General features: G+C 37.4%; 1 protein-coding gene across 1 annotated transcript; it reads right to left on the bottom strand.

Moving 5' to 3' along the window:
* Nucleotides 1–52,833: 52,833 nt before the first annotated feature.
* LOC133782357 (uncharacterized) lies at nucleotides 52,834–56,506 on the bottom strand. Its single transcript, XM_062221625.1, has 4 exons — nucleotides 55,867–56,506; nucleotides 53,884–54,333; nucleotides 53,405–53,741; nucleotides 52,834–53,301 (listed from the first exon to the last, which is right to left on the bottom strand). The coding sequence occupies exons 1-4, from the start codon at nucleotides 56,281–56,283 to the stop codon at nucleotides 53,165–53,167; spliced, it is 1,341 nt and encodes a 446-aa protein (XP_062077609.1). The 5' UTR covers nucleotides 56,284–56,506; the 3' UTR covers nucleotides 52,834–53,164.
* Nucleotides 56,507–72,089: the final 15,583 nt, after the last annotated feature.

The following is a 72,089-nucleotide window of genomic DNA, read 5'->3' as shown; positions in this document are numbered from 1 at the left end:
ATAAGATCTAACAACCTGATAACTAATTCAAATTTGAATTCAAATTAATTATCAAATATAATTAATTATTTGAATAAATATTAATCTTTTAAATTCAAATCTAATTTGAACTTATCAGATTATTATCTCCCACTCAAATAAAGATATTTAATTAATTCTACCGATTAATTAAATCCAAAATTTTCGAAAATAAATATTTAATTTATTATAATTTCAAAAATTATAATTAATTAATTATTTAATTAAATTTCGAAATTAATTTAATTATTTAATATAATTTCAAAAATTATACAATAATTAAATATTAATTAATTTTATTAACTACAACTAATTTGTAATTAATTAATTAATCATTATTATCATATAATTGCATATTTGGCCTGAAGAGCAAATTTCTTCTTAAATATGTCTTTATACTATTTTCCCTTCATATCAACTCTTACCTTGAACAGTGTGGATAGAGCCGCTATGGGGACCTATGGACCTATAATTCCAAGCTCCAATAAATTTGAGATTATTAATTAAACTCTTTAATTAAATAATCTTAATTTATTAATCTCATGATTATTCCACTATAAATATGAGACTGCACTCTTGTAATTATAGACATTTCATTTACTGAGTACTTTATAATCATAAAGTGTCCATTGATATAATCATTGCATACAACTTGACCCTCTAATAATGGTTCATAATTAATCGGGAATAAAATTACTGTTTTACCCTTTTAATTATCTCTTGTTTCCTTAAGTACCATTGACTCTACTAGTGAAGGTTAATTCATAACTAAATTATGAATTTGAGCTCAATAACCTTTCAGTCCCAAAAGTCAACCCTTAAGAGAACCATCATTCAATCTCTTGTGAGAAGGTATAGATTCCATATCTGTATACTATGTCCCCAGCCATCTATATTAATGAGTTCCCAAAACAAAAGTTTCTAGCCTGATCATTCTGACAGACCCTAACAAGTGAATCAAAGAACTCATATAATATAAACAGGAGTTCATAGTAACTTCAGGATTAAGATCTATTTGTATATGATCATGAGTTGATATATTTAATTAATACTTCGAAACGGTATTTAACTAAGTATTAATAAACATATCTAGTGCAGTTCTATATATTCTCTAATATATAAAGCACCTCCACTAAAGTGTCCTACTACACTAGTGATCCGGATATAGATCACATGTATTCATAATACTAGTGGACCGTACTTGCATTAATTAATCTAAAGATTCCATAACTTTATTTTACTGCGAACTATTTAAGTTCATTTATCTCAAACACAATCCTCCCGTACCAATACGTGTTTGAGATCACATATACGAACTTAGGAATTTTCCTGATATTTACATAATATTATCATAGTATAATATAGTCCATAAAATATATGCATAACAAATTCAATTCATTTATTTATTTCATAAAAACATTGTCTACTACATATGCTTTCAGGGCACATTTCCAACACTAGACATAACTAGATTAAAAGTATATAAGTGTATGGATTACAAACCAAACACGACCTAAATAGGTTTAGAGCAAACCAACTAAAACTGATCGACACAAGTGGAAAAAAGATAAACTTACTTCGAGCTAAGTCGATATCGAGACTGGAGTATTTTGCAACAAAAATTTCGACCTCATAACCTCAAGGAACTACTCGAGGAAGAGGAAAAGTGACTATAAAAAGCAAGATATAATTAAACTACCTATCTTACATACCACTTAAGTACTTTCGAGTGCATGGTAAAAGTAAGATCCAACCTTCACACAAAACGAGATCGGATATGGATACACGAGCAAACTATGCATGAATGCATCGAAACTCGAGCTAAAATCCAACAAATGTTTGTATGAATAACAAACATAAAAGGCAAAAATTTAATATAAATTGCTTAAAATATTTTGATATGAGAAATGTAAGGAAAAAATGTTAATGAAAAGTCGAGCATAACATAAAGAATATCAAGTGTAAGCTTGGATAAACAAAAAAATAGCTCTTTTACAAGCTATAAATTGTTTCTACCTCGAAAGCATAAAAATGGAAAAAGTTCTAACTACTACAGAAATTTTCATGGGACGCAGCCCATGATCGAGTCTCTAAGAAGCAGGAGCATCCCCCTTGACGGCATTCGACCCCTCCTTAGCCTTCTCAGCTTCCTCCTCGGCTTCCTCCGCCTCTAGCCGAGCTTGCCACTTAGTCACGTGCTCACCCTCCAGGGTACCCAAGAAGCTTGTGTCGAGATCGGCACTATTGGTCTAGATCCTGTACATGGCCATATCCACAGCTCGATCCTTCCTTTGCTTAAATTCTTTGAGGAGGCGAGCCTTTTCACCCTCCATTATGTCAAAGGTGGCCTTTTTCTCCTCCTCGAGCTTGGCGTTTAGCTTTTCAAGCTCCTCGATCCTAGAGCTCTTCTCCTCGAGCTCTTTGATCCTTGAGTTCCTCTCTTCGAGCTCAGCCTCCAACTTTGACTTGGCAGCTTTAAACTCGTCGATGAGCTTAAGTTGGAGATTCTTCGACTCCTGAGCATAAGACATGCTTGAATGAACCTCGTTGTTCAGCTTGTAATTCAGCTGAGCAACTACAGTGAGAGCCTAGTACACAAAAAAATTAAGTCAGAACATGTTCCAAGTAAAACTCAAACAAATAACAAAGTAAGAAAAATTATCGAGGAGATGAGCTCAGTACTCTTTTCGTAAAGGACACTGGACTCTCGAGCATTGACCAGGAACTGCCACTGAGGAGCCCCAAGATTGCTGAAGCTTTGACCCACTCGAGATAGGACATCCGAGCCAAGAGTGGCTCCGTGAATCCCCACAGCGCAGTCGATGACGTACTCATCAGAATGAGTCGAAATTGACAGCAGGCGTTCTTGAGTGGGAACCAGCTTCTTCAGAGCTGGTACGGTCATTTGAAGAGTATGGATGGCAGGAGACTTCAAAGGAACAACTTCCACAGGAACCCCGATCTGGAAGTCGGAGGTCACAACTTGGCTCAGGCCTTGAGGGGCCGGAGGAGGAGGAGTCACCTCGGCCCTTTTGGGGACTTTAGCAAGCCGACCAGCTTTTTGTGAAGCTCTCGGGTGCTTGATTTGCTTGGCTCCCGAGCGGCTGTTGAGCATGGTTTCGAGGTCAGAGTCCATATTGCCTGCATAGTCAAATCACATTAGTAAACGAGCTTAAAATGCTAAAGTAAATGTGATGGAAACAGTTAATGGAAACAAATAGACAAGTGACAAGAAAACTAACTGGAACTCTCCCCCAAGCTTGTGCTCGGCGACCAGGTAATCCCCCTATCTTCAGAGGAGGCAAGGGGAGTCCCTTCCCTATACGTGGAAGTTAACCTCGAAAGGTCCCTATAGTCATTTGTTCCATATTAAATGGCCATCCCATCCCAAACTTCATTCAGACTATACATTGTTTGGTATTTCCCCAGCCAGCTATCGAATCTATGGACCCTATCATCTACCCAAGACCATACATGGAAATTATCTCTCTAATCTGGGAATAGCATCAGGGTGTCGGGTCTATATTTTAGACGGGAAGGAGACCATAAGGCCGAGATGAGGATGACTTTACCTCTGTCACTCGAGCTCGAAGCATCATCGTTGGCATCATTCCCCGAATACGGACTCCGGTGACGACGGGCTGGGGATCGAGCCATCGAGCTTGTTAATCTCTGCCTCGAAGGGAGTTTGTCAGTAGGGAGTAGTACATGCTCCCACATGGTGTACTTCCAGTAGGCGGTGTCGTCCGTCGACTGGCCTTGCTCTAGAAGGCCGCGGGCCTGAAGCTTATCTTCATGAAGAAGATAAGACAGGGAGCGCCTACCATAAGGAAACTGGAGCAGAACTTCCTTGTGCTCCTTTATTGCGTTCGTAGGGGTAGGACGATGATAATTGGCTAAAGAATCAAATACATTACAATTAGTTCGAGCCTAAGCGTTAATCGAGAATGAAAGAAAAGGGGGTCATATACTTACGAATTTGACTGAACAAATAGAACTTTGAGGGAGCCAGGCCGTCAGTCCAAAAGAAGGCTAGCTTGAAGTTGGGGGGATGGTTGGGCATGTCCTCAAAGATCTTCTTCTCCTTGGGATAGCTCGAGTAATAGAAGCCATCTCCTCCCCGAGCTTGGGAGGGGTTGCTTTTCAGGCAAAAGAGATACATGATCTCCCTTGGCGAAGGTCCTTCCCACTTCAGTTCGTGGTACAATGACCTTAGGGCTGACAAGACCCTGTATGAATTGGTCTTGAGTTGGAAGGGCACGAGCGCGAAAAAATCCAGAAAGTCCTTAAAAAATGACTTCAAGGGCAGTAGATCCCCTGCCTTCATATGCTCGCTACTCCAGGTCGCGAGCTTCAATTTATTATCAGGACGACCATCCCCCGGGGTGTAACAGCTTTGCTCATTGGAAGTGGGAGCTCGACATCTCAGCGAGCTAGATAGTCCAAGACCGTGAAGGGCCAAGATGTCGGAGATTTGCCCTAGTGAAGAAATCGAGCTCCAGTAATGCTCAGCCTCGAAAAATTCCTCCCTTGAGGAAGGAATGGCAGTTGGCTACGAGGTGGACGGACGATTTGATGACTCCTCCATCAGCGAGAATACAAGGTCACCATGCTTGAAGGCAACGGTTACTTTGAGTGTAGGGTCAAGAGGGATTGGTCTAAGCTCAGAGTCTGGGTCTGGATAGATAGCGACCCAAAGTTTTTCCTTTTCCTCTCCTCAACCTCGTCGATTTGACGTCAGAAGTGAGCTCGAATATCTTCTTGTTCACACCTCACTTTATGCTCGCGAATTAGTCGTTGATTTTGGGTGAAGGGTGATTCAGGGCTTGGAGTTGTCGGAGAATAGGGAGTTGCGAGCACTGACCCCCACTGTTTTTCAAGATTATGCGACATCTAGCAAGAAAGAAAACGGTGAGAGCCAGGCACACAAGGAATAAAGAATAAAATTATAGGTGATGTGAGCTGAAGGCTCAAAATCACGGAATAAGCTCGGTCGAGATCAAAATCTCGAAGGAACGGGATAAATTCGAAGGAACCCCCGAGCCATTATAAGGCTCGGGCCTCGAGCGTGTATTTGACGCAAGGAAGGGAAAGTGGGTTCATTTTATGAATCCTGGATTTTCAGGAAAAAAATTGACAGTTACTCAGAAAGGTGATAATTTTGGGAAACATGAAATTTAAAACCCTAAGTCAGTACCCCATTTCTTGGTTTACACGGTACATTACCCGTAAGCAAGAAATAACAATAAAAAAGCTACATTCGCATACTCTACACTAAATCTAGGTTTGAAACCCATGATCTCATAAATTTTTTGAACCCAAAGATTGTGCAGTATCAGCTAAACTATGTGGTTGAAATTACTAATTGCTACAAATATCCTTGTACAAAACTAGAAAATATGCTCACGGATCAACAGGGACACAGAAATGTAAAAACAAAAAATATATATAAACACATGGGATCAAGAACAGGAACTTACACATGGTGGCTTGCAGATACAGAAAGATTAACGACTGGAGGAGTGGTTGGAAGAATGATCTCATGGAGTCGAACAAGCCAAAGTTGTTATGCTTTCTCGGTTTGGAAAACATGCAAGAACAGAACAAAGTTTGGGTTCTGATTTTTTATTTTTTCTCTGAGAGTTTAAAATACAAAAGTGAGGGGAAGAAGATGGTATGTGCATATTTATAGACCATAAAGAATGTCAAATGACGAACTAATCTGGACCGTTGGCCGAACTCGATATTTGATCGAACGAATGGGCACAGACGTGACATTGCGGCATAAAGGCGGTAGATGAATAGACGTGGGCATGGTACAAAAGAACTCAAGTGCTCTAGTTAAGCAACCCCTGGCTGACACATGTCCACTCTTGAGTACATTAGATGATACAGTTTCCAAGGAGGGCAGTTCAAAAGTTTCCTTCTCATAGGATTCGAGCTGATACTTTTGAGGGGGCAAAATATAACACCTAGATTTCGAGATTGAGGAATTATGTTCCCGAAATCTAGGCTCGTTAGGTGTAAGCTCAAAATAAGCACAGTTGTCATATGATCCTTCAGTTAGACAATTTTGCTGTAAATGACAACCTCGTGAGCTCGAGTAGTGTGTAGCCTCAAATATTCTCCGAGCTTGTGAGGTAAGCTCGGAATAGCAAGGGTTCAACACTTTTATATATTTCCTGATGCATCTCTTGCCCTCAGACAAGATGATTCGAGCTCGTAATAGACAAATAGTATTGGAGGTGTAATGGACTCATTATCTGAGCTAGTCGGTTATGTGTGAATGTATTTATCGTTATAAAATCCCTATGTTTAAGGGATATTATGTAATTTGTTAATCAATCCCACGTTTTATGGGATGTTATCGTGTATGTGGAAAATAATGCATTAAGTGGCATTATATCATTTTAATTACATAATAATCTTCCCGAAATATGTGGGAATGAATTCTAAAACCTTCCCTATAAATAGAGAAGGAAAATCCATTTCTAGAGGACCGAAGTTTTGAGCTCTTGAGAGAAAACTCTGGGCAACTATTCTTTGAAAGTTTCCAGAAGACTCCTAAGGGTTAATGACAGACACTCGTGGACTAAGCGGATTTAACTGCTGAACCACGTAAAAAGATCATGTTTTCATCTTCTTATTTTATTTCCTCCGAAATATTTGTGTTTAATTGCTCTCCTTTTAAGTTGACAAAAAACGGCGTCAAGAGAAGGCTGTAGATAACATAGTATCTCCTTCACCTTCTCCCGATCATCATTTCCATTCATTTCTCGTTGAATTTTGAAGCTCCTTTTAAGGAACCAAGCTAGGGAATCAAGTCTTGATAAGCTAGGGTTACGTTCTGCCATTGAAGAGGGTGTGATTCTGAGATTGAGGTGAGTTTTTAGCCATTAAAACTTTGGTTCTTGCCCTGTTTTTCATTTGAGTTTAAGTTGGATTTTCAAGTTTGATAATGATAATTGATGGGAGTTTTTAACAAGGGTTACTTGGATTATGATGCTAGGACTTGTGTATATGGTTTTTGGTTTCATTTGGGAGTTTAAATGAGGTTTGGAAGCTTGTTTTGAAGGTTGGAAATGGAGGAATCGAAGGAGGGAAAAACCATGGTTGATCAGCCTGGTCCTAGCACTACAGCGCCCAAAGGAGGGCGCTACAGTGTTAGCCAGGGGGCCTTCCGCTCTGCCAATAGCACTGGGGCGCTAGGGGGTAGTGCTACAGCGCTACCCTGCTTTTCCAGATTCCTGTTTTAGGCACTTTTGAGGGTTTTTGGCTCGGGATTTTAATTCCTAAGGCTCGGGATCGAATCTACTCATCGTTTGGGTACGATTCGGGGTTCCGGAAGTGAGGTTTAGTTCAAGAACTTTTCATTGTTGTTTTCATTAATTGGAGATTGTAATTGGTTATGACTAGGTGACTAGTAAGGGATTAAAGGATTGATCGTTCTCAAGGGTCGTTCTTAACGTATTTGTTGCTCGAACCAGAGGTAAGAAAACTGCACCCCTTATGTGACTTGCATGGTTATTCATAAGGCATGTTGAGTGTTTAAATGAGGACATTGATTGCATATCAAATGCTTAGCAAATCTTGCTTACTTGTGAATGGCACTGACTTATTAGTTAGAATCGGGAATGGTGTTGGTATTACTTGTGAAGCTGTGACTTTCTAGTCAAGTTCGGCAGTAGTACTGAGCACTGGTCGTATGGTATTGGCTTAAGAGTCAAGAAGGGCATTAGCGTGTTTAACGCAAGCCGAAAAGATTAGATCTAATCGACATAAGCATTTTCATCATAAGCATGAAATGCTTGACCGACCTTAAGTTCGATGAAAAGTAAAAGTTCTTATCTAGTCTAAAGGCTAGTTATTTAGAGCCAGAGCCAGAAAGGCTAAGGTGACCTACATGTCACATGGTTAGGAGGGTATGGGGCCTCAGAGATAGACTTATCAGTCATCTGACCAAGATAGACTTATTAGTCATCTAGTCGAGATAGACTTATCAGTCATCTGACCGAGATGGACTTATCAGTAATCTGATTGAGACGGACTTATCAGGCATCTGACCAAGATGGACTTACTAGTCATCTGACTGAGATAGACTAATCAGTCATCTGACCGAGATAGACTTATCAGTCATCTAATCGAGATAGACTTATCAGTCATCTATTTCTAGAGTGACTTATTAGTCAACTATTCAGAGAGACTTATTAGTCATCTACCTCAGAGCGAGAGACTTATTAGTCATCTACTTAGAGCGCAGGACTTCACAAACATTTATTTGTACCTGCTTGCATGCATGAGTAGGGTTATTACTGCTAGGCATGCCTGTTATGACTTAGTAACATGTTATTACTTGTTCATTAGCATAATAAGTTTTCTTGCTGAGCTTCGGATCACGGGTGCTATGTGGTGCAGGTAAAGACAAAAGAAAGCTAGACCATCCTTGAGTTGGAGAGCTTAGGTGACGATGTGTACATATGCGGCTGCTCGACCGCCACGATTGAGGGTTTAATGAGGAACTAGGGTTATACCATATTTTTCCGCTTAGGTCGGTTGGTTGTAAATATTTTGTTGTAATTAACCTTTAAATTATATTTTTGGGAACCAAATGTATACAGTAAACGTTTTAGTGAAACGTTGTATCTCAAACAAAAATTTTAACCCTAAACCGTAATCATACTTAGTTACACGATTATCGCCAAATGACTCAATTAGCGAGTTTAGCACTATTTAAAATGTAATAGACCATGAAGTTTAGGGCGTTGCAGTAAGTCCTACTCTTGTTCTTGAAGTCCTCATATCTAGCAGGAATATATTGTGCAAATGATGAATCAAGTACGGTGGCTTTCACGGGGTACGTTTTTGGCAACTCAAAAAGACATCTCCATATAAGATAATTTACAGTGTCGAGATGCTGCAAATAAATAGAGTATTGTTAAAATGAGATAAATGTGTTGACTGCAAATAAAAAAGACTTACAGTTTCTCCCAACCATTCTTTTTCCACCTTCAACTTCAGGAAACAAATAGGGGTGCCATCACAACCTTCCAACTTCCTCGATCTGCTGTTGTCAATCTCACCGAGTACCCATTGGTTAAAAATTTTCAACATATCTTGATCCAACACCTTTAAAGGATGGATCATAACTAGGTCCTTGAACTTTGGTTTCTTGGCCATTGGAGTATAGTCCCCGTACCTTACTGGTCTCTGTCTAGTGCACTTACCTATAATGGGAGCAATTAGTATACAATCTCTTTAAAACATGTAATAACTCATGGATTAGTAGTACCTAAGACCGTCTACACTGGCTGAGGATGTGTGGCTTCTCCAACAGGAGGCTCGAAACATGTGGGGAGAATGTCGTACTCTACATCCTCTATTGGAGTAGGTGCAGGAGTAGGTATACCACCGAGTGTTGCCAGCTTCTCCAATATGACTTCTTGATTATTAAGGACGATACCTAGAGTGGACTTAACCTCGTCCACTGCACTCGATAGTCTGGCCATCTCACCCAACACAACCTCATAAGACCCAGGAGCAGGAGCATAAGTAGGTTCTGCACTAGTATCGGGAGCAGTCTCCATTGGGGCATCCTCCACAAATATGCCAGCCTCCATGGCTATCTCAGCCACTGTAGCAGCCTCTGCCTCAAGATCGTAAGGTCTTCCATCCTCTGGTGCAGGCTACATCATATCATGCAGCATCGCATACCTAGAAGCATCCCCTTCTGTCCTCTAAAATATGGTGTTGAAGAAGTCTAACTCGTCTGGTTGAGGCCTTAGGATAGAAATGCATGACAGCTGTAATGGAAACAAAACAAGAAAATTAGAAATGACATAAGTTGACTAGTATGATTCAAAAGTTTTTTAATTATTTAAATTTAAAATAACTTACACGTCTCATCGCAAGTACATCCTTCACATATGAATGCTTCGGCTGGCCTGTGCTCTCCCACTGTAGCATCCTAGGGAACTTGAATCCACAGGGCTTGGCGTATTCCTTCCGCAAATCAAGAATCGTCTTGTATGCCCAATATTACAATGCTAGTGGATACCCCTTGCAGGTCTACTTTGCCTCCACCTGAACACCTTTAGAAGACTCAACCTCAGTGGTCTTCTTCGCCTTCTTCCCAGGTATTGTAGCACCAATCGCTTTCATATCTCTACTGAATTGTTTCACACTTGTATCAAATGAAAGGGATCCCCATGGATACTTCTCAAAATAATCTAAATCCTCGACCATCGACAATGAATCTTGCCAGATAGCATTGTTGTTCTCAGCGGCCAATAGTATCCCATCCACAAAGTAAACCAAACCGAGCTTGTACAAATCATCAGGTACATCGCACATACTAAAAGCTCGTTCCAACATATTGAACCTAATGTCTTTCTCGGGTTCCACATTGAAATATGTATCAAGTAGGCAGGAGGACGTAAGGTGAGGTTGAATGTCAGCGGCAAGTAGTGGACAGGAGCAGCTTAGGCCAATCATAATGGCAAAAGTAGTGTGTGCACCAATGCCCTAGAGAACGAAAAGGCAGGGGCTGTGAAGAATGGTCCAAAAACATACTCATTCACCCTCCCTAACAATCCATGCTCCTCAAACCTTTTCTTCAATTTAGTTAACCTCCCAGAACCCGCATAGGTCATACGACCAACATAATGATCCTTTATGTGGATCTCAAGTAGTGGGATACATTTGGGTGGCATCTGCAAAATATCAACAAAAAAAAGAGAGAGAGAATTAGTTGAATTTACAGAAAAAATACTCAGTCTATCGTTGTCATCGAAATACCATCGATTTGGCATCGAAGCGAAAAGCAAAAATCAACATATACAAGTGTCCATCGAAACAACATCGAAATACTATCGATATACCATCGAAACTGATTTTACAAATAAACAAACAAACTATCGATATGCTATCGAAATAGCATCAAAATGGCATCGAAATACATTTAAAAAATAACAACTGACTAAGCCACCCTCGAATCAGCATCAAAATAACATCGAAATTGCATTGATTATATACAAAATAAAATCAACGAACAATGTATCGATATGCCATTGAAATAGCATCGAGTATCTTTCAAGTAGATAACATATAAAAAGCCATCAACATCGCATCAACATAGCATCGATTTTACATCGATGCATCACCTTTAAATTAATGTGCTTGAACAACCATCGAAATGACATCAACAAAGCATCAAAATTAATAGATTTATCAAAATATAACTAAAACCAAGAAAACATCGAAATAGCATCGAACTAGAATCAAAATTGCATCAAAATCAGCATCGACATATCATCAAAATTTCATTGATTTTATACTAAAAGAAAACTGAAAACCATGCAAGCATCGAAATGGCTTTGATATACCATAGATTGCGTATCGATTGACTATCGCCTTCATTTAATGGTCCATCGAAATACCATCGATGGAGCATCGATGACACAACATTTCAATTATTTAAAATATACAGATGCACTAAATGTCTTCAAATTACCATCGATTAAGCATCGAAATGGCATCGATTTGGGATTGAATGAACATCGACCCACAAAATTTTTGCAGAACATAAACCCAATCTTCCAAATCGATGCACATAGAATCAAACCCATTTAAAGCTACATTTTTGCGAAATAGAGATAAAATCCTATATTAGGATTAAAATCAAACCCATTTCATCGATTTTATACTTTACGATTCAAAATTTTTTTTTTTTTTAAAAAACATAAAAACCAACCTCACTATTGCTGACGATGGAGAAGATGGTGGTGACGATGGCGATGGAGAAGATGGTGGTCTGAGAGAGTTTTGCCTAAGAGATAGTGATAATATGAGGCCTGAGAGAAAATTGCACTTAGAGAGAAATGAGAAAATACGGCTGGGATGGGAGTGTTTAATGTTAGGGGTGTTTTTGTCCAAAAAATTAGAAATGACATATGTTTGGGAGAGTAAGTTATGTTGACATTTTAAAAAAAAATTAGCTATGTTATAGGGCATATAGTGTAAAATTTCCATTTTCTAATTAGATCTTATATTTTTAAGAGAATTATGGGATTGTTAAACCCATTTAAATGCAAAGTTTGAAAAGAAAGAACAAAAGAATAAGCCACATTTTTACTTAAAATATGTGTTTAATTTATGATATTTTTTCTTAAATACACATTTTTTTTTTTTACTATTTTACGGTTCTTATTTTTTTTCTTCAAAAATATACAATCAAGTTTTAAAAAATATGATTTTCAAAGTTTCATAATTACGAAAATACGGTTTTTAGAAAAAATAACTTGAAAACAACTCATTGGACCAACTAAACATCAACAAAAAAAACTTAAAAACAACACAAAAAAAGAAAAAAATGCAAAAACGTAAAACCGTAAAAATGTAAAAAATTTCTTAAAATAATCGTAAAATTGAAAAAAAAAAATGTTTGATCGTAAAAACGTAATTTTTTAGCGAAAATTAGTATTTTATGTAATTTTCTCTTAATTAATTTGTATTATTTTTAGGGTTATTTATGCAATTATGTCTTAAAGAATTTAATTTTTTTGTATTTATAATTGTTTTTAAGATTTTCTACTTTTCTTTTCTCTTAGAACGTCATTTTCATTTTCTTCGTAATTATCCATTACCCCAAACTCAAACAACCACAATGGGATTATGGGAATAGGTGATGACCGAGGGACAAGCCCTGCACTAGGTTGAATTGTCACCATTTTTATATGACTTGGTCCCTTCTCTTTTCCATCATCTCCATACCCCAAACTCCTACAACCACAGATTAAAATATTTATAGTATGTATTATTAGAGACATAGAGAGAGAGACACTTTTTATTAAAATAATAAAAAAAAAACACCTCCACTTAATGTGTTGGGTAGCACAATACACACCCCACCATAGTGCAGATGCTGGGGACTGAGTCACCTCACCACTGTTAACGAATCCACTCGGCCTTGACCACCTTTAGTAGTGTGATATCATATGCCTCATTGCAGTTGGTAGTTCCGACAACTCCTTGCCACAATAGTCTCTAACATATTTGATATACACACACACATACATGCATAACATCAAACAGTGGAAAGAAAGATGTGTTTGAAGAGATATCAAATGTAAGACTCTCCAAAGGTAATGATCCAATGGCCAAGTCCTAAAACCCCTGTCCACGCCAACCAACACCACCCATCTTCAATATATTGTTGAACATTAGAGCATCTCCAATGAAGTGTTAAATTGGTGATGCATTGTGAAAATATAGTTTATTTTATAAAAGAAATTGCTCCAATAGTGTGCCAAATTTGTCACATACTAAAAAATTTGTCTAAATTTTGTACACAATATAACAGTGTATTTTTCGTATCACCATAAATGCTACACTTTTTTATTTATTTTTATACTATTTTTATTATTTTAGTATTATTTCAATAAATATCAAATTAACATTAATAAAATATTAAATCTTACAACCATTTTTACAATTGTACTTTGGGGCATAATGCTAAATATATAATATAATGATTTTTTGTGTCAAATATAGCACACTACTTACAATGGGAGATGGTCTTAATGTGAATAGAATAGCCCCAATCATATGGAAATTCCACTTGTCCAGAGTAACATAAACAAAACTACTAGAACTTTTTAACTCATATTCATATACTTGTATGTAAACATCTCAAATTTGTATAAATAGAGCTTGTTAATACATTACTGTCATATTATTGAAAATTTTAGTATTTGGTTACTAGTATATATAGTACTGGCTTATTTGTTTAGTTGCTGTAAAATTTTTGGTTTTGTTGAACTTTCTTGTTTGTAATATTTTTAGTTCATGACTAGTTACGGGCAATTAGTTGAAATGTGGTTACTATATTAGTAACATTTTACTTGTTTATTACTAAAAAAAATTGGTAACCATTATTATCTTATGGACAATTAAAAAATAATTGAGAAATTATAGTAAATGGTCCAAAAACAATGGCATCAAGAAGCTAATGTCTCATTTTAATTTTTTTAGAGAAATGACTATTTTACATTGTTGATTACCTAAATTTCTATTTTCTATCAATTTATTTATTTATTTAGGAGTGTATTTATTTAATATAGTTGTATATGTATATTAGTTTTATTTCAAAAGTTTTTATTTTTAAGTTATATTGATTTTTTAAGTTTTTTATGAGTTGTTGGTATATTATTTTCTAACCTGTGTATGTGTTTTTTGTGGTATGGTATATCATTTTTTATGATATTTAGTTTATATCTTATTATACATAATGGTAGTATATTGTAACGTCCCAGAATTTCCGAATAAGGCTTAGGGCCTTAATTAGGAGGCCAGGATGACAATATATGTAATTATGTGTTTAATGGTTATATTAATTGTTATTATGTGAATTAGGTTATATATGTGAGAGACCACATTATTATGTGGGTTTATCTGGATTACTCTGCACGAGACGATCCTAGTGAACAATTAGCGAAAAAGGTCACAACAAGAATAAATACCCAGCTCGAGGTGAGCCTAGAGGTATTTTGGTAAATTAGTACATTACCGGGGATTATTGGGTAGTGGATATTTATTTGGTGTTTATTTAAGATAGCTGAGATTTATTTAAGGAAATGTTGAGAAATGGTGGCAAATGACTATTCTGCCCCTATGGGCATTAGAGGGCAAGCTTTGGACTTAAGGGCATTTAAGTCTTTTGTGGAATTTGTCTATAGTTAGCCAAATAGGAAACTGAAGAAACAAAGGAAAATAGAGCAAACACTTCCTCTTTCCCTCTCTTACCCGTATCCCTCTATACTACCTTGGGATTTTGCCATTTTGAAAGAGGAAAGCTTAGAGTTTGGAAGCTTGGGACTAGGAATTGGTGTAGCAACAACCTAAGGTCGTTCATAACAACAGAGGTAACAATTTAAACCTTTGAATCTTTGAGTTTTCTATGCTCTTGGTGTGTTCTTAAGTGTGAGGGTTTGATTAAGGATATTGGGGATTTGTTGGAGTTTTTGGGATAAACTTGGGTAGGTTTTGTTGCCTATGATGAGTAGAGTGGATTTCTATGGTTAATTCTGGGTTTGGAGGACTTGAGGGACAGATTATTGGAGCTTTTGCTCGGGGAAATTCAATGAGAGAAACCAAGAAAATCACATTTCTGGTATTAGCGCTGTAGCTAGGTTGGGAGCGCTACGGCGCTAGGCTGCGAATTTGGGGGCTAGAGTCTCTGACTCTAGCGCTGTAGCGCCTTGCAGGTAGCGCTGTAGCGCTACTCAGCTTTCAAAACTTGATTTTTTGGGTACTTTTTAGGGTTTCTGCTCAGGGGCTCTGGGACGATTTCACCACCCTGTTTGGTGGAATTAGAGGTCCCGAGGGCGCAGGATTGGTCATCGAAGTACCATTTATGGACTATGACTAGGTGTTTGCTAGGGCTCAGAACAGGATCATGCTCGAGGGTCGTTCTTGTGTACGCTTACTTGGAATTGAGGTAAGAAAATTGCACCCAATACATGTTATATGTGATTAGGGCTTGGCCCGACTGTTATATGTTTTTATGAATAGGGCTTGGGTGTAACACCCTGGGTAACCAAGACCGTTACACTGTGTGTTTAAAATAGTGCAAGAATTGCTAATCAAGTCATTTAAACAAAACGTGAATCTAACGTCATCAACGGATTAGGAATAAAAGATTTTTGTCATAAACAGGTTATTTTCATTAAAAATGACAGTTTAATACATGGAAACTCAAAACAGGGTTTAGATGACATATTTACAAAAAAATTCCAGAAGTTATAAATAACCCAGGCCACTCTAATGGAAAAATACACATTTAGGTTTCCGTCCTTGTACAATCCCTCGACCGTGGCGGCCAAGCAGCTGACAATGTACACCTCGCCCCCAGAGCTCTCCAACTCATGGTTGATCCAACATACCCTTGCCTTTACCTGCACCACGTAGCACCCGTGAGCCGAGGCCCAACAAGAAAACATGATATCATAGCAAGATCAATATAAATAACAAGATATTCCATAAAACGTAACCAAGTATTCAGCAATTCATAACATTTGCCTATTCAGTGATAACAATCGACAAATCATCATTTGTCATCCAGATAATTAACATTTCATATTCATCAAATTAACAACAATAATCACATTCATAATCAACAATCTATCACAACCATTACACAATATTCAGGGTCAGCGCCCGTAGGCCGCACCCTCTGTTTAACCCACTGTCTTTGACTCACTTAGGCCGCCCCCAGTGTTATATCCACTGACTCCGCCCAGCTTAACCGAACTTAGTGATTAATAAGCTGTCCTCAGCTACCAGTTGCTAAGCGCGCGCCCTATGCGCAAATATTGATTCCAGCACTCTTAGGCCATTTATCATATGTCCCCATGGCATAATACCATCTCATGACATCATATTCAAGTATAGGGAGCTCTTAGTCCCATTATATTCACATGGTTTATCACAATCATATTACAATGCATACAAACATAGGGAACACCTAGTCCCAACGTAACCACATAATCGGGTGTAGTTTCCTTACCTCTTGTTCGAGTGAGAAATACGTTATGAACGACCCTTGAGAATGATCGATCCTTTGATCCCATAGTGGTCACCTAGTCATAACCAAATATGGAATCTAATTAATGAAGATATCAATAAATGGGTCTTAACCTAAACCTCACTCCCGGGACCCCGAATTGTACCCAAACGATGAGTAGATTTGATCCCGAGCCTTAAGGATTGAAACCCCGAGCCAAAAACCCTTAAAAACACCCAAAATATGCATCTGAGAAAACAGGGTAGCGCTACAGCGCTACCCCCCCCCCCCCCCCCCCCAGCGCCCTAGCACTACAACTAGGGACATTTTGCCCTTGCTAGCGCTGTAGCGCAACCCTTTGGGTGCTATAGCACTAGGACCAGGCAGACATGGCCCTAGTTCTTCCTCCTTCGAATCCTCCATTTCCAACATGATTCAAAAGCTTCCAAATACCATATATACTAGTCCTAGACATCATAACCTAACCAAGCTTTGCCAAAAATCCCATTGAATGCTCAACTTCCAAACCCAAAATCTCAACTGAACTCAATAATAAAACAGAGCAGAAAACTAGAGTTCTAATGTGTAGAATCTTACCTCAAGCTTGGTATGAACTCCTCTTCAATGATGGAACAATACCCTAGGTCCTCAACACTTGATTCCCCAGCTAAATTCCTCAAAAGAAGCTTCAAAATTGAAGAAGAAAAAGGAAGAAAAATGGCAGTCGGTTGAAGCAAGAGGAGGTGCTCTGTTTTCTTAAGTCTTCTACAACTTTCTAGTTTTAAGTATTGATATATATCCTTAAAGGTAAAAAGACCTAAATGCCCTCAAGTTTAATTAAAGTCCTTAACATCCACCAAGGGCAAAATCGTCCTTTTGCACCTATGTCGTTAACCATAATTAACACCCTCCAATTCCCGTTATTCTCGAATACCAACAATTCACATCCTGTTACCCCTTAACTCCCGGCAATGCTCTAATCACCAAATTTCCCCGGGACTCACCCCGTGCCCCGAACTTAATCCCGTTATGACCAAACCGCTAACTTATACTCAAAGATTGTCTCATGCCGAACAGCTCGAACAAACACATTATAATGTGGCCTCAACAATAGCTTATCAAAATGCATAAAATTATACAATTACGCCCTCAACGGGCCAAATTACCAAAATTCCCTCATAACAAAATTTATACCCATATGCATGCATTTATCATCATATAATAATACGATCCACATAAACATGCATATAATCATATAATGGAACAATAAATTTGGGTCCTAAACCTTGTTAGGAAATTTGGGTCGTTATAACTATCCCCTCCTTACAGAAATTTCGTCCTCAAAATTTTATCTGTACTACCCGGATATAAATTCTGCACTACTGATTCTAGTTTCCCAGGTTATTCCCTGGCCTCACTGTTTCTAAAACATTACCTTAACTCAAGGTACAATTTTGTTCCTCAAAACCTTATTCTTTCTATCTCATAACTGAACTGGCCAATCCACATAGAATAACTCCATCTTCAGCTGCAGATCCCCATAACTTAACACATAAGTTTTCTCTAACCCATGTCCTCAACATGGAATATCTACATACACTGTGTACAGCTGACAGTGCCAAAACTGTTATCAACTTAAAAGCAACCTCACTGATCCTTTCCAGGATTCAAATGGTCTTGATAATCTAGGGCCCAACTCGCCCTTATCTTCTCACCCCTTTTTCCTTGGTGATATCCTAAGGAAGATACAATATTCTACTTGGAACTCCATATTCCTGTTTTCCAACTCAGTAAAACTTTTCCATTTACTTCGAAAAGCGAGCCTCCATTTAATAATCTTAATGATCCTCTGAACCACCTCAGGATCCAAAGAAACATCTCACTGATCTCATTCCAACGAGCGGATGATATACATTTCCTATTATACCCCATCTCATCAAGTGTTCTTGCAATAATTGGTTAACTCTCTCTCTCTTTTTGATTTACCATCAGTCCGAGAATAATCAACTGCACCAGATTCCAATTATATATTCATCGTCTTCCTTAACCCTCGCAAGACCTGGGAGTAAAAAAAACTCCTCATTCGATGAAATAAACTTTCAATTCCATGAAGGCATATTATCTATCTCGCATAGAGTTCTGAATACTGATCAGTTGTGTAACTTGTCCTTACTGGATAAAAGTTAATTCACCCCAAATGCTGGTCCATAATGACCCAAGCATCCCACTTTGACCCACCGCGAAACCTATCGTGATGTTTCCTTATTCCCATTATAAGATCTTCAAAGGCTGCAATAGCTTTACTGGTTTCTGACACCTTGTCCTGACCTGCTAACAGGTTACGAGTTTTGTTATATATTCCATTATATTCCTCTCCATCCCAGGCCACCAATATAAAACCTTCAAATTCTGGTACCTTTTTCCTGATGCCTGGATGAAAAGACCAAGAGAGTAGTATGAGATTCACCCAGAATTTCCATGTAATTCCGGTGTCCATCAGATTCCATATCTGATCCTTATATTACAATAAACTTATACCTGACACTATAAAATCCTTAGCTAACCCTGTTAAGACTTTGCCTTCAATTCTTTCCATCTAGTGTTACTTGACTATCTTTCTTTGATCCTTTGTGAGATAATAATTACAAGTATCAAACTGGCCACCTAGCCCACTAAAACCTCCACTCTAGTTCTAGTCAGTTCCTTTAATCAACATGATGCATAGATAATTACTTTTTCCCTGTCGCTGAGGTGTCATAACAACTCACAAAATGATTCTGACATGTGAAAAGACATAGAACTCAACTTGAAATACATGTACCACCATGCCCGCCTAAGGAAACTCCTACTCCTAAGGCATTCCTTAACCTTGGCCAATTTCGAACCAAGAATACATCACAACACCGTCGATTAAGACAATAAAAAATCCAATTCAAATAATCTTTGAATACTTTGTTCACCCATTTCACAAAAGCAATTTGGCATTGACCAAATCCTCAACACATGACCCAGCATCCCCAGTGCCCTTATCTAATATAATAACATTCTTCTGCCTATCCTTCGCCCTGATCTCTAGCTGGTAATAACCAGATCAAAGATCCCTAGCTGTCCCTGATCTCTAGCTGGTAATAACTAGATCAAAGATCCCTAGCTATCCCTGATCTCTAGCTGGTAATAACCAGATCAAAGATCTACCTTGAAGAACATCATCATACTCAATAATTGAGCCTTTAGTTCTTACAGCTTTGTTGAAACCGTTCAATACAACGCCCTAGATCTGATTCCATCCCTGGCACCAATACAATCACCATTCTATCTCTTTGTGCAGATGTACCCTTGACAAATTCCTTGGAAACTCATCCGAAAACTCACAGACTAATCCAGTCTGTCTTGATCCCACTGGTACAACCTAGGTAGTGTCAATCACACTAGCTAAGGGTTCTAAGCATCCCCCTGCAGTAGATCTCCAGTTCTAAATACAGATATCATAAACACAGTGCCAACTATTGTAAGGATTTCTTCCTTTTAATTCAAGAGTTACTATTCTTATTCTTGCAACCTATCACTCATACTTGGCTAACCATTCATATCCAAAATCCTTACATTGTAGCAGTCTTCGAAGATGCTTTGGGTAGTGGTTGACTTGTTCACCGGTTTCAATGTACTTCTGATCGAATCTCTTCATACCTGATCTTTTCCCTTCCTGTAACTTGACTTGAATACCCTTGAAAAACGAAGTTAATACCTTCTAGAGCCTTACCTATGACCTTGTTGCTTCAGTCGTAATATCATTAGTGCAGTAGTCGTTCACATTCTGATTCTAGCTAGGAAGTAGTTCAACACATCGCTAATGAACCTGAATGTAACCCATTCATGTCATTTCTGTATTCTCTGCTTGTCGGACTTATCCATGCCATTGAAGTATAAAACGATTAGGAACCTTTACTATTAATCCATCACACTCCACTCAGTACAAGTAATAATTCCTGAAATGTCTCTTTCCTTGATCCTTATCTGATAATAACCAGATCGATGATCACTTCTGAAGACATTGTCATGTCTTGTAATGGGGCATTTAAAATCTTCATCCCTAACATGCGATATCAACGAATCCCATAATACAATGCTCCGTCCAATCACCCCTAAATCAAATACTTCTTCAGGTGAACTAGTAATTCCTTAAGCCAACTAATATCATTCTTCATAACGCCCCTGACACCAAATCCGGCCCATGCCCAAGTTCTGAAGTGTACCCAATAATTCCTTGTATACTCAATTGAATATGTACTGACCAATTTAGTTTCCATTCAGTCCAGTCAATATACTTCAAGTAATATCCCCGACAGTCCAGGGTTGTCCCTTATCTAACACATTAGCTTTCCTCAGGCCTATATCAAAGCTCTCATAAGACGAGCTCAACCAATTCCCCTATGAACCTCCTTACCACTCGTATTCTAACTCTTCCTTGTAAAAGTTGCTAATCCTTCCTCAACAAATACTCATATCTCAGGCCCCTCATATAACAACCTTGTGATATGTACCTCATATCTAAATCTTTTATGCGTGACACGCAACATTGAACTTCTCCAGCTCATTATCCAACCAAAAACAAAGACTATCAAGTCCGTTGGTCACTTCCAAGGAATTAGTCTCAGGCTCTGAATGTAACAAGGCATCCTAGTCCTGATGGCCAACCTGTGAACTAGACCCCCTTCCTGTCAAGACCAGGAGCCATAGAACCATCAAGGGTTCTCCTTTTTCCGATCACTGAGTAACCTCCCTTACTAAATTCCACGAACGAGAATATCATCACCTGTATTCCTTATATCTTAAATAACATGGCCCTCTCTACTACCAAAGCACAGATAACCATCTCATGCACTGGAGCGGCCCTGACTCTCCTCCCTGTCTCAGAGTTTAACTCATAAATGAATCATCATCTCCGGCTACACCCATTTATATTATAATCCAAAGTGGATTGATCAACCACCAAACTCATTGATATATACTGTCGCTAACTTACCACTTTCGAAATCCTTCTGCCACAAATGCCTAATACAACTACTCTGTCTCAATCTGTCCTCCTCGTATTATCAAGAACGGGATTAGCTATACCCATTCACTAACCAATTCTTGAACAAACTCAAACCTTCCTCAATACTAGAGGATAATGCTTCCAAAGCCTTCCCTACAATAATTCTTATCCGTTTCCCCCTCGATTTAACCAACACTGGTGTCCCGCAACCATGGTATACAAAGCAGCTTGTTTCCCCCAGTAAACCTGTTATTTTGTCCATCTAATCCCCTCTATCAGACCTCACAGCCAGACTCACATATCAACAAACATCTGCTGCGAATCTCAGGGGCAGATGGAGGATTCCAACCCTAACTATCATTTGCAACTCTTACTAAAATGAAACCAGGTCCAATTAACCACCCTGAGCACATACAATCTGAATTAATCTATCTTCTCCGACTAAACCCCTCAGCCCTGATGTTTATACCCAAAACCATCCCAAGGGCAGATCCAAATAACCATAATAATCAAGCACACATAAAGCATACCAAGCATCAATTTACAATATTATGCATAAATCATCAGATGTCATTACCATTAGATGCACTCATACCTACTATGCCTTCCATACCAATAAACAGGTATAGCCGATAAATAGGTATAACATATAAGTTAAATTTAAACATATAATCACTTGCAATCCATATACCAATCATTATCCAAGTATTCATCCACAAGCAAAAGCAATGCTAATCAACACGCCTCAATATCATCACACAGCAGTCAAGGGCCATGCCCTATCAGTATCTCATGCTCCTTATCAATCATACCAATTAATACACTCATATTTCATTCAAGCACTTAAGCATACAATTTCATGTATTCAATTACAAACCTTGAGTTGAGCTTGTCTTTAGCGGTGAGTGTACATGTCCAGCCAGTCTTCAGGAACCCATAAACCTAGACCGCTCTGATACCAAGTTGTAACGCCCTGGGTAACCAACACCGTTACACTATGTGTTTAAAATAGTGCAAGACTTGCTAATCAAGTCATTTAAAAAAATGTGAATCTAACGTCATCGAAGGATTAGGAATAAAAGATTTTGGTCATAAACAGGTTATTTTCATTAAAAATGACAGTTTAATACATGGATACTCAAAACAGGGTTTAGATGACATATTTACAAAAAAAATCCAGAAGTTTTAAATAACCTAGGCCACTCTAATGGAAAAATAAACATTTAGGTTTCCGTCCCTGTATAATCCCTTGACCGTGGCGGCTGAGCAGCTGACAATGTACACCTCACCCCCAGAGCTCTCCAACTCATGGTTGATCCAACATACCCTTGCCTTTACCTGCACCACGTAGCACCCGTGAGTCGAGACCCAACAAGAAAACATGATATCATAACAAGATAAATATAAATAACAAGATATTCCATAAAACGTAACCAAGTATTCAGCAATTCATAACATTTTCCTATTCAGTGATAACAATCGACAAATCACCATTCGTCATCCAAATAATTAACATTTCATATTCATCAAATTAACAACAATAATCACATTCATAATCAATAATCTATCACAACCATTACACAATATTTAGGGTCAGCGCCCGTAGGCCGTACCCTCTGTTTAACCCACTGTCTTTGGCTCACTTAGGCCGCCCCCAGTGTTATATCCACTGACTCCGGACAGCTTAACCGAGCTCAGTGATTAATAAGCTTTCCTCAGCTACCAGTGGCTGAGCCACGCCCTGTGCGCAAATATTGATTCCGGCACTCTTAGGCCGTTTATCATATGTCCCCATGGCATAATACCATCTCATGACATCATATTCAAGTATAGGGAACTCTTAGTCCCATTATATTCACATGGTTTATCACAATCATATTACAATGCATACAAACATAGGGAACACCTAGTCCCAACCTAACCACATAATCGGGTGCAGTTTCCTTACATCTTGTTCGAGCGAGAAATACGTTACGAACGACCCTTGAGAACGATCGATCCTTTGATCCCTTAGCGGTCACCTAGTAATAACCAAATTTGGAATCCAATTAATGAAGATATCAATAAATGGGTCTTAACCTAAACCTCACTCCCAGGACCCTGAATTGTACCCAAATAGTGAGTAGATTCGATCCCAAGCCTTAAGGATTGAAACCCCGAGCCAAAAACCCTTAAAAGCACCCAAAATATGCATCTGAGAAAACAGGGTAGCAATACAGCGCTACCCCCCTAGTGCCCAGCGCTACAACTAGGGACATTTTTCCCTGGCTAGCGCTGTAGCGCTACCCTTTGGGCGCTACAGCGCTAGGACCAGGTAGACATGGCCCTAGTTCTTCCTCCTTCGAATCCTCCATTTCCAACCTAATTCAAAATCTTCCAAACACCATTTAAACCCCCAATTGAACCCAAATACCACATATACTAGTCCTAGACATCATAACCTAACCAAGCTTTGCCAAAAACCCCATTGAATGCTCATCTTCCAAACCCAAAATCTCAACTGAACTCAGTAATAAAATCGAGCAGAAACCAGAGTTCTAATGGGTAGAATCTTACCTGAAGCTCAGTATGAACTCCTCTTCAATGATGGAACAATACCCTAGGTCCTCAACACTTGATTCCCCAGCTAAATTCCTCAAAAGAAGCTTCAAAATTGAAGAAGAAAAAGGAAGAAAAATGGCAGTTGGTTGAAGCAAGAGGAGGTGCTCTGTTTTCTTAAGTCTTCTACAACTTTCTAATTTTAAGTATTGATATATATCCTTAAAGGTAAAAAGACCTAAATGCCCTCAAGTTTAATTAAAGTCTTTAATAGTCACCAAGGGCAAAATTGTCCTTTCGCACTTATGTCGTTAACCATAATTAACACCCTCAAATTCCCGTTATTCTCAATATTCTCGAATACCAACAATTCATATCCCCTTAACCCTTAACTCCCGACAACGCTCTAATCACCAAATTACCTCGGGACTCACCCCGTGCCTCGAACTTAATCCCGTTATGACCAAACCGCTAACTTATACTCAAAGATTGTCTCATGCCGAACAGCTCGAAAAAATCCACATTATAATGTGGCCTCAACAATAGCTTACCAAAATGCATACAATTATACAATTACGCCCTCATCGAGCCAAATTACCAAAATGCCCTCATAACAAAATTTATACCCATATGCATGCATTTATCATCATATAATAATATGATCCACATAAACATGCATATAATCATATAATGGCACAATAAATCAATTATGGCCCTCCCGGCCTCCTAATCAAGATCCTAAACCTTATTAGGATATTTTGGTCATTACATTAGGCCCTAGGATTTTTATGCCAGGCTATTGTTTCACATGTTTACTGAGAAATGCTTAAGTGTTTTAGGAACGTTGCATGAACTCTATGGTGAGGGCATGTGGCCCCATTGAATGGGTATGTTTAGTGTTGTGGAAAATGGTTATTCAGTGGTATTATATGATTAACGTGCATGTGTGCTTAGTTGCTGGGATGTGCCTATCCACATCTGTTTTTTGTATTGAGGTATGTAATCCTGGATCAGGGCTTGACTTATGAGTCAAGGACGGCAATAGTGCACTGCGCGCTGGTCAAAAGGCTTAGGCCTAAACAAGTAACGTACTATTACGTTGGTCGCCTTTAAGGTTGATATTGAACCAATGGAGTTGGACTAGCTCTATGGCTAGTGAGACAGAGGTAAGGGCGAGGGCCCCAGGTGACTCTATTGTCACGTAGCTAGGGCATAGGCCCCGGGATTGGCTCTATGGCCATTTATTTAGGGCAGCGACACTGTAATTGGTCCAATGACCACTTGTTTGTATTGAATAATAGTATTTATGGGTTAATGTTGCTGAATTTTGTAAAAGAGATGTGTAGATGTTTATATTCTTCTTTTATGCATATGTTTAGTTTTCTTGCTGTGCCTCGACTCACGGGTGCTTCATAGTGCAGGTAAGGGCAATGGAAAGTTTGACCAGCCATGAGTTGGAGAGCTTCGGTGGCAGCGTGTACATATGCTGCTGCTCGACCACCATGGCTAGAGTGATCTCAGAAGAACTAGGGTTATAGCCCTTGTAATGCCCTACTTCGTTAGAGTTGTTACTAAGTGAGTTTTAAACGTGCAATTAACTCGCTAATCGAAGTTTTAGGTTAAAAGTGTAGCTAAACTGTAATAATAATCATATAATTTGAAAATGTAACCATTCATTCAAATTATAAAGCGTTATACATTTGGGATCCCAAAATACTGGTTAGAAATATTACAACTCAAAATATGATTAAAGTTGTCTAAACGAAAAAATTAAGTTTAATACAAAACATCTCCCAAAAATACCCCTGGTCATGGCAGCCAGGCAGGCCGAACATGTACACGCCGCTTCACGCTCTCCGTACTCATAGTTGATCAACCTTTCCCTTGCCCTTACCTGCACCATAGAGCACCCGTGAGCCAAAGCCCAGCAAGAAAACCCCACACAAGCAATCAACATATGCATAACTATCAATCACCATATAACAAAGTCGCCAACAGGTTAAACACATAACGACCATGTTGTCCTAGGCGCTTTATCAGGCCCTGGGTTCACGGTCTACACCGTGAGGATATCTCAGGTATCCAATAGGGGTCTCACCCTAGCAACTTGCACTCTGCGTGCTTAACACTGCTCCCGGCCCCTTGCCGTACTCGGCCTTCGCCGTTCCTGGCCCTTGCCGTTCTCGACCTTCGTCGTTCTTGGCCCTGGCTGTTCTCGGCCTTCGCCATTCCCGGCCCTGGCCGTTCTCGGCTTTCATCGTACATTTACAGATATGCAACAAATAGCATAAACTTAACAAATACTTAAACAAATACAAACAGAAACAATAAGGCTATGCCCTCCATCAAAATCACATAGGGTTGTGCCCTGCAATACAAACTATAGGGCCACGCCCTACTCTACGGGTACAACAGTTTTTTTACTTGTGTCTCGAGCTTTCCGAGAACCGATATCCTGAGCACAGTCCCCTAATCCGAGCCTCGCTGAAAAACTAGTCACAACGTATCAACAACGTCCATCCATCAAGTTCTAATCCATTAAATAACTTTGGGTTATAATTCTAATCTCCGAGATCTGGAATTCTATCAATCCGAGTGATAAAATCCATCCCGAGCCTTAACTTTTGGAATCCCGAGCCTAAAACCTTCTCGGGGTCCAAAAACCCACTAAGCGCTGCATCCCCAAGGCCTTGTGCCACGGCCCGCCTCAATAAAAAACTAGCCTCCCATTTCAGCCTATGCGTGCCGCGACCCAACCTATAGGGCACCGCAGCCCGCCCCTCTTCCTGGCCTCCCAAACATTCTAGAGGGTCGCGACTCACCAAGAAAAATGTCGCGGACCGACCCTTCAAACCTGGAAAACTGCCCCATTTTCACAACTAAAACCATGCCAATTTACCCCAAAATCATTCTAACAACCCAATTTAATCACCACAGAAGTTCTAGAATAGTCCCAGCAACACAACCTAACCAAAAGCTAGCTTAAAACCTTATCAAATCCCAAATTTAATATTCAACTTAAAATACTCAAGAAAGCTAAAAAAACTCAGTCAACAATTACAGAATCTAATGGCTAAAACCACAATTCAAAGCTTACCTTATCCTCTGCTTGAATCCACAAGTTGAAACTGAGCTAATCCCCAAGTTTAGAGCCCAAATTCCTTGCTTTATCTTCAATGTTTCCCTTGGTAAGGTTTAGAGAAAATAAGAGAGAGAAAAGAGTGTTTGGGTCGGTTTACCAAGTTCTGAGTGTTTCCCAAGTTTTGTTTTACTTAGCCTAAGTCACCTAAGTTACTTCCAAGGCTCGGGGTACCAAAAACGTCCCCGAGGGAAAAATGGTAAATCTCCCCGATAATCCCTCCTAAACGTTCTAACTTCAAATATTTATTTTCATAACCCGATAACCCCGTAAAATGTCTAATGCCCAGAATACCCCCCGACTCGCCCCGAGTCGATTTTCGGGTCCCGTTGTGACTTCCTAGCTAAATCGCTCCCTAGGACTGTCTCGGATCGTGCATCTCAAATATATCACCACTCGCACGTGGTAAAGATCACAATAATCACAAATATTGCATTTATGCCTTCAACGGGCTAAAATTACAAACATGCCCCTAATAACCAAATGGGGCCCACGTGCATATTTAATTCACCTAAACATGCATTTCTAATCACATACTCATCAAATTCACATATTAAAATAATAAATCACTTATTGCCCTCCAGGCACGCTAATCAAGGCCCTAAGCCTTATTAGCAAATTTGGGATGCTATAACCCTGTTTTGCCGCTTAGGTCGGCTGATGTAACTTTTGATGTGTATAATTACTTTTTTTAAAAGTTTAGTTGTAATATTTTGGGTTCCCATGTTTATATAAAACTTTTGAAATAAAAGTCAACAGTTCTTTGACCAAAATTTTTAACCCTCACCTTTATCACTAACCTTAGTTACACATTTTTAACCAAATGACCTGATTAGCAGGCCTGACACAATTTTAAGTACACAGTGTAACGATCCTGGATTAGGAGGGCGTTACAACTTGGTATCAAAGCCAGGTTTAAGAGTTCTTGAAGACTGGTCGGGCATGTACACTTGCAACTAAAGACAAGCTTGACTCAGGGTTCAGTAACTATTATGTGTTTATATGTTTAAGTTCTTAAACATGATATGAATGCCTTATCTGCATGCCTGTTTAGGAAGCATGAGATAATCTGATAGGGCATGGCCCTTGACTACTGCATGAATATTAAAGAACATGCTTATTGGCATCGTTACTATTTTGGATGTAAGGGAAGCACTTTCTAGCGCTATTATTTGTCTATAGGCCAAGGGAAAATGTTTATTAGCATTGTTATTACTGACATGAATTAAAAGAACATGCTTATTAGCTATATTGGACTTGTGAAAATACTTGGATATGTATGTATGTATGGTTACTTGCTGATGGATATCAGGAGGTGCTTATTAGCCCTATCAATGAATATATATTGTGATGGCATGCTTATTAGCATTGCATATGTTTGTTATCTGATGATCTTGGACCGTCAGGCGGCAAGAGGTATAGTTATTCCTTAACTAACGACCGATTTGATCTCTGTAGGGTGATTTGAGTGTCAGCATGAATCCTCATAGGTCAGAGAGATTGGCTAGCCAAGAGCTGCAGGCCAGTGAAGGGGATGACTAGGGCCAGGCCCCACCACCAGCTCCAGAAAAATTGGCAACAAGTGCTTGCTGACATGCAAGTGAGGTTAGAAAGGAAGGAAGAAAAGATATTGAGACAGCAACAGGTTTTAGCAGGGAACCTACAGAGCACGGTAGCTGAAGTGTCGCAGCTAGAGGCACCAGCAATTGTACAGCCCCAGGCAGGAGGAGATAGGTGGGAACCCCTATATGAGAGGTTCAGGAAGCAACACCCTTCAGTTTTTTAGGGCGGTTCTTTTCCACTGAAGGTTGAGTAGTGGATGACCATTATAGCCACTATCCTAGACATTATGAGGGTATGTGGTAATGAGAGAGTGGCTTATGCCACTAATATGTTTTGGGAGGATGCCCGTATATAGTGGGACTTGATATCCCAGACTAGAGCAGTTACCACCATGGAGCGGGAAGAATTTAGAAACTTATTCAACGAGAGATACTATAATGACGCAGTTAAAGCTGCGAAGGCTGAGGAGTTCAGCAGGTTACTTCAAGGTAACATGACAGTGACTGAGTATGCCCTGATGATCGACAGATTAGAAAAAGTTTTCTGGGGATATGGTGCCCACTGATGGGACCATAAGAGAGAGGTTTCTTTAGGGGCTATAGCCTATAATAGCCTGGAACGTTCATATTACTTCTGTGCTGGGAGTAACTACCTATGCACAAGTTGCGGAGAAGGCGCTTATAGTTGAGAGCGCTGAGAACAAGATCTGGTGTGATAATGTAGCCAGAAGGGATTCTAGGAGGCTGGGACCTCCATTTCCAGGTTCTAGTGATTAGAAAAGGAAGGCCCCAAACATAGTTTCAGCTTCAAGGCCAGATAGGAGGCCACGTGGTATACAGATGGGCTGCCGGAGTGGTGGTGAGAGATGGAGGGCATTCCTAGAGTGTCCTAGGTGTAGGAGCGACCATGTTGGGGAATGTCGGGCGAAGGCCTGTTTTGTTTGTGGCAGTACAGGACACTTGAAGAAAGATTTCCCGAGAGCTAGGAAGGAGGAACCGAAGAAAGTGGACAGCCTGACGCCAGCTCGGGTGTTCACTTTGACTCAGACAGAGGCCGAGGCTAGTCCCTCAGTGGTTACAGGTCAGCTTTCTAGTGATGAAACCTTTTTATATTGTTCTTATTGATTCGGGTGCTATGCATTCCTTTGTTGCTAGTAGGATTATAGATGGGATGTGTAGACCTTATGATTTCTATTCTGTGGGGTTTGGTACAATATTGCCTACTGGGAAGTTAGTGATATCCAGGGGATGGATTAGGTCACTACAAGTTACAGTGGATGGCAGTGAGTTATTAGTTGACTTGGTGGAGTTGGAGATGACTGATTTTGACATAATTCCTTGTATGGACTGGCTAGAGAAGTATGGGGCATCGATAGATTGTATGTAATGCCCCGAGTAATTCTAAGACCTCGGGCCATTAAAAACTACTAACATAGCTACTATTTTGGAATACATACATAGGAAATAACATAACTTTATTTAAACCCAAAATATTGTACCAAAGACAAAATAAAGTATGGGTACCCATTGTTTAGTACATAAAACATAAAAACATAACTTTAATCAATTGTTTAAATACTAAGTGCGTAAATACATAAAAACATAAATCAAAAGACTTAAAAACAACGTCATCCTCGATCTTCCAGCAGTCCATTCAATCCATTCATCCTCCACACACATGCCAAGCTGCCACGATTCCTTCCCGCCTTCCATGCTCATTTTCCTGCACCATCTAAAAAATAAAGGAATGAGCCTAATGCCCAGCAAGGAAAATCTACTAACAGCATATATGTCATAAATCATAAAACATAAGACTATATCATAAATCAAATACTATAAAACATATGACGTAAAAACATATATCGTATAGGACTACAATATTAATGGTCATTAACTCATTAACGTGGTATGTGATAAAACCATCTAGGTCCTCAATCTACTAATCGAGGTAGGTTAGATCACAATGTAGTATATGATAAACCATCTAGGTCCTCTGTCTACTAATCGAGGTAGGGTAAATCATAACTCTAAACCACAAAAATGATAAAAATTCTTGGGGCTTGCTATATAAGCAAGTCATATGCCCAAACGACTACAAAACATATATCATATCACATTTCATATCATAGCATAAAACATATCATAACATAAACATATAAGCACATATAATCTAAACTATTTTCCTTACCAAAAACTGGGATATGGAGACAAGAACAGGGATTCGGAATACTCCTAAAATCAACAGTAAACCATGAGTTTCTAAAGAAAATGGAGATGAAAAGAGAACTAAACCATCAAAGTGGAAACTTACCAAAAAACCTTAAGCTTCAAGGAACTTAAACACCTAACCAAGAATCATAACAAAGAGTTAGGATCTGAAAGAAAGCAAAAGAAAACTAAAGAACCATGAAGAACTAAACTTAAGGATAAGAATACCTTGGATGAACTATGACTTTGATCTACACCTCAATACCGAAATAACACTCTATATTACTTCCCAAGTGTTTAGAAAAGCTTAGATTGGAAAAACTTTTAACCCAAAACCCAAGTGTTTCTCTCTATAGTAACCTTAGCAGCTTGGAGGCTCTGAACAATGCTTGAATGATGAGTGAAATGACTGAGTACTAGGTCCTATTTATAGAGTTCAAGGAGTGAAACTAACCCCTTTTAAAATGAATAAATAAATGAATATAAAATGAAAAAGATTTGAATTTTCATTCAACAGATGCCCATAACTCAGTCAAAATCGTTCAAGAGCAAGTCCAAGTGGATAAGGTTGTTTTTAAATTTAAATCCTCAAGTTTAAAAAAAAATGTCTCCCAGAGGCGCTATATCGCCTACCATGGGCGATATATCGCCTGGACCTTTACCCCGAGCCTTTGTGCTTTCGTTCTCGCGAAGTCGACGTGTTTTCCGTATCTCCCATAGATGATATATCGGCCCCTAAAGCTACGATATATCAACATACGTTGATATATCAAACACGTATTTACACTTTTTTAGCATATTTTGAATTAATTAAACTGCTTTGATTGAGTAAAAATGCGATCCTAACAGCTGCTGGAAGGTTCTAGTGCTTCTAGATCTTTCTTTTAATTAAACTATTCATCAAATATACTTAATTCCTTAAGAAACATGCTTGTGACAAGTGTCACGTTCTTATTAATTCTTTCTAAATATTAGGTTATAATAAACAATATTTCTAGGACCAGCAGTATTAATCAAACCTTATGTTATAATTAATATTTCTAAACTATAGGTTAAACTTATAAAATCTATAACTGCTGCTATGAGTTTCCAACTAAGTCCCGGCTTGAACCAAAATCCACGGAAACTAACATACTACAAGCTACTACTACTATCATCTAGCTAAGTAAAATTCCAAGATACTACAATTCTCCCATACTTAAAAGAATTTCATCCTTGAAATTTACTTACCAAACAATTCCAGATACCGTGCTAAGATGTCTTCCTCCAACTCCCACGTTGCCTCTCTTTCTGAACTATTACTCCATAGGACTTTGACTATCAGAATACTCTTAGACCGTAATTCCTTCATCCCTCTATCTAGGATGCTAACCAGTCGCTCCTCGTAACTCAAGTCTTTCTAAAGTGTTATCGTATCGTACTTGAGGATGTGAGATGGGTCCGACACATATCTATGCAGCATTGAGATGTGAAACACATTGTGGCTATCTGCTAGAGCTGGCGGTAGGGCTAATCTATATGCAATCATTCCCACGTTGTCCAATATCTCAAAAGGACCTATAAACTGGGGACTAAGTTTGCCTCTCTTCCCAAACCGCTTCACACCTTTCATAAGAGATATCTATAAGAAGACTTTGATCTCTGTTAGGCTTGGCATCCGCATAACTTTTCTGTTGGCTCTGAGCAGCGAGCATATGCTTTCTAATCAACACTACTACATCTTGAGCCTCTCTAACAGCTTCGGGTCCAAGAAGTTGTCTTTCTCCTACCTCGTCCCAATGTAACGGCGATCGACACTTCCTTCCATAAAGTAACACATAGGGTGCCATACCGATCATTGTCTGGCAGCTATTGTTGTAGGAGAACTCTATAAGTGGAAAATACTTACTCCACGATCCTCCGAAGTCTTGTACACAAGCGTGCAACATATCTTCTAAAATATGTATGGTACGCTCAGACTGACCATCAGTCTGAGGATGAAATGCCGTACTAAGACTTAGTTTGGTACCCATGGCTTGCTGCAAGCTTCCCCAAAATCTCGATGTAAACACCGATCCTCTATCTGATACTATGGTCTTAGGGATTCCATGCAGTCGTACTATTTCTTGAACATATATGTCTGCGTACTGGTCTGCTGTGTACATAGTCTTGACAGGCAAGAAGTGAGCAGACTTGGTTAATCTATCTACTACTACCCAAGCCGAGTCGTGCTGCTTATTTGTTCATGGTAAAACTGTCACGAAGTCCATGGCTATGTCTTCCCACTTCCATTCCAGAATACTAAGCGGTTGCAATAAGCCTGCAGGTCGCTGATGTTCTGCTTTCACTTGCTGGCATATGAAGCATTTGGACACATATTCTGCTACGTCTTTCTTCATTCTCGGGCACCAATATAGTGCCTTAAGGTCGCGAGTCATCTTGACCCTGGGTGAACTGAGTATGAGGTATTGTGTGCCTCTTCTAAAATCTTCATCTTAATCCCATGGTCATTCAGCACGCATACCCGACCCTTATATCTCAAGAACCCCTGTCCTGATATAGAGAAATCTGTAGCCTTTCTTTCTTTGACTGCATCCATATGTGTTACTAATGTGTCATCATGCCCTTTCCCGATCTGTATATCTTCTAACAGACTTGACTGGATGGACAAGTTAGCTAGTTTACCAATAACTACTTCTATTCTGACATTGATCAGCTCTTGCTAAAGTGGCTTTTCTATTTCGTATAATGCTGCTAGATTTTTGTAACTCTTCCTGCTTAGCACATCAGCTACTATGTTTGCTTTTCCTGGATGGTATAGGATTTCGCAGTCATAATCCTTTACTAGTTCTAACCACCTGCACTGCCTCATATTAAGCTCCTTCTGTGTGAAGAAATACTTTAAGCTCTTGTGGTCCGTAAAAATCTCACACCATTCTCCATAAAGATAGTGGCACCATATTTTCAATGCGAAGACCACAGCTGCCAACTCCATATCGTGTGTTGGATAGCGTTGTTCGTATTCCTTCAGCTGCCTTGAGGTGAAGGCTATCACTTTGTCATTTTGCATCAACACATAACCCAAACCTTGCTTCAACGCATCACAATATACTACAAACTTGTCATTGGGTGTCGGTACACAAGTACTGGTGCTGAGCATAGCTTATCCTTGAGCAACTAGAAGCTCTCTTCACATCTATCCGTCCAGTTAAACTTTTGTTGTTTCCAGGTCAGGTTGGTAAGCGGAATGGCTATCTTAGAAAAGCCTTCTACAAACCTCCGATAATAGCCTGCTAACCCGAGAAAACTTCTAACTTCTGACGCATTCTTAGGTCTTGGCCAATCCTTCACAGGCTCTACCTTACCTGGATCTACAGCAATTCCATCTTTGGATATTATATGGTCGAGGAATGCTACTTGCAAAAGCCAAAATTCGCACTTCTTGAACTTGGCGTAAAATTGATGCTCCTTCAATCACAGCATGGTCATTCTTAAATGTTCCTTGTGCTCAACTTCGTCCTTGGAGTACACCAAAATATCGTCAATGAACACTACGATGAATTTGTCCAAGTAATCCTTGAAGACTCAATTCATTAAATCCATAAATACGGCTGGAGCGTTGGTAAGAACAAAATACATAACTAGAAACTCATAATGTCCATATTGAGTTCTAAAAGCTGTCGAGGAATGCTACTTGCAAAAGCCAAAATTTGCACTTCTTGAACTTGGCGTAAAATTGATGCTCCTTCAATCACAACATGGTCATTCTTAAATGTTCCTCGTGCTCAACTTCGTCCTTGGAGTGCACCAAAATATCGTCAATGAACACTACGATGAATTTGTCCAAGTAATCCTTGAAGACTCAATTCATTAAATCCATAAATTCGGCTGGAGCGTTGGTAAGAACAAAATACATAACTAGAAACTCATAATGTCCATATTGAGTTCTAAAAGCTGTCTTTGGAATATCTTCTTCCCGTACCTTGAGCTGGTGATACCCGGACTGTAGATCAATCTTAGAAAACACGGTCACTCCTCGGAGTTAATCAAACAAGTCATCGATCCGGGGGACCGAGTACTTGTTCTTAATCGTCACCTTATTAAGCTCGCGGTAATCTATACACATCCGCATGCTTCCATCCTTCTTCTTCACAAATAGAACTGGTGCTCCCCATGGCGAATGGCTTGGTCTAATGAAACCCAAGTCTAAGAGTTCTTGCAACTGCGTCTTCAACTCCTTGAGTTCAGTAGATGCCACCCAGTATGGTGCCTTTGAGATAGGCTCAGTTCTCGGTACTAGTTTGATTGTGAAGTCAATTTCATTAGTAGGCGGTAAACCTAGTAAGTCGTCAGGACATATTTCTGGACATTCCTTTATAATGCAGATGTCTCCAACCTTTAGTGGTGTTTCCTTTGCCACATCTGTGACGCTTGCTAAGAATTTATGACATCCTTTCTCTATCATTCTCTGAGCTTTGAGAGATAAGATAAGTGGTGTTCGTAGTCCTGAAACCTTTCCCATAAAACATAGTTTCTGACTGTCAGGAGTTTCGAACATCACTTTCTTGTGTCTATAGTTGATGGTTGCGCAATGCCTTGCTAGCCAATCCATTCCCAGTATTACGTCGAAGTCTTTGCTTTCTAGTTCTATCAGGTCTCCTTCTAGTTCTATGTCCTCGATTTTGATCAATACGTCCCGTACTATCTGTAATGATAGGACTACTTCGCCTGGAGGCAATTATGTCACAAACCTAGTTTTAAATCTTTCACAAGGTTTGTCTAATTTCTCTATCATTCCTAATGAGATCTACGAGTGTGTTGCTCTCGAATCAAATAATACCGAACATATATTATCGAGGATAGGAATCTGACCTGTGACCACTTTGTTACTAGCTTCAGCTTCTCCCTGGGTCAAGGCAAAGACTCTGCCTGGAACCATCTTGTTCTCCCTTTTCTCTTCTTACTTGAGTTGTGGACATTCCTTCTTCCGATGGCCTTCCTGGCCACAATTGTAACATCCTTTTGTGTTTGCACGACACTCCCCAGGATGTTTCTTTTGGCATTTGGAGCATTGTGGGTATTCTATGTAGCCTGACCTATTGTTTCCATTGCTAGTCCGTGTTCTTTTGTCATTGTCGACCTGCTTACCATCAGGATGTCTTCTCTTCTGCCCATTATTGTTGCTATGCTGATGGTTGTTGTTGTTGTGGTTCCGACTATTTTGAGGTTGATTTTGTTGCTTAGGTTCAGACTTGCTGGCCTTTTCCTTACTAACATTTTCCTGAAGCCTCTCTAACTCTATAGTCGTTTCTAGAGCATCGGCGTAAGAAGTGGTTCCAAGGTTTGCTAGCTTGACTCCTAGCTCAATTTTGGGTCTGAGTCCCCTAACAAACTTGGTGACCCTCAAAAAGTTAGTTGGGACCAACTCTGGTGCAAACTTGGCTAGTCGGTCGAACTGTCGTGTATACTCTACTACCATCAGATTTCCCTGCTTGAGATTGGAGAATTATTTTGCCCTTGTGGCAATGACTGTCGAGTTATAGTACTTCTTGTAAAAGAGCTCCACAAATCCATTCCATGTCATGGTGGTGATGTCGTGAGTCTACTATACTAAACCCACCAAATTCTAGCATCCTTCTTGAGAAGAGACAAAACGCAGGATATGTGATCTGCGTTGCCGAGGTTCATGTGTGCTAGGATCGGTTCTACATTCCTGAGACATTCTTTCGCCTGAGGGGTCAGTTGTCCCTTCAAAGTTTGGAGTGTATTGCTTACGAAACCGCTCATAGATTGGCTCTATAACTGAGTTGGGTAAGGTGCATAGTTCGCCATTAGCCATCCCCCATACAGACCTACTTGCTTGGGTGCCTGAACTGCTGGCTGAGGCTGCAGTTACATTTGTTGTCGTTGTCGCTGCAACAATTCTTCCACTTGTTGCTGTAGCCGAACAATTTCAGCGGTGTTGTCAATCGAAGGCGGTGCACTTCTATTAGCAGCAACATTGGTAGCACGGGTTCCCCTTCTTCGAACTGGAGGGGCTTCATTAGTTTCATTGGCGGCGCTGGAGGCAGTGCTGGTTGTGCATGCAGATCTTCTAAGCGACTGTAGCGACCCAATTCGCTATTAAGGCTTAAGGGCCTTGAGTAGTGTGCCTGGAGGGCATAATGGGATTTTGTGTGTGACTTTAATGAGTTTAATGCATGATTATGATTTAATGCACGTTATATGACTATTTGATTATTTGAGATGCATGACTATGTGAATTAGTATGCATGTAGACCTGATTATCTTAGAAAGAGCATAATTGTAATTTGGCCATTTTGGGCATGACTGTGTTGATATCTGTGATCTGTGACTCGAGACGATCCTAGAATGAGCGGGTTAGCGGAAAAGTCAAAGCGTGAATCTATACCCGGCTTGGGTTAAGCCTGGGGAGTTTAAATGAGAATTTGGAAAAATATATTGAGGTTAATCTTGATGATGAGGAATGTATAATTGGTGATTAATCAGGTATTGGGTAGCGAGCGGGAATTATTAGGAACACTTGAGGAATTAGTGGGAATTTGGGTAATATGACTAAAATGTCCCTTTATGGGCGAAAAGGTTTAGAATTATTAGGGAGGGCATTTTGGTCTTTAGGCTTGTTAGAGATAAGTTAAAGGAAGCTTTATACTTAGTGGATTTTGTAGAAAAAGAGTTAAGGCTGAAAAAGAAAGAAAGAAGGAAGAGAAAGGAAAAGAGAGAAAACCTGAAGGGTTTTGTTCCAAAAGAATCGGTTTGTGGCTCTCCCACCATTTTCCTTCATTTTTTCTTGGAGTTAAGCTCAGTGGAGAGCTAGGGTAGGCTGAGCATCAAGGATCCTAAGCTAGACTTGAGGATTGGCAAGGGATTAGCAAGATCACATCAGAAATTTGAGGTAAGTTCTTGGAGATTTCAGTTTTAGGGCTTGACTGGTTTGAGCTGTGTATTTGAGCTAAATAGATGGGATTTTTGGGGAAATCAGGTCAAGGTTGTGAAGGAGCAAGCTAAGGAGGTCTAGGGTTCAACTCAAGGTCGAATTTCTATCCACAGTATGATTTCTAAGACCTTATCTTTGATGTTTGAATGAATTTCTGGTTTTAGGGTTCATTATGGTGGATCTTGAGTTTTGGGTTGCTTGAGCTTGGGGTATGAGTTCTTGGGATGCTTGGGATGAGTGTGAGGTGTTGATAAGTTTGTTTTTGGGCTTGGGAAAGATTTGGACAAGTTTGGGGTTGAAATGGTAGAAGGAAATCGCAGGAAGCGATTTTGGGTATTGTTGGTCTGCAACTAGCGCTATAGCGCTAGTCAGTGGGCGCTGTAGCGCTAGCCCCTGTTTCTGGGGGGTGTGGTTCTGCTTGTAGCGCTACAGCGCCCTCTTTAGAGCGCTGTAGCACTGCACTGTTCACATAAGGGGATTTTTGGGTTTTTGTTGAGGGATTTTGACCTAGGGTTCGGGGCTCGATTCCATCACTTTGTTTTGGGGATCTAGGACTTCCCGGGGGCTCGGGATTGGTCCCGAGGCTAGGTTTTGGACTTGAGGTTTGGTAATGACTTTGACTTATGGATTTTTCTTAGGTAAGCGCTAGGGCTCGAGTAGGATCGTGCTCAAGGAGTCGGGTGATCAAGACTATCGAATTGAAAGGTAAGAAAACCATAACACCCGAGAACAAGGCATGGGCCCACAGTGATATTGCAGGGCACGGCCCTAGATTGTATTATGTGCAAATGTATAACCTTAAATGAATTATTATATGTTTGAATGATTATTTCGAAATGTACTATACGTGTGATTATAATGAAATGAACGGCTAAGGCCGAGAGCGGTGAAGGCCGAGAACGGCCTTGGGGCCGGAAGTAACACTTAGCACATGGGATGCTTATAGCCAGGGTGGGACCCAATGGATACGTGAGTTATCCTTACGGTAAGGACCGAGACCCCAGGCTTAGGTAAGGCCTCTGGGGCGGCATGGCCGTGCTTGTTCAGTCTGATGGTTTTCCTATTTATTAGTGGATTATATGTCAGCTATATTCTATGCATATGTTATATACTGTATGAGTTTTCTTGCTGGGCTTCGGCTCACGGGTGCTCTGTGTGGCAGGTAAAAGCAAGGAGTCAGTCAACCGGCCATGAGTATGGAGAGCGTGGGGGCGGCGCGTACATGTTCGGCTTGCCCGACTGCTTTGGTTGGGGGCATTTTGTATATGGCTGTATTAACTTATTCTTTTGATAGTTAACCTGGTGTAAATCTATTTTTGAGTTGTAAATACTTTGTAATCCTTATTTTTGGGATCCCAGATGTTTGATACTTAATGTTTTCAATGAAACTAAACATTTTCAAAGAGTACAGCCTTAAACTCTGGTTTAGTCACACTTTTGGTTTTAGAAACCACGTAGAGTCAGTCAAAAGCACGATTTCTGTTTTAAACTCACTTAGTAACGGCTCTAAGGTAGTAGGGCGTTACAGCGACTTCTTCAACAAAGTTCTAACTGTCGAGAAAAACATGTTAGAACTTACCCTAATAAGTTCTAAGGAAAAACTTAGCCTAAGCAAACATAACTCGGACCTATTAGTTATGATTTCTTATGAAGAATTATGTAAGCCTTCTTTATAATTAGGTTGCGTTTCTATACTTAGAAAATTAGCCATATTTATTATTTTCTAAGTCTATTTCTAATCATCCTATATGACTTAATTCTCAGGCTCGAAACTCGTCGCTGTTCCAAAGTTAACCATATTGAGGGAGGGCTAGGATCAGTAAAATCGTTCCCACTACTATGGCCCCCTAATCTCTCAATATAGAACCTGATCCATTGATTTGTATCCACTCTCACTGAACATGGTCATTATTTATTGAATTTATTATTTATTATGATGGTAAAAAAAAAATCAAACTCATACATGTCATTCAAAAATAACAACTTTATTCATTTGGAAAAATATTTTCACTAAGTACAATCATACATGTAAAAACAATTAAACAAAGAAATAAATAAACTAAACTAAACTAAACTAAAAATAACTAGGGTAAATCTAAAAATCAGGATCTTCTATCTCTGAACCATCATCTATCACATCATCATCTATTTCTTCATATTCATTATTATCTTAAGCCTCAAAACTACCTCGGGGAAGATTCATAAAGATGTTATGCTTTTGTTCATTAGTGAATTGAAATTCCAACTTAGAGGTGAACCTAAGTATGAGAAAATAATATCTCATGGCTACCGGTAAATCATCATCAACATTTATAGTCTCCCATATTTCTTCTAATGTTAAAATTACAGAAGGTAAATCTTTAAAAAGCCTAATTACTAGGACATATTGTTTCGTAGCTCTCATCATAATTTGCTTAGTAGTCTAAAGGTGAACTATCTCCTTGTGGAATAAGATCAGTCTCTGAGTGATTCTTTCTAACACTCCTATTGTATTCCTTGGCTCTCTAATCATTTTTAATGCCTTAATGGCTCGGATATCTTGACAGATCAAGGCTCCATCAATTATAATTGAAAACATAATGGCTAAAACGTTAGCTAATAACATAAACATAAACATAATAAGCATAAACACTTACATTGGCAGTTAGATTCGGAGCTTGTACATGTGTATCAAGGAGAACTTCATGCATATGAACTGTGGCTTTGATAACAACTGTAATGCCTTGACTAATTCTAAGACCTCGGGCCATTAAAAACTACTAACATAGCTACTATTTTGGAATGCATACATAGGAAATAACATAACTTTATTTAAACCCAAAATATTGTACGAAATACAAAATAAAGTATGGGTACCCATTGTTTAGTACATAAAACATAAAAACATAACTTTAATCAATTGTTTAAATACTAAGTGCGGAAATACATAAAAACAAAAATCAAAAGACTTAAAAATAATGTCATCCTCAATCTTCCAGCAGTCCATTCAATCCATTCATCCTTAACAAAAATGCCAAGCTGCCACGAATCCTTCCCTCCTTCCATGCTCATTTTCCTGCACCATCTAAAAAATAAAGGAATGAGCCTAATGCCCAGCAAGGAAAATCTACTAACAACATATATGTCATAAATTATAAAACATAAGACTATATCATAAAGCATATACTATAAAACATATGACGTAAAACATATATCGTATAGGACTATAATATTAATGGCTATTAACTCATTAACGTGGTATGTGATAAAACCATATAGGTCCTCAGTCTACTAATCAAGGTAGGTTAGATCACAAGGTAGTATATGATAACCCATCTAGGTCCTCTGTCTACTAATTGAGGTAGGGTAAATCATAACTCTAAACCACGACAATGATACAAATTCTTGGGGCTTGCTAACTAAGCAAGTCATATGCCCAAGCCATTACAAAAAATATATCATATCACATATCATATCATACCATAAAACATATTATAACATAAACATATAAGCACATATAATCTAACCTATTTTCCTTACAAAAAACCAGGATATGGAGACAAGAACGGGGATTCGAAATACTCCTAAAATCAACAGTAAACCATGAGTTTCTAAAGAAAATGGAGATGAAAAGAGAACTAAACCATCAAAGTGGAAACTTACTGAAAAACCTTAAGTTTCAAAGAACTTAAACACCTAACCAAGAATCATAACAAAGAGTTAGGATCTGAAAGAAAACAAAAGAAAACTAAAGAACCATGAAGAACTGAACTTAAGGATAAGAATACCTTGGATGAACTATGACTTTGATCTACACCTCAATACTGAAATAACACTCTATCTTACTTCCCAAGTGTTTAGAAAAGCTTAGATTGGAAAAACATTTAACCCAAAACCCAATTGTTTCTCTCTATAGTAACCTTAGCAGCTTGGAGGCTCTGAACAATGCTTGAATGATGAGTGAAATGGCTGAGTACTAGGTCCTATTTATAGAGTTCAAGGAGTGAAACTAACCCCTTTTAAAATGAATAAATAAATGAAAAAAATTTGAATTTTCGTTCAACAGATGCCTAGAACTCGGTCAAAATCACTCAAGAGGAAGTCCAAGTGGTTAAGGCTGTTTTTAAATTTAAATCCTCAAGTTTAAAAAAAATGACTCCCAGAGGCGCTATATCGCCTACCATGGGCGATATATTGCCTGGATCTTTACCCTGAGCCTTCGTGCTTTCGTTCGTGCGAAGTCGACGTGTTTTCCGTATCTCCCGTAGGCGATATATCGACCCCTAAAGCTGCGATATATCGGGATACGTTGATATATCAAACACGTATTTGCACTTTTTCAACATATTTTGAATTAATTGAACAACTTTTACTAAGTAAAAATGTGATCCTAAGAGCTACTACAAGGTTCTAGAGCTTCTAGATCTTTCTTTTAATTCATCTGTTCATAAAAAATACTTAATTCCTTAATAAACACGCTTGTGACAAGTGTCACATTCTTATTAATTCTATCTAAACCTTAGTTTATAATAAACAACATTTCTAAGACCAGCAATATTAATCAAACCTTAGGTTAGGAAGGACATCCTAGCTGGAGTAGCTAAGGACTATACGATGTTGAGTATGGGTTTGCTGAGGTATAAGGGTCGGATTTGCGTTCCGATGGACATTGAGATCAGACGAGAGATTCTATATGAATCTCACACCACCACTTATTCTCTACAACCGGACACCACAAAGATGTACTAGGACCTGAGGGTGTTATATTGGTGGCCTGGGATGAAGAGGGATGTGACTGAGTATGTAGCAAGGTGCCTGACCTGTCAGTAGGTCAAGGCTGAGCATCAGAGATCGGGGGGACTATTACAGCCTCTAGATATTCCAAAGTGGAAGTGGGAAGATATCATGATGGATTTCGTGGTAGGCTTGCCCAGGACAGTAGGCCAGCATGATTCTATTTGGGTCATTGTGGATCGGTACACGAAATCAGCTCATTTTCTACCAATGAGGACGAATTACACAGTTGACCATTATGGAGATCTCTATGTGAGAGAGATAGTTCGCCTTCACGGGACTCCGAGGTCTATTGTGTCTGATAGAGACCCTATCTTTACTTCCAAGTTTTGGGGAAGTTTGTAGAGGGCGATGGGTACACAACTGAAGTTCAGCACAACTTATCATCCTCAGACCGATACTTGACAGGAAGGACAAGGTCCTGAGGAATAGGACTATACCTTTAGTTAAGGTATTATGGAGGAACAACAAGGTCAAGGAAGTGATGGACCCAAAACGGGTATGTTTTAAATATTTATACTCGCAAGCGCACGAATCGTATTTATAGAATAGTTTTCGTGTAAGCACGAGATCGAACCCAAAGGAGTTGTCTAAAATCGAAAAGAGAAACTATTTTAAACCAAAATTAATAAATTCTAACCTAGTTCCAAAGATTGATGAGAATTTGTAACAATAAAAATAAAATAAAAGATAATAATAAAGAAATTAAAGACAATATATATAACATAAATTAATAATAGAGATGAAGGTGGTAAAATAAGATTATTAAGGATTAGATTCCACAAAATATAAATTTAATAATATTTATAAGTACATTGATTCCCAAGTTTTAGTGATAGTTAAAATAAATCAAACTATCATTTTCTAAATAGATTTATAATTTTAAGCACAAATTATTTCTAAAAAGATAGGGTTTTTCTTCACTTTTCAAAATTATAATTTCAAAGCATTTAGTGTAAATCAATCTAATGAAATAACAAATAAATCAATGAACATTATTTATAAGGCAAAACATAATATTTTTGTTCTAAGCATGGATGTGTACAATTTAATGACACATCTTACACAAAGAATATTATGTTTTGCACTAATGAAGAACAAAGTTTAAATATGTGCTAACAATCCAAAATACATGATATTTAAGATGAAAGAAAATATTTGAAGAAGAAAATTCCATAAACTTTATTGCACAAAATGGGAAATCAACATGCAAAATAAATACTATTTAGTTACATAATGTTTCATCACCACCTTAATAATCTTAAAAAGATTAGAAACACATAACTAGAATAACAAATACAAACTAAAAATTACAAACATAAATAAGAAAATTTGGAGGAGAAACCCCCAAATTTTTCCTCTAAAAATACATAGAAAAAAATAAAAAGAAGAAGAAGAAGAAGAAGAAGAGAATTGAGAGGTTTTGAATGTGTAGAAATTATGGTATAGTAACCTCCCTCTCCAAAATATGGCCCCTCTAAATGGTCTTCAAAACTCCCTATTTATAGCCACAAATGAGGAATTAAAATAATCAATTCAAATTAATTAAATTGATTAAATTAATTTAATTAATTATAATGTGGTAAATAGGGGTAAATTATAGGGTATAATAATTATGTTTTTGGGTAAAATGTGTAGAAAGTGAGATAAAAAAATGGTATTTTTGTCATAGGGGACAAAGGTTACAAAAGCATTTTTTGCTTTTGTTGGGCTCCATAAAAATTGATGAAATGGCTGCTGGCTTTGGTGGAGAGGCGCAGGAAAGTGGTTCAGGTGGCTGTTTGGAGGAGCTTGCTGGGCTTGGGCCCAAATGAGGCTGGCAGGTGGCTTAGAGCAGGTGGTCTTGGCGTGATGTTTGGAGCATGGCTGGGGCAGCTTGCTATATGATGGAAGCAAAATGGTTGGCTGGAAGAGAGGAAGAAGGAATTGGAATATATGAGGAAAAAAATGGTCCTCACGTGGCTATGAATTGAGGGGCATGTGGAGGTGTGATTGATGAATGAATGGGAATGAACTTGCTACTTGGGCCTGGGCAGGTGGGCCTGAATTGCTTGGAAAAATGTCAATTCCCTTTGCTATTCTTCACAAAAATGCCAATTTTTTCATCATTTTCATTGCTTTTCAAGATCATAAATTCCCTACAAAATAAATATAAAATAAATCATAATACAATATTTTCAATTATAAAATAAATCAATTTAATTCTTTGAAAATATTAATTATAACTTAATTATATTTTACATTTAAGTTTAATAATACAACATTTTTTTACCACTAATAATTCAAATAATTAACTACAACATTTTACAACAAAATAATTATAAAAACACACAAAAGCATATAAAATTATGATAAGACTAATAAATTCAAAATTACTCAAAAACTTAATAAATTATTTAAAAACTCAAGAATTAAGCAACAATTAGCACATAAAAGATGGTAAAATAACTCTATTTTGTAGAGTTATCACACCCCCAAACTTAATATTTTGCTAGTCCTCGAGCAAAAGAAAAATTAAAAAACACAAACATTTTTTTTTTTTTTAAATTGGTGATATCAAATGTTTAACTCAAAAATTACATAATAGAAATAGTTCAAAGAAAACCACAAATAAAAGTAAAGCTTATGTAATTAATTAAAAAGTTAAAATTATTTTCAAAATAGATATTTAACACAAAAACATCAAATCATTATGTGAACATTTAGACAAGCTTATACAAACAAAAATATATTAAATCTCAATAGATAATCAAACAAATTCTAGGATTTTTCAAATTTTTTTTTTTTTTTTTTTTAGAGACTTAAAGAATTTAATGTTTAAATAAACTATATTCAAATATCACAAATTCAAATAGAATAGAAAAAAAATTACATATTATGAAAAATATATATTTAAACAAAACTAACTTAGAAATTAAAAGTAAAGGTTAATAATTATTTATATTTTTCTAAGAACTAAGAACAATTTCAATCAAAATTCTTATAATTAGAAAATGAAAATCACCAATATTTTTTTCTCAAACAAAACAAAGAAAATATATATATTTTTTTAACATTATATAACAAATGAAAATCACATAAAAATAAAAATAAAATTTTTTTTTTTGTTTTTTTGAATTTTACAACAAATGAAAAAAATATATATGCATAAACACAAAGAAAAACACATAAACACTAAGAAAAACACATACACACTACCCCCAAACTTAAATGAAACATTGTCCTCAATGTTTAATAAAATGGAAAAAATTAAGAATTACTCCCTTTGAGGTATGCTTCCTTGATTTGGCACTTTGTTTTCTTCTCTTCTTTTCTTTTTGGGCAAGAAGTTTCCTTCAAGCTTTTTGACAAACATGAAACAAAAACACACAACAAAAAGTGAAATATAAAATGAAACATTAAAGTATGGGTTGCCTCCCACAAAGCGCTTTAGTTTATAGTCTTTAGCTTGACTATAATTTTTTTTCTTTTAACCTACACCCAATTGATGGTGTAGAATTTCATTAGTAGGGTGAGTTATGATTTTGATGCAAATGCCATAAATAAGAATTAATAACATCACACCTACAAGAAAGTTAGAAATATGCAATTTTAATGGAATATCAATAAAATACGAAAATTGCATATCTATATTAGGCTCCTTTTCAGTTTGAGTAAATATACAAATTTGTTCAATTATGGGCTCTTGAAATATATTTATATCTTTTTCATTTTCCTTATGAGCCTCAAAAATGATTTTATCCAACTCTTTTGTTTCATTAGGGGGTTGGATGCATATTACAAGTTCTTCAACTACTTCATTCTCTTTTTCACTTTGAATTTGACTATTTGGATTGAGAATGAGTTGGTTGGGATAAACTTGTTTTTCCGACTCTATAACAGTTGCAAGGTGTCCTACTATTGTCTCAATTTTTGAGATTGACTGAGATTGGGCTAGTAAGATTTGGTAGGTTGATTGCATAAACTTTTGTAGGGTATCCTCTAAAGATGAGCTCGTTTCTTGTTCAATGGGATATGATAGGTCGGATTGGGCATGATTTTGATCGGGTATGTTGAATTCATGCTCTTGACTCATTGGAGATTGGGTATGGCTCCATGAAAAATTTGGATTATAGGTGGGGGCAAATGGGATATCAAATGATTCATGCATATCATACATATTATTAGTTTCTCCATAATTTAAATTTGAATGCTCATAATAGTTGTACTCCGAATTCCAACTATAATTAAAATGATCCATATAGAAGAAACTAAATGACAAACTAATTTTTTTTTTTTTTTTAAAGATGACAATTAAGGAAAAAAAAACAAGAAAATAAAATTAAGAGAATAAAAATAATGTTAAAAAATAATAAAAAGAAGAGCAAGATTTAAGTTTTTTTTTTTTTTCTTTTCAAGTATATATATATTTTTTCAAGTTTTCTTTTCAAGTATTTTTTTTTCACAATAATAAGATAAAAGATAAAGAGAAATAAGGAAAAATTAAATAAGACTATCCAAATTTAAGCAAGAGTAGGGAGGCATAGCATGCCATCAACCATAACAAAAATAAGGTAAAAATTAGGAGGCACAAGTGCCATCAACTAAAACATAAAATAAAAGATTAGGAGGCAAAATTGTCATCAACTAGTAACTTGCAAAAATAAAAGAAAATAAAAACCACAACAATATAAATAAAGAAAATTACAACAAAATTATAACAAAATTAGGAGGCACAAGTGCCATCAACTATAAAAATTAAAAAGATAGATAGGAGGCACAAGTGCCGTCAACTATAAAAATTAAAAGGATAGATAGGAGGCACAAGTGCCGTCAACTAAAAAAAAGACAATAAATATAAATATATAAGTATATTTTTTTTATGGGTGGTAGAACTGTCCCAAATTTCTTTTTATTTTTTTTGTTTTTTTTGTTTTTTTTATCGATATATATTTTTTTAGTTTTTTTTTTAAGTGCAAAAATTAAAATAACTAGTAGAAGAATTTACTAACCTTGAGATAATTTTCGTTTCTTTTCTCTTGCAACTCCCCGGCAACGGCGCCAAAAACTTGATGGACCCAAAACGGGTATGTTTTAAATATTTATACTCGCAAGCGCACGAATCGTATTTATAGAATAGTTTTTGTGTAAGCACGAGATCGAACCCAAAGGAGTTGTCTAAAATCGAAAAGAGAAACTATTTTAAACCAAAATTAATAAATTCTAACCTAGTTCCAAAGATTGATGAGAATTTGTAACAATAAAAATAAAATAAAAGATAATAATAAAGAAATTAAAGACAATATATATAACATAAATTAATAATAGAGATGAAGGTGGTAAAATAAGATTATTAAGGATTAGAATCCACAAAATATAAATTTAATAATATTTATAAGTACATTGATTCCCAAGTTTTAGTGATAGTTAAAATAAATCAAACTATCATTTTCTAAATAGATTTATAATTTTAAGCACAAATTATTTCTAAAAAGATAGGGTTTTTCTTCACTTTTCAAAATTATAATTTCAAAGCATTTAGTGTAAATCAATCTAATGAAATAACAAATAAATCAATGAACATTATTTATAAGGCAAAACATAATATTTTTGTTCTAAGCATGGATGTGTACAATTTAATGACACATCTTACACAAAGAATATTATGTTTTGCACTAATGAAGAACAAAGTTTAAATATGTGCTAACAATCCAAAATACATGATATTTAAGATGAAAGAAAATATTTGAAGAAGAAAATTCCATAAACTTTATTGCACAAAATGGGAAATCAACATACAAAATAAATACTATTTAGTTACATAATGTTTCATCATCACCTTAATAATCTTAAAAAGATTAGAAACACATAACTAGAATAACAAATACAAACTAAAAATTACAAACATAAATAAGAAAATTTGGAGGAGAAACCCCCAAATTTTTCCTCTAAAAATACATAGAAAAAAATAAAAAGAAGAAGAAGAAGAAGAAGAGAATTGAGAGGTTTTGAATGTGTAGAAATTATGGTATAGTAACCTCCCTCTCCAAAATATGGCCCCTCTAAATGGTCTTCAAAACTCCCTATTTATAGCCACAAATGAGGAATTAAAATAATCAATTCAAATTAATTAAATTGATTAAATTAATTTAATTAATTATAATGTGGTAAATATGGGTAAATTATAGGGTATAATAATTATGTTTTTGGGTAAAATGTGTAGAAAGTGAGATAAAAAAATGGTATTTTTGTCATAGGGGACAAAGGTTACAAAAGCATTTTTTGCTTTTGTTGGGCTCCATAAAAATTGATGAAATGGCTGCTGGCTTTGGTGGAGAGGCGCAGGAAAGTGGTTCAGGTGGCTGTTTGGAGGAGCTTGCTGGGCTTGGGCCCAAATGAGGCTGGCAGGTGGCTTAGAGCAAGTGGTCTTGGCGTGATGTTTGGAGCATGGCTGGGGCAGCTTGCTATATGATGGAAGCAAAATGGTTGGCTGGAAGAGAGGAAGAAGGAATTGGAATATATGAGGAAAAAAATGGTCCTCACGTGGCTATGCATTGAGGGGCATGTGGAGGTGTGATTGATGAAGGAATGAGAATGGACTTGCTACTTGGGCCTGGGCAGGTGGGCCTGAATTGCTTGGAAAAATGTCAATTCCCTTTGCTATTCTTCACAAAAATGCCAATTTTTTCATCATTTTCATTGCTTTTCAAGACCATAAATTCCTTACAAAATAAATATAAAATAAATCATAATACAATATTTTCAATTATAAAATAAATCAATTTAATTCTTTGAAAATATTAATTATAACTTAATTATATTTTACATTTAAGTTTAATAATACAACATTTTTTTACCACTAATAATTCAAATAATTAACTACAACATTTTACAACAAAATAATTATAAAAACACACAAAAGCATATAAACTTATGATAAGACTAATAAATTCAAAATTACTCAAAAACTTAATAAATTATTTAAAAACTCAAGAATTAAGCAACAATTAGCACATAAAAGATGGTAAAATAACTCTATTTTGTAGAGTTATCAGGAAGCGACCTGGAAGCTGGAGGCAGATATGCGAGCTTAGTTTCCCGAGCTGTTCAGGTAAAATTTTGAGGACGAAATTTCTAAAAGGAGGGGATAGTTGTAACGTCCCAGAATTTCCTAATAAGGCTTAGGGCCTTGATTAGGAGGCCAGGATGGCAATATGTGTAATTATGTGTTTAATGGTTATATTAATTGTTATTATGTGAATTATGTGATATATGTGAGAGACCACATTATTATGTGGGTTTATTTGGGTTACTCGGCACGAGTCGATCCTAGTGAGCAATTAGCAAAAAAGGTCACAACGGGAATAAATACCCAGCTCGGGGTGAGCCTAGGGGTATTTTGGTAAATTAGTACATTACCGAGGATTATTGGGTAGTGGATATTTATTTGGTGTTTATTTAAGATAGCTGAGATTTATTTAAGGAAATGTTGAGAAATGGTGGCAAATGACTATTCTGTCCATATGGGCATTAGAGGGAAAGCTTTGGACTTAAGGGCATTTAAGTCTTTTGTGGAATTTGTCTATACTTAGCCAAAATAGGAAATTGAAGAAACAAAGGAAAATAGAGGAAACACTTCCCCTTTCCCTCTCTTACCTGTATGTCTCTCTACTACCATGGGATTTTGCCATTTTGAAAGAGGAAAGCTTGGAGTTTGGAAGCTTGGGACTAGGAATTTGTGTAGCAACAACCTAAGGTCGTTCATAACAACAGAGGTAACAATTTAAACCTTCGAATCTTTGAGTTTTTTATGTTCTTGGTGTGTTCTTAAGTGTGAGGGTTTGATTAAGGATATTGGGGATATGTTGGAGTTTTTGGGATAAACTTGGGTAGGTTTTGGTTCCTATGATGAGTAGAGTGGATTTCTATGGTTAGTTCTGGGTTTGGAGATCTCGAGGGACGGATTATTGGAGCTTTGGCTCGGGAAATTCGATGAAAGAAACCCAGAAAATCACATTTCTAGTATCAACGCTGCAGCGCTAGGTTGGGAGCGCTACAGCGCTAGGCTGCGAATTTGGGGGCTAGAGTCTCTGACTCTAGCGCTGTAGCGCTACTCAGCTTTCACAACTTGATTTTTTGGGTACTTTTTAGGGTTTTTGCTCAGGGGCTTGGGGGACAATTTCACCACCTCGTTTGGTGGAATTAGAGGTCCCGAGGGCGCGGGATTGGGCTTTGGATTTTAAAACTCATCAAAGTACCATTTATGGATTGTGACTAGGTGTTCGCTAGGGCTCAGAACGGGATCATGCTCGAGGGTCGTTCTTGTGTACGCTTACTTGGACCTGAGGTAAGAAAACTACACCCAATACATGTTATATGTGATTAGGGCTTGGCTCGACTATTATATGTTATTATGAATAGGGCTTGGGCCCAGGATGTTTATGCTAGGATATTGTTTCACATGTTTGCTGATAAATGCTTAAGTGTTTTAGGATCATTGCATGAACTCTATGGTTAGGGAATGTGGCCCCGTTAAATGGATATGTTTAGTGTTGTGGAAAATGGTTATTAAGTGGTATTAGACAATTAACGTTTATGTGTGCTTAGTTGTTGGGATGTGCCTATCCACATCTGTTTTCTATATTGAGGTATGTAATCCTGGATCAGGGCTTGACATATGAGTCAAGGACGTCAATAGCGCATTGCACGCTGGTCGAAAGGCTTAGGCCTAAACAAGTAACGTACTATTACGTTGGTCGCCTTTAAGGTTGACATTGAACCAATGGGGTAGGGCTAGGTCTATGGCTAGTGAGACAGAGCTAAGGGCGAGGGCCCCAGGTGACTCTATGGTCACGTAGCTAAGGCATAGGCCCCGGAATTGGCTCTAAGGCCATCAATTTAGGGCAGCAACCTCGTAATTGGTCCAATGACCACTTGTTTGTATTGAATAATAGTATTTATGGATTAATGTGCTGAATTTGTAAAAGGGATGTCTGGATGTTTATATTCTTTGTTTATGCATATGTTGAGTTTTCTTGTTATGCCTCGGTTCACGGGTGCTTTGTGGTGCAGGTAAGGGCAACGAAAAGCTTGATCAGCCATGAGTTGGAAAGTTTAGGTGGCGGCGTGTACATATGCGGCTGCTCGACCACCACGACTGAGGTTATCTCAGAGGAACTAGGTTATAGCCCTGTTTTGCCGCTTAGGTCGGCTGATGTAACTTTTGATGTGTATAATTACTTTTTTTAAAAGTTTAGTTGTAATATTTTGGGATCCTATGTTTATATAAAACTTTTGAAATAAAAGTCAACGACTCTTTGACTAAATTTTTTAACCCTAACCTTTGTCACTAATCTTAGTTACACATTTTAAACCAAATGGACTGATTAGCAGGTCTGACACAATTTTAATTACACAGTGTATCGGTCCTGAATTAGGAGGGCGTTCCATATATGATTTTGTGTCACGGTATATACATTTTAATAGTAGTATATAATTTTGTTAGCACAATATATATTTTTGAGTAATAATTTTGTAAGTTTTGTTAATATATTATTTTTTAACTCAGTATATGTATTTTGGGGCATGGTATATTATTCAACAACCCATAAAAAAAAAATCAAAATAACTTTAAAATAAAAACTAATTAAACAAAAATAATATATATATGCTATAATACTAAAATATATAGAATAAAATAGTAATTTGCTAAATGACATATTTGGTAATATGTAAAATATAATTAGACTATTTTATTATAAAATTAAAAATATTGATATTTACTTAATTTCACACACAATTAATGTCATTTCACCGAGCCCCAAAATATTATTTGTTTTTGTAATAAAAATATATATGTGATATGAGACCGTATTTTTCAAATAAAAAAAATTACTTAAAATTTGTAGAGATTGAATAGCTAATTATTTTTTTGACAAAAAAAAAAGTTTAGTATTTTGTTTTTTTAAAAAAAAAAAAAGTCTAAGTTATTAAAGAAATTATCGTTTGCTGTGAGGATAAAGTAGTTTTATTATTTATAAGATAAGAACAACGCATATTGCCTAAGCTATATTTCCCACAACCCAGTTAAAAAATATATATAACCTCTAAGCAGAAAAGAATTTACCAATAAAATGTACAAAATCCCTATTGTACATTATGATGTCACCCAAGTGAATGACAAGACAATAGAGGATAGACATAAGACGGAAAGAAAGAATGAAAGAAAAAACGACACTATACGCGATAGTATAAGGGGACCCAAACGACATTTATAGCTCTGCCGCACCAATCTTCCTGGCAACCTTAATCTGAAGTGGCCAATCTCAAAACATTCGTTTCTTTCTCAGTACCATTATTGGAGAAGACCAAAGATATCTTGGAGTGGCTATGTACGTACGGCTTGTTATTAAGCTTTTTACAATGCATTAATGGTCTTTCCAAGTAACCATAGTACCAAAGCAAGTTCAACTCCAAATATGCTGTGTAACGTTGTTCTGTCCAATGTGAATCCAAATACTGTAACACCAGCTCTATTGTTCTCAAAGTATGTCACTGCAAATTTAAAAAAGAAAACAAAAGATTATATTAATCTGATCATGGAACTTGTGAAATTGCTTATAAAGTCATATGATAATTAATGTTGGTGTTAACTTACCAAGAGCTTGTCTCTTTTGAAATGAAATTGTACTATAAGCATATGCTGGGATAAATTTGGTGTTGTCCAACTCATCTTCTTCACCTTCAGCTTCATCCTCCTCAGTACCGTCTGATTGATCATCTGCTGCTGCAGCAGCAGCAGCAGCATCAAACATATCACGGGCAGCAGCTGCGGCGGCCTGGGCCATAGGGGTGTTAGCATCGTCGAAGGAATCTAATGTGGCGCAGACATGCCACTTGGCAGCAAGGCATGTCACTGCCTGTGCCTTGTGTGTGATCTTGGTAGCACTGCGCAGTAGGATGAGGACTGCAGTAACGAGAGTCATGGAGCATAGCTACATCCAACAAAAAAAGTAATCATTTAATGATGATAACTAGATACTACTGTAACATTTAGATTAATTCATATCAAAGTGTTAAAAACAGTATTTGTGTAGGTTGTTAAAACATGTATGGACGTGATGTTAAGAGGCTTACAGCAAGTTCACCAGCTCTGAAAATATTAAGCTCGGATTTGGCCTTGGTGGTGATTAGAAGTGAAGAGAATTGGCTACCAGTGACCAAGATCAGGGCCATCAAAATGAAGCCTCGGAAACGGTGGCTTATGATCCGTAGATGTTTTCGGATTCGAAGATGCTCCGAGAGAACAGAGCCCACATCAGAGTCAACATGGAAGAGAGTGGCAAAGTCTTGGATGCGTAGGATTTGGAGATGACATATGAGACGGAAGAGAACGCAGACGAGGAAGATGACTGTGGTTCGATAGAGCCAGGAGAAGACCTCCATTATGCATGCTACGGTATCACTAACCACAACGTGACCAAGGAAAGGGATTTGTGAAGCTCCTGAGGTGTACCACCATATCTTGTATCCAGTCTCTGCTACCAAGCACGGTACCACAAATATTCCAAGAATCGTTAGTGATCTCTGCCATGAACAAGTGAAAATTGGGGTAAGTATTTAACTTCCAAAACGGATCAAATTTCAAGTGTTTTACTAGAAATACATATAACTGCCTGCGCCTAGCACATCAATCCATATTTTCTAGTAGTTGATACATATTTTCTGTTGGGAAAAATGTACATAATTTTTTGTCCTTTTTAGACAATAGTGACAATTTATATTCGTTTCGTATTAGATATTGTGATATCACTAAACTAAGACTTGTCTAGATGGACTGTGTTAGGAGTCCATACAAAGCTCTCTTAGTAGACACAAAATTAAGAGTAACGATATGGGCAGACAAAATGTGCACCAAAACATATCATTACTCAGAAAATTATAACAATAATTTTTTTTTCTTCCTCGTTTTATGGATCTCAACAGAGAGTTAATTAATCATTATCTAGGTTCTTTCTACCCTTTACATAGTTTTACTTTAATAATTTTTCCCTCTTTTTCTTTGATAGTGGTAGGCAGTCTTTCTTTCCAACCTTGTAGTAAATGATATGAAGTAACGAAAAATCAAAGAAAAATATCTACATTCCAATTACTTAGATTACAAGAGTTTTAGAGATGAAGCCAACGCTAAGAATGACCTGTCATATGCTCATATTTAATTAATTAGTAAATTAAATGTGGATTATACAGAACAACCATAATTAATGGATGCCTCCGCCACACAATGAGTTGTGACTACTGTTCAACTTTATAATGTAATAGCTTTGTTTTTACTTTAAGAGAGAGTACTGAACCATGCCTTGTAACAGTGAAAAGTTATTCATACAGAAGGCGTGATATGATATGAGGGAGAAAAAAATAAAAATAAAAAATAAAATAATAATAATAAAACAGCTCTAGACCGATTTTGTCACAGTCACAGTCACAATAACATTTTATTTTTCAGTATAGTTATTCATACAAAAGGCGTGATATGATATGAGGGAGTAAAAAATAAAAAATAAAATAATAATAATAAAACAGCTCTAGACCGATTTTGTCACAGTCACCGTCACAATCACAGTCACAATAACATTTTATTTTTCAGTATAGTTATTTATTATGAGCCACATATCAATATAATAAAAGGAGGGTTTTTGTGTGGTGGAAAATAGAGTTCTGTTCCATAAAGCTTATAAATTTGGGACCTTTATATAACACCATTACTCTCGTGTTGTATTGCACATAATTCAAATCAAAATTTAGTTTTGCTATAGTATATAAACTATAATGAAATAAAGTCAAACTTTAGTTGATGCAATTGGCATAAACTGTCTGGATCATCAAACAAGTTGATAAATTTTGATTGAAAGCAGCACTAACTCTCCCATTTGGAGAAACAATCATGAATATCATAACATATTCTTCTAAGTCATCCAAACTAAAACGGATCTAAATAAGAAAAATGTATTGATAATTCGGCATAAGTAATGTATATTTCCAAATAAAGAAATCATTTTTTCAAACACCATCAAAAACCAACATACCAAAAAAATAAAATTAATTAAAGAAAAAACTCACATTGAGTTGGGCTGTGTATCCTCTGCGGACGGTCTCACTATCATCCCAAAGCTTATCAAAGAACAAGAACCTTCGAAGCCCATACTTCCTATAAAAATTGGAGAGACACACAAAGGACAGCGTTGCGACGCTGCTCAACGACATCTGAACGACGCTGTCGTATGGCCTATCGTGCTTGCTGTCGCAGGTGGAACAAGCGAGGACAAAATGGGAAATGGCAGGAACCACAATCGTGAAGAGAAGGAACACAGACCACGAAAGGCTAGCCGTCCAGATGGTTGACTGATCGACGCACATCCACCGTAGATACGATCGGAAGCTCTGCAGCTCATCCTGCGCGTGCGAAACGCACCGCTCGAACTTCCTTCTGTTTCGCTCCACTACGAACGGCTCCCTATTGCTGTTGCTGTCCGCCATGACAAAACGACGGTGATGTGATGTGTTTGGGGTCGTTTTGATGATCCTAGGACGAGAGATTTTTATGAGATTCTCATCAACATGGAGCAGAGGCTTTTATTGTGTGAAATTTATACAGGAACAGGAAGCAATTCTATGATTTTTTTTCTTAAAGGGCACTGCCCAATCAGTGAATGAGAAGTGGTGATTTGGTTTTTTTCTTTTAAGAAACAAACAAATTATGGGTTAAGTATTCACAGGAACTGTTCCAGCCGCGTTCAACTATAAATAGTAAAATACATAAAATTAGATAATTTTCCCTTTTGTTTTTTTTTTGATTTTATTCATTTTGTTATGCTGTAAGATTTAAAATTTTCAATAATAATTAATTTGAGATCTCTGAAATTAAAAATGATCAAAAACAGCTGGTGGCGGGGCCTCCTCATTCGACGTGTATAGTAGGGGCGCTGATTACGCAAGTAACCAATGTGACAGTGCCACATGGGAATCCCATTTGGGATGTCAATAATTAATTCATTTTTGACTTTGTTTCTTTTGAAACAAACAAAAGGAATACTCTTACTTACACCTGTACGAGGTACACTTGTTCGTGAATGATTTGAATTCTCATCCCTTTACACCTTCTTAATTTACTTTTATAAGGCTTTAATCCTTCATGTACATAATATTTAAAGCTAAAATAGGATCAAATAATAGAGAGGAGGGAAAAAAAAGTAGCTTGGTCAATAGAGCTGGTTTGTAATGACTGCGTGGGATATGGTGATTGGGTTTCTTGTATATATTACTCATAACTGTATGGATTATTCTATTAAATAGTATTCAGATTAGTACTAGGTGTATATATAATGCCAATTATTCAAGTAATAATATATTTTTTAAAAGAAGACAATTTTTTTTCTGCATCATATGATTTCGAATTTTGGTAGAGATACATGAATAAATTTGTCCAAAATTTATTGGCCAAATTTACCAACTTAAGCAAAACCTCATTAGAACATGGGTATGTGTCTTTGTATCGTATTTAAAAATTATATATCTGTTGATGACTAACCCAAAAGATTGGAAGACCTGTGTTTCACTTATTTTCCTACTCTTACGAATATGTGGTTTAGTTTTTTTTTTTTTTTTTGCTGAAGAAGTGCTTTTGTTTAGTGTGCAGAAAGTTTGAGCTTTGAATCCATGCATGTGCAGTTAACATTTCATACTTATTTTTTATTTTCCATATTTAGGCAATTATTTGTTTGGCATGTGAAGTGTAAACCTCTGCCATACAAATCTGAGCATCTTTGTCAGTCTCAAGATGATTTTGTTTGTCACTCTCAATATGATTTTCAGGCTTACTCGAGATAAAATTTTCTTTTTACATGCTAATTTAAAGGTTATATTTAGATAGAAGAATAAAAAGTTATTTTAATATAATTTTTATCCTTCAAATATTTATTATTTTTTGTCAAATTAAACTTATATAATATAATTAGGTTATGATTGTAGTGCATCCATTTTTTTTTTGATAAATCTAGTGTATTATTTTTCTATTTTCAGCACGCAGATAATTATAATCAAATAAAAAAAATTATATAACAATGGGCATTGTATTTATTTAAAATACCCCACAAATTTTTAAAAAAATTTGAATAACTTACAGTGTCGAAAACAAGGTCCAAACATTATATTACACACGTCGCTAGATATGTGTGTGAAATTTGACTATTTGAACTTTGATTTCAACATCGTAAATTATTAAAAAAAAATTAAAAATTTACAAAATGTTCTAAATAACTACAATGTACACTATCATGTAAAAAAAAATAGATTATAACTATCTACATCCTGATAACAAAAAATGAATGCACCTGTCGTAAAAAAAAATAGATGTGCTACTGTAGCTCCAAATAAAATTATTTGTTTCACCACTGGTTTTTAACATTCATCTAAATCAATGAGAAAATGTTAGAAAATTTGTTTTAAGAAAGGGAAATGTTTGGATCACGGTTGGGTCATCCACTTGGCAAATTACGCAAAAATCTAAGGCCTCAAATTTGTGCTTTAATTTATGTCTAAGAAAAAAGACCTCAAAAAAAAATTTCCCTTAAAAATAACGCCTCAAAATGATAATATACTTAAGACCTTAGAAAATGTTAAGCCAATCCTGGTTTGGATCATGATAATAATAAATTGGTTAACTAGTGAGAAACGAAATCATTTAAAACAAAGTGTTAACTTTTCCTACTTGGTTCGTGTTATTAGGAGATGGAAGATGAAACTTTGAACACCTGTAAGATTGAAACACGTTTTGGAAACTCTTTCCGAAAGACAATATTTCCACCCACTCAGAAGCTTGTGGGTTTGTATGGAAATAACTTACAGAAAATGACAAGCTTTATGACTAATATGATCGAGCAACAATTTAATATTATTCTGAATATGTATCAACACACTTTGATATCTGGTTTCTGGGTTTCTTTTTTAAGAGAGATTAGAGATGAAGAGTGTTATGCATAGTTATAGTATGCCCAAAATGAAGTGTGATACAACCTCAAACCTCAAGCACAAGAAGAGCGAACAAGGCTTGACCAGGTTGTAGGCGCTCGCCCAGGTGTTATGGAGAAGAGGACCTCGGCTTACAATAGAGAATGACATGCTCAAGTAAAAGACAGTGTTCGAATAAACAACTTTGAAATCTCTAGAAGATGTGAAATCAAATGAACTAATTGTGTAATATTAGATATTTATGTTAGTTTCTTTTATTTAAATTTTAATTAATTATGATCGATTACTATCTAGAATTTAGGAAGTAGGATGTAAAGACTATTCTATAAATAGGATAGTCACAATGTACAAGGGATGGATCTTTGTATGCAAAAACACTGCAAAAATATCACTAGAAAGTAAAATAATAAAACACTCTAGTAGACGTAGGATGGCTTGTAGGTCGAACCGTTGTAAATTTTTTTTCTTTTTCATCAATCAATTTTACACAACACTAAACTGCTATTGTTTTATATAGAATAAATTTGTCGTTAACGAAATTCGTTGTCAGCATAGAAAATTGTTGTCTTAAAAGTCTCTTAGAAACATATTTGTCACTTTTTGATAATACACTTCTGCCAAAAGTCACAATATCTAGTGAAGAGGTGTAACATGTCGTCTGTTACGTACACAACAGGCGACATGTTGCATAGGTTACTGCCTTAAAAACCAAAATCAGGCGAAACTTGAGTTAAGTTAGCATCCAATATATGCTCTATGCAAAAATTTCAATATTTATTCATCTTTAATTAATTTTCTAACAATTTTCAACTTAGTTAAAAACGATAAATAATCTCCAACTAGAATAAAACTTAGCATAAAGTAAAATGTTATTTTATTTGAATTTTACGTTAGTGTACGCGTTAAAGCGTTGTTGAAATTTCAAGTTGCATGAAAGCTTTGAACCAGTTATTCTTTGTAACAAAAACTAGTAACATATCACACATTTGTATACACACTTGTTGATAAATCACAAAAATCACAATTAGCATTATTATGAACATGTGCTCATTCCTTTTATCAACCACCTTGGGAGGAAGCGCCACTTGTTGGGAAAGTGAGTATTCACAACCCTAAAATTACAACTTTAAAATACAAATAAAATGTAAATATCAAAGGAGAAAATATAAAAGATGATGGAAAACACAAAACTCAAATCAAAATGTCCCTATGTTGTAGAAACTAGATTTTTCTTCAACAAAAGCTTGCGACAATGAGAATCGTTATCCGAAATATCTATTCCAAGCTTTTTTCAAGTTTATTGAAGCTTTTACAGTAGTGAAATGAGAAGTGGGATGTAACAACCCTTGAAAATTACACAAATCAAGCAATTCTTGGTAATTTTTTTGGAGAAAAAATGTGATCTTGAAAGCTAGAGAGAGAGAGAGAGAGAGAGAGGTTAAAGAAAGAGTTGAGAAGTGTGATCAAGGCCTCTCAACTCTAAATGACCCATTTTATAGTGTAGGTTGTTGGTTTATGGTCATGTGATTGACAATGCAGCGGAAACATGAGATATCATTTAAATGCAATAATAACAATTATTAAAGCACGAGGTCGAATCACTCTAGGAACCATAACAAGAATGAGATCTTTCTTACGCGACATGAGTTTGAATAAACTAGAAAATTACAAATACATTTTCTAGATGTAGAACACGCGTGGATTAAATAGCGTCTTAGCCTCCTAACCAACCATCTTTCATACTATGGTTGTACAAAGAGAATGAGACAAATGGATGTCTATGGTATTCGGTAAGACACACAAGAACGCACTTTTGAATCTCAGCACATGAGAGAGTTTCTTCTCACAAAACAAAGAGAACAAAGTTTTCTATTTTTCTCTCTAGGAAAAATAACGTGAAATTGCATCTTCTCTCTTCTCTCTTGATGTTATGTTCCAAGAAGGGAAATTTGAGTTTTTATGCTTAATGGGGGTTTTAATTAAAAAAAATTCTAGGCATATTGATTATAACGCCCTGGATAACCAAAATCGTTACACTGTGTGTTTAAAATAGTACTTAACTTTCTAAGCAAGTCGTTTGAACTTAAATGTGTGATTAAAGACTAAGTCAAGGTCAAGTATTAAAAGATTTGGTACAACAAAAAGGTTATTTTTCATTAATTTTATACACAGGATCCCAAAATCAGTTTACAGACTTATAAAAGACAGATAGAATACAACTTAGCCGTCCTAAGCGGCAAAACAGAGTTTAACCCTAATTCCTCCCAAGCTATCTTGACTGTGGCGATCGAGCAGGCTGCATATGTACACACCGCCCCTGAAGCTCTCCAACTCATGGCTGGTCCAGCTATCCATTTCCCTTACCTACACCACGTAGCACCCGTGAGCCAAGGTTCAGCAAGAAAACTTAAACCATCATGCATAACTAGGCAACAGTATAAAAGTAGTAAACATAAATCATCAGATTCAACTAACAATAGGATATAAGTAACCAATCAACAGTAATATTCAACTCAGTCACGTATGTAAACCAAACTCATCAATCAATAGAAATGATTAAGTGTGAACCACACTTCTGTTTATGGTATAATTCCAGGACCGACGTCCTTAGGCTGAGTCCCCTAGTGTCTTAGCCGACCTCGGTACCCTTAGGCCAGGTTGTGTTCCGCACGCTTGCTATCAACCCTCGGCACCCTTAGGTTGGCCTGCAAACATATATATCACAAATACACAATGCATAGCAAGTAATCAATGGCAGCGTATACAAGTATGCCCATCCAGATATTCTCAGATAAAAATATATTCACTTTCATAACATATTCATTAACAGGGATTTAAGCCCCATTCACAACCCAGTGCAGTTTTCTTACCTCAAGTCTCGAGCAGCTAGCGTATGACAGCCCCGAGCGCTTAGGTTAAATATCCCGAGCTAACAAAACTGTTATGGCTAAGTCTGCCTATGCGGGTTGCGACCTGGCCCTGAGGGTTGCGGCGCGCTCCCTAGTCAAAGGCGCCAGCCCTAACCCCTACAGGCATGCGGGTCGTGATGTGCCCCTTAGGGTCGCGGTGCACCTATGAGACAGAAAGCCCCCAGGCTCCTGGGGTCACGCGGGCCGCGGCGCGCCTCCGCGAACCCAGAAAACCCAGCTTCTTTATGCATTTTCTCTGAGCTAAACCCTCAAAAATTCATCCTAGGCCTAACCTAAAACTAGAATTAAGCCTCACAAACATTCCCAAACACCATAAACAACATAATCACACTAAAAGCTAAGCCAAAAATCCATCACAGCTCAAAATTCAAGCCTCGAGTTTGAACAACTCAACATTCCAAAAGTTAAACTTAAGATTCAAAGAACACTAAAACTCAGAACATTAAAAACTTGATCTTACCTCTGATTGACCCCTTTTCCTAGCTGCCTCTTAATCCCACTCCAAGCTCCAGCTTTAAATTCTTTAGGTTTCCAGCCCTTTCTCCTCAAAACTTAAAAAAAAGGGGGCTCAAGTGTCCCTTGAGAAGATATGGAACGTGATAGAGAGAGAGAGAGAGAAAAGGGTAATTGGGTTAAGGCTTATATGAGTTTGTCCTAAGGCTTCTACACAGTTCAAATTGACTGAATCTATCCTTATGATAAAAAGACCATAATGCCCCTTAAGCATCCTCTTATCCTTTAATAACCCCAAGGGCAATATCGTCATTAGTCTCAACTCCCACTAATCCTCATTTTTTCTTACAAATTCCCAATTAATCCTGACATTCACCAAATAATTACACGTTAACCAATATATCCTAAATATGCACTAAGTCCCAAAAATACCCCTAGGCTTGCCTCGAGCCGGGGTATTAGACCTCGTTGTGGCTATTCCGCTAATCTACTCACTAGGATCGCCTCGAGCTGAATACCACAAATATATCCACATAATAATATGGTCTCAATAATTTACACACATATAATCACATTTATGCCCGCAATGAGCCAATATTACAAATATGCCCTTATTATCAAGAATGGGCCCACATGCATATTTATTACACATAAACATGCATTTAAATCCATATTATCATGTAAATCATGTATGCCATGTAGTCACACATTTATTCAATTAATTCAATATGCATATCCCATTATGCGTTCTAGGCACTGTAATCAAGACACTTAGCCTTAATAGTAAATTTAGGTCATTACAATTATCCCTTCCTTATTGAAATTTCGTTCTCGAAATTTATTCAATCATCTTGGGATACCAATCCCACAAATCTGACTAAAGCCACAGAGTCTAGTCATTTACCCTTTTTATCCCTTAGTAACACTCTCACTAGAGTGTCAGTCTTATTCTATAAGACTTTATCTATTTTATCATAATTCCATTAGATTTTCCTTGCGCAGTAACTCCCACTAAAATTTTAGGGTCTCCTCGCCCCATCAGCAATAATATTTTACACCTCTTTCCTTGACATTGGCACTAGTAACACCTTATGAGTCACCACCCATACTAGGGTGAGGCTAATCGGTAGGCCCTGGCCTAGTCCTCGGTAAGATCTTGGAAGTCTTATTAAATCAGGAGTCAAAACTCATCGTTCTTTCCCAAATTATCTTATCCTTTTTAGTCCGCAATACTCGGAGAAATACAAAAAGTCTCCCATCCTGGAACTCCGTGTTCCCATGCTTGAAATTTGCGAACTCTTGTGTCCATTTAAATAGGCAGACACTTTTTCTCTAACAATCTTAATAACTTCATTGGTCCCCCAGACCAATTCTGAACCACCATACTTCTTGTCTCTTATTTCCTTACTTGGAACAAGTGCTTCTCGCTCCCTATCTCACTGTATCTTATCCAGAGTCACCCTAGCCATTGATCGACTTCCGTCACCGTGACTATTCAATCAAGGGACCTTACTTATCTTAGTGCCCACACATTCGATGTACAATTCTTAAAGTCTGAGTCATTCCTTTAGATTGTCAGTCTATCTGAAGGTAAATAATAATTATAAGTCTCAATTTTATACTCTTTGTCCTCTACAACCTTTTCCAGAACTTGGGAATAAAGGGTCTTAGTCCGACACCATCGATTTTGGTGTCTCACGGAGACATACAGTCTTCCTTTGCCCATACTCATTATTGTGATACCTGTTCACATGAACCAAGGTGTGTTAACTCAATCTATTGAGTCACAACTTTTCATATCCAATTATCGTACTTGCAGTCTAATGTAGTCCACCCTTACGGTCCACCACTATACCATTTTTCCTTCCAATGCACAAATTTTTTCTCCTAACATCCATTCAAATTCCTGGATACGATATTCATAAGGAGGTAGTACAATACTCATCTAGAATCTCCACCTCAACACCAGATTCCATTGGATCACTCATCTGATCTTCATATCTTAACCCATTCATACTACAATAGTGGGATTCTTAACCATTCCCACAAAATCTTCTCTCTGTATTTCATTGTTCATAGAGGTATATCTGCCAACTATTATCTACAAGTTCTATACCAATCTTGGTTGCTACTTTGTTTGATTTTACTGTAATTCGTGGTGTCCTATCCAACTGGTACATATCTTTTCAACTTAGGATGTCAGCTTCCATGTCAATTTTCTCTATGCAATCACAGGTTTCCAATGTGAATCACCCATTAATTCCCACTAGGGCCTTAGTCTCGTGATTATTCCCCTAAGAGTGATCAAACACTTTAATTCTTTATACTAGTGCATGCACTACTATTCCATAGGTGTCGTCACCGCACCTTAACCGTGGCTATCTGGCATTACCGTCAACCTGACGCCTCGTGTAGAACATTTGTGTTCTTATCCCTTCATCTACCGTGAAGCACGAACAACCATTCTTTTCAGTCTGTACATGGGCGCACCCTAGTCTTTGATCCACCACCCTATAGTTTCATGTCTCAAGCAAGGACAATATCCATCATGCCATCCTCCTATATCAGTCCATCGCATACACATTCTGATACCATAGTGTGCTAACAAACCCTTATTCTATCTTCTGAAAATTCAGTATGAAACTATCCATTTAAATAAACTTTAGGTTCTTATGTTTCCTCAATCTTGGGTATGGTTGTCTTCGAAGATGCTTCAAGTAGTGGCTAATGTGTCTTACCAGTCTCACTGTACTTCTCACCCCTCAGGTGATCTTCGGTAATTTTTTTGTGGCTTCTAGCTGAATTCCTTCATACATGATCCCATCACTTCCCATAATGTGACCTTGAATACCCTTGAAGAAATCGAAGCTTACTCTTTCTAGAGCCTTCCTTATAACCTTGCTTCATTAGTCTTAGTATTATTAATGAAGTGGTCATTCACGTTATGCTTCTAACTGAGAGTAGACCAACACATCCCTATTCAATCTGAATATGACTTGTCCACATCATTCCTGTACTCTCTCTGCTTGTCAAACTTACCTGTGTCGTTGGAGCACTACTCAGTTAAGAACCTTCATTGAGAATCCATCACATCCTAATTGGTGCAAGAAGTAATTCCTAAAATACCTCTTTCCTTGATCCTCAGCTGGTAATAACCAGATCGATGGTCAATTCCTAAGAACATTGTCCTACTCTGCACTAGGCAATTAAATCCTTTATTCTTGGCAAACGGTGTTGACATGTCCCATGGTGAGATGCTCCATCTGATCAACTCTCAAATTAAATACTTCTTCAACGGAACCGTTAATTCTTTCTGGTGAGCTAAAGTCATTCTTCATGATGTCCTTGATACCGATTCTATCCATACCTTAAGCCCGTGGCGTACTCAACAATTCTTTGTGCACCCATCTGAAACCTTACTAGCCAATCCAGTTTCCATTCGGTCTAGCTGATATATTCCAAGTGGTACCTACCACAATATCTAGGCATCCCGTAGACGCAACCGGGTCTCTACCCTTTCAAATCCAGACGTTACCACCATCTCTTGCAATCCATGGTTGTCTCTTATTTGATAAACTAATCTATACTTAAGATCATATCAAAATCCTTATATGGCAAACTCAATCAATTATACTGTCAACCTTCTACCAATAATACTCTAACCCTTCTCTTGAGAGTTACCAATTTTCCTAGCGGCACTATTATCTTAAGCCCCATGGCATTACTACCACAAAACATGTGCCACCTAATGTCTCTTCTAAGAGATACGTAGCACCAAACTCAATCAACTCAATACATAACAAGGAACGAGAAATAACAAGTAACAGATCGCCTCTAAGGACATAGCCTCGATTCTGCCTATACCAAGGCAGACCCTCGAACTGGGGTCGAGTAGTCTAAACTCCTTGGTTCTTCCAACTTCGATTTCGGGCAATCCTTCCTAACAGGCCCAATCTTTCAACATAGAAAATATGCCTTCACTAGACGTCCTCCCAGATGGTGTCTCCCAAACCTAGCACATACTAAATAACTTCACCAGGCCCCACTGCCGCCCTGGCGGCCATCCTGTAAATTATAACTCCTCCTATAAGAACCAGAAGTAGCAGAACTATCAAGGGTCTTTCTTTTCTATTTACTGGGAATCCGCCCCTCTATCTGATCCCGCAAATGGGGATACCGTTGTCTGAAATTCCTTCCCTATGACACTCTCAAACCATATCTCATCTCTTGCGTCTTCTATAATAGGGCTCTCCCTACTGTCCGAGCATAGCCAGAAGTCTCATGTGCTGGAGTGACCCTAATGCTCTGGGCCATCCCAGAGTTCAATACTCAAGTGAATCGTTCCTTCCGGGCCACGAATGTTGGTACCAAATCAAAAGCAGATTTGGCCAACCCATCATATTCATTGACATAATCTGTCACTGTCTTACCATCCTGAACCAAGTCCGTAAACTCATTGGTCCTTGCAATTCAGACTGTGTCACAGTAGTCCCTTTTGTCGAACCATTGTTTGAATTCCTTTCGAACCATCATAACAACATACCGGGTCTGGGGTACTACTTCCCATCACGTCCGGACATCCTCCTGCCACATACACATGGCACAACCACTCTATCATGGCCTACCACTCTTACGTCATCGACGACGAAGCTAATCATGCCTATCTACTGATCAGTTCTGAACAGACCCAAACCTCCCTCGGAAATTGGAGGATAATACTTTTAAAGTCTTTCATACGATAACTCTTATCTATTTCCACCCTTAGGTTGAACCAACAGTGGTGCCATTATCGTCAAGATATACGAAGTAGTGTTCCCTGATAAAACCTACTGTCTCAACGATCTAATCTCCTCACTCTGATTGGCAGTCTTGCTTGCATACCAGCAAATATCTACTGCGAATTACATGGGAAAATGGAGGGTTCTGACCCTAACTATCATTTGCAACCCTCATACTAACAATACCAGGTCTAGTTGACAATCTTGAATACACAATTTCTGAATCAGTTCGCAACCAATGGCTTAACCCCTCAACCCTGATATTCATATATAGAATTATCCCACTGGCAGGTCCAAATAATCACAATAACCATACACGCAATATACATATCAAAACACAAATATACATTGTTCATGCATCAATTATCAAGTTTCATTTCCACCAAATACATTCGTACACATCATGCTCTCTATACTAGCATGCAGATAAGGCACATAGATTCAATTTAAATAATTAACCATATATTCATGTCATTATATACCTAATTATGAGTCAAGCTTATCTTTAGCGGGGAATGTACATGCCTAGCAAATCTTTAGGAACCCTTAAACCTAGACCGCTCTGATACCAAGTTGTAACACCCTAGATAACCAAGGCCATTACACCGTGTGTTTAAAATAGTGCTTAACATGCTAAGCAAGTCATTTGAACTTAAATGTGTAATTAAAGACTAATTCAAGGTCCAGTTTTAAAAGATTTGGTCAATAAAATGGTTATTTTTCATTAAAATATAAAGTTTATACACGGGATCCCAAAATCAGTTTACAGATTTGTAAAAGACAAATAGAATACAACTTAGTCATCCTAAGCAGCAAAACAGGGTTTAACCTTAGTTCCTCCCAAGCTATCCTGACTTTGGTGATCAAGCAGGATGCATATGTACACACAACCCCTTAAGCTTTCCAACTCATGGCTGGTCCAGCTATCCCTTTCCCTTACCCGCAACACGTAGCACCTGTGAGCCAAGGTTCAACAAGAAAACTTAAACTAGCATGCATAACTAGGCAACAATATAAAAGCAGTAAACATAAATCATCAGATTTAACTAACAATAGGAAATAAGTAACCAATCAATATTAATATTCAACTCAATCAAGTATGTAAACCAAACTCATCAATCAATAGAAATGATTGAGTGTGAACCACACTTCTGTTTATGGTATAATATCCAGGACCAGCGCCCTTAGGCCAAGTCCCCTGGTCTCTTAGCCAACCCCGACACCCTTAGGCCAGGCTACGTTCCGAACGCTTGCTATCGGCCCTCGCACCCTTAGGCAGGCCTGCAAACATATATATCACAAATACACAATGCATAGCAAGTAATCAACGGCAGCGTATACAAGCATGCCCATCCAGATATTCTCGATATACATATATTCACATTTGTAGCACATTCATTAACAGGGATCTAAGCCTCACTCACAACCCGGGTGTAGTTTTCTTACCTCAAGTCCCGAGCAGCTAGCGTATCACAATCGTGAGAACGATCCCTAATCTTGAGCCCTTGCGGTATAACCTAATCACAATACGATAATGGAGAAAAATTTAAATCCTAAACCAATTAAAAGCTTTGGAATAATATACGAGCCTTCGAGACCTCGAATTCCATTAAACTTGGTAGTAGAATTCGTCCCGAGCGCTTAGGTTAAAGTTCCCAAGCTAACAAAACTGTTTTGGTTAAGTCTGCCTATTCGGGTTCCGACATGCTCCCTAGTCAGAGATGCTAGCCCCAACCCCTATAGGCACGGGGGCCGCAACTTGCCCCTTAGGTTTGAGGTGCGCCTATGAGACAGAAAGCCCCCAGGCTCCTGGGGTCACGCAGGTCGCGACGCGCCTCTGCGAAGCCAGAAAACCCAGCTTCTTCTCTGAGCTAAACCCTAAAAAATTCATCCTAGACTTAACCTAAAACAAGAATTAGGCCTCTCAAACATTCCTAAACATTATAAACAACATAATTACACTAAAATCTAAGCCAAAACTCCATCACAACTCAAAATTCAAGCCTTGAGTCTGAACAACTCAACATTCCAAAAGCTAAACTTAAGATTCAAAGAACACTAAAACTCAAAACATTAAAAACTTGATCTTACCTCTGATTGACCCCTTTTCCTAGTTGCCTCTTAATCCCACTCCAAGCTCCAACTTTAAATTCCTTAGGTTTCCAGCCCCTTCTCCTCAAAACTTCAAAAAAAAAAAAAAAAGGCTCAAGTGTCCCTTGAAAAGAGATGGAACGTGATAGATAGAGAAAATGGTAATTGGGTTAAGGCTTATCTGAGTTTGTCCTAAGGCTTCTACACAGTTCAAATTGGCTGAATCTATCCTTATGATAAAAAGACCATAATGCCTCTTAAGCATCCTCTTATCTTTCTATAACCTCAAGGGCAATATCGTCATTAGCCTCAACTCCCACAAATCCTCAATTTGTCTTATAAATTCCCAATTAATCCCGACACACCCAATTAATCACAAAATAATTGCACGTTAACCAATAAATCCTAAATACGCATTAAGTCCCTAAAATACCCCTAGGCTTGCCCCGAGCCGAGTATTGGACCCCATTGTGACTATTATGCTAATCCACTCATTAGGATCGCCTCAAGTCGAATACCACAAATATATCCACATAATAATGTGGTCTCAATCATTTGCACACATATAATCACATTTATGCCCGCAACGAGCCAATATTACAAATATGCTCTTATTAACAAGAATGGACCCACATGCATATTTAATACACATAAACATGCATTTAAATCCATATTATCATGTAAATCATGTATGCAACGTAGTCACACATTTATTCAATTAATTCAACATGCATATCCCATTATGCCCTCCAGGCACTGTAATCAAGGCACTTAGCCTCAATAGTAAATTTAGGTCATTGCATTGATCACTTCAAGATGATGCATTTTCTGGCTACTATACCCAAAATACCGTTGCCATCCCCCCCCCCCCCCCCCGAATTCTCTCTTCTCTCTTCTTTCACTTTCCCCCTCTCTCTCTTTGTCTCGCAGTTCACTCTCTTTCTCTCACCTCATACCACCCACGACAGCCACCATCTTCCATAAAAACCTCCATGAATTCGGTTAACAATACCCAAAGCAACAACAATTTTGAGGATTCTTAGAGTATAAATATATGGGTAAGTTATTTTTTCTTAAATATAGTGATGAGTGATGTTTCCTTCAATATTTTTTGGTATTTCGAACAAATCTAAACATTCTTTCTCTGTTCTATTGGTGTTTTTTTTTGTGATTTTTTTCAATATAAGTTTTTTTGCAATTTTCTGGGTTTTTTTTCCTGCTCAATGGTATTGCATATATATGTAACTAATGTCTACTTGATGGTTGCTTGATGCATGCTTTATGGTATTGCCTATATATGTTATTATGTCTGTTTGATTGGTGTTCAATGCATACTTGATTGTATTACATTTATATGTTTGATGGTTGGTTGATCCAGGCTCGATGGTATTGCATATATGTATGTAATTCTGTTTGCTTGATGCATGCTCGATTGTGTTGATTATGTATGTTATTTTCCCTTCTCAATTGTTCTCGATATGTGCTCGCTGGTTGCTTGATTGTAGAACTTGTGCCTGATACTTGGAATGTTGAATGCATGCTTGATGGTAGATGGTAGATGATAGCTGATTTTTTCTAGTCATTGATTCTATTTTTTTTTCTAATTTCATGTTCTACTATTTACGTATTTGTTTATTACAACTGTGTTTGGGAAACAGATGGTAGAAAATGGTATTTTAAGGATCCTCAATCTACAATAATGCCTTTGAAGAATGATGTAACTTACTTGCAACTACTTAGCATACTGCACGAGAAATTTAAGGTCGATAGACAGTTGCATGGGTTAAAAATTGAGGTCCCGTACACATTCGGCGACCAACCTTTTCCACCTGTTTATGTTTTACATGATCTTGATCTTCGTGTATTCTTAGGAATAACATCACAAGAATGAATTGTCTTATGTGTGACTCTGGTTAAGAAGAATGTCATATCACCCTTTCCTTGTGTGAAAAAAATAAATTTAAAGAGCAGTGCTAATAGTGAGGTGGACACTTTTGCTCCAGGTCCCACTGTTGTTCCTGAAGCAATCATACGTGAATGATAGAACGTATTAGTACGACCCATATGTGAATGACGATCCAGTTGGTAATTTCTTTGAATATAATGAGGATGGTTTCGAGGATGATTAAGAGGCATATTACAATGCAGATGTGTCAAATTTGGGGTTAGAAGAAGAGCCAGCATCTCCTCTTGCACAAGCAGACCTACCAACTCAAGGATGCAGACCACCTACCACAAGCAATAGTCGTCATGCTAGGACATAAGATAACACTAGATGGAGGCAGAAAATCCTTTCAAGAGAAGATCACACCAGACGGAGTACTCCAATGTTTACAAAAGAAGATATTTAGGTTTCTGTCTAAACACATAGCTCATCATCCGGTGCATCATTGGGAGAATTACATGGTTGGAAGACTTTCGAGGAAAAGATTGATTTGAAAACCAAAGCTGCTCTATTTGCAATGAAGAATAATTTTGAGTTTGTGGTCAAGAAGTCTGGTACTGATGTGTGGTATATCACTTGCAAGGATCCTGACTGTGGTTGGAGACTGAGAGGGGAAAATTACCAATGTCCTCCATGTTTGAGATCATTGTGTACAATAGTGTACCTACACACTCACTGGAAGTACGACAGAAAGATCATCGTCAAGCAGCACCGTGGGTTGTTGGGCACCTAAGAAAGAACAAAAACGCAGTTGATGAGACTAGCTACATGGAAAAAAACATAAGGGAGGATATGAAGAAAAAAATTGGGATTGATTTAAGTTATCAGAAGGCATGGAGATGCAGTGAGAAGGAAATTATGTATGTTAGGGGGACACTTGAAGATTCATATTCTAAGTTACCATCCTACTTGCATATGTTGCAACAAAAGAATTGTAATGCCCCAAAATCCCTAATGAGGTTTAATGGTTGGATTAGAAAGCCAGGAGGGCCATAATTGATTTATTATGCCATTAAATGATTATGTGCATGTTTATGTGAGTTATATTATTATATGATGTTAAATGCATGCATGTGGGTCCACATTTCATGATAGTGGAATTTTGGTAATTTGGCCCGT

This window comes from Humulus lupulus, chromosome 6 (assembly GCF_963169125.1).
Source record: "Humulus lupulus chromosome 6, drHumLupu1.1, whole genome shotgun sequence".
NCBI classification, from domain to species: Eukaryota; Viridiplantae; Streptophyta; class Magnoliopsida; order Rosales; family Cannabaceae; genus Humulus; species Humulus lupulus.
This window is presented reverse-complemented; position numbering and strand designations above follow the sequence as displayed.

Coding starts and splice junctions, on each gene's coding strand:
- LOC133782357 (XM_062221625.1), bottom strand. CDS start 56,283: ATGGCGGACAGCAACAGCAATAGGGAGCCGTTCGTAGTGGAGCGAAAC. Junction 54,334..55,866: donor GATACACAGCCCAACTCAAT/GTGAGTTTTTTC, acceptor TGTTCATGGCAG/AGATCACTAACGATTCTTGG. Junction 53,302..53,404: donor TCAAAAGAGACAAGCTCTTG/GTAAGTTAACAC, acceptor TTAAATTTGCAG/TGACATACTTTGAGAACAAT.